The sequence below is a fragment of the Papaver somniferum genome, unplaced genomic scaffold (genome assembly GCF_003573695.1).
Source record: "Papaver somniferum cultivar HN1 unplaced genomic scaffold, ASM357369v1 unplaced-scaffold_118, whole genome shotgun sequence".
Classification (NCBI taxonomy): Eukaryota; Viridiplantae; Streptophyta; class Magnoliopsida; order Ranunculales; family Papaveraceae; genus Papaver; species Papaver somniferum.
The window spans coordinates 923,399-995,487 of NW_020620825.1; the positions used below are offsets into that span (position 1 = coordinate 923,399).

At 38.7% G+C, this 72,089-nt stretch overlaps 1 protein-coding gene and 1 pseudogene across 1 annotated transcript; both read right to left on the minus strand.

Annotated features, from left to right (window-relative positions):
* Positions 1-7,592: 7,592 nt before the first annotated feature.
* LOC113330750 lies at positions 7,593-7,692 on the minus strand (annotated as a pseudogene).
* A 23,176-nt stretch (positions 7,693-30,868) lies between these two features.
* On the minus strand, positions 30,869-37,375 carry LOC113330697 (protein MAINTENANCE OF MERISTEMS-like). The gene is made up of 4 exons (XM_026577527.1): positions 37,211-37,375; positions 36,637-37,129; positions 30,946-31,007; positions 30,869-30,892 (listed from the first exon to the last, which is right to left on the minus strand). Exons 1-4 carry the CDS (start codon positions 37,373-37,375, stop codon positions 30,869-30,871), a joined length of 744 nt encoding a protein of 247 aa, XP_026433312.1.
* Positions 37,376-72,089: the final 34,714 nt, after the last annotated feature.

Below are 72,089 nucleotides of genomic sequence, written 5' to 3' on the forward strand. Positions count from 1 at the left end.
GTAGAATGATAATACCAATCTTAGCATCCAAACTGTTTTGGACAAGGAGATTAGTGACATCTTCCTTTTCTTTTTATATATCTTCACAACCAGATTTCTTGAAGGTATCATCAAGATGAACTGTTTCCTTAGAAGTCATTCCACTCAAAGCTTTCAGAAGTTTTGCTTGAGATTTGGTTTGAGAATACATCCTTTAGTATAAGTTCTCAGACACGCTGAGTACATATACTTGAAATACCTTTAACACATACCAAAAATAGATATCAGTCTTAAATAAATAAAATTCTGATAAGATTTGAAAGAATTTTTCGCATCTAATGTGTTACAAATTCACATCTTTCTTCGAAAAGAAATTATCTTTCTAGATCTATATCTAGAGATACATTTAGCTCGAAAACTTATCATGTTTTACACAAGTTGTTTGCAATACAACTTTTCTACACATAGAGCCAGAAAATTTCATCTTTATGTAGGTTGTGTAAGCTCTCTATGTTGAATAAGAGATTATTGACAGGATACAGAGTGCCCGGATATATGTGATTTTTTACATCCGAAGATTGGGCATTGTAAGGATGTACATTCTAATGCGGTTAAGCACTGGGATGAGTATATTCCTCATCAAATACCTCTTGAGGAGATCTTCTCCTTTCTTGAACATCATCATGTTCCTCTTCGTGGGTTTTGAACCCATCCTCTTTGTTATTATGAGATGCAATGTCCTCGATTACATCTTGTGCCCAGGATGGTATGTTCTTTGAGCTTGAACCCGTGTGGTCTAGATCTGTCAGTCGACAGTTTGCTAATGTCTCTTGTTCAATATATTCTATATAAGTTATTCATTCTTTGTCGGAAATGTTTTTCTAAACATCTGTTTAGATATACCTCTTGACATGTTACAGTAAAAAGTTTCTCAATAAGGATCTTATTCCTTATCTGTGAGTGTTCTAGCGATTGATTGGGAATTTCACACCCAGTATTCTGTTGAAGAACTTCATTGCACAAGGCCAATTTTTGTTCCATATAATCTGCCAGATTATTTTGAAGACTGAGTGTTTCTCGCTTTCCTTCACATATTCTTACGTTTAGTTGAACAATAAGTTCTGTGACATCATCTAGACTGGCAATGGTTTTTCCCTTTTCTGCATAGCTTTCAACATGTTTGAAGAATCTTTCTAACATTTTACGAAAACCAGAACTTACGCAGTCTAGTAAATCTAATCTCTTTTCAGGAGATTTTTCACTAGAGATTGGAATCGGATCCAAAACATGTTTAAGTTTCGTATTCATTCTTTTCTGATCAGGAACCTGATTCGCAATCAAGTTATCAGTCATAGACTTTTTCTTTGATTTTCGAAAAGACTTTCGAGACCAATTTCCATTGACGTTCTCTGAGATATTATTCTCATTATCTTGACATACGTTAACTGAGTTCTTTATAAGTTTATCTTTGCTTTTCTTATTTTGACTCATATCTTATAGGTTGGATCGCACCAAACACAGATTGTTATATCTTTTCGTGTTTGCCTGCTCTGATACCAATTGAAAAGACGAGGGTACCCAAATATACCTCAAACTAAAACTTTTCCACCTATAAGTCCTTTCTCCGAAAGTGATTGTCTATGGATTGAGTCGAGACAATATAACAAATCGGTTCACACTTCGTGTGATCGTCTATGGATACGAGATCGAGACAATACAACAACGAAGTATGTTTACTTGATAAAAGGTTCGAACTTAACCAAACACAATAGGATTACTTATCAAGTAAATAGGAATTAATGTTTGTGTAATTTGCTTTAAATTATAATAACAACAATTATAATGGCGAAAAATAAAAGTAAATGACACATCAAGATTTTGTTAATGAGGAAACCGCAAATGCAGGAAAAACCCGGGACCTTGTCCAGAATTGAATTCTCTTATGATTAAGCCGCTATACCAAATCAAACCAACTTCATATAGTTGAGACCAAGCAACTAAACCTATAGTTCACCTAATTCCGTCTGTATTCCCACGCCTCCGACCTGTAATAAGTCACGTACTTGGAACAATTCCTTTGATTCGTATTCCAAAAAGTAAAGGAACAACAAATATGTTTGGTATCAACTCTTTTCAACCAAGTGATGTGAGTTCGACAAAGGATCTTCTGTTTCTCTTAATAAACTCCTTTGTCAGGTTCTTAGATCTATCTTATTATCAACTACCAAATTAATTGTTAAGATTTTGCAATCAATACTTTTAATCACAAAGAATTGTATTGATGCCGATCTAAACAACTAATCAATCTAATCTATCACAAAAATATATAGTTGGATCCTCTTTTACGGAAACAAGTATTGTGTACACCAAAGATTATGAACCCAAATTAGAAATCTTCAAAGTTTTCTTTGTCTTCAAATCTTCTTAGATCTTCAATAAACACCTGTACACAATCAACTTGAATCTCTTGTGATCAATCACACACAAAATGGAGGTTGTTAACAATGGATTATCACAAGACGTCTTTAGATCTACAAACATTCTAAAGATCCCAGTCGAAACTTCGATCTAGTTTGAGTGAATCTTATATCAGAAGATAAGATTCTCAAGTATAAACAAACTAGGTGCAATCAAAGATCGACCACCGTTAGTCAATCAAATCAATTGAAAACAAAAGATAAACCGCAATTATCTAGTTTCCCACCAACAGTACTAATAGAGCTTCTCAATCCCAAAGAAGTCTTTAAACTGAGCGGCTGTAAGAGATTTCTCCTAATTAGGTTACTCTCCTCTCCAAATAGGCGGCTTCACCAGTAGCAGCACAACTGAGATTGTTTTTCTGTCTCTGAGGATTAGTTTGCTCTAAATGCAAACTTTGATATTTATAGACCAAGGAAGTTTGGACACCAAGGAATTTCCAAAAACCGAAAATATTCTCAAGATATGCAATATATTCCAGATTCGGTTTCCATACTTCGTGGAAATGCTTTGTCCAAATAATGACCGAAAATCTCTTAGAAAATATCCAACTAGCAAATGCACATTACTAATTTTCATTTTCCAAAAATAATATTAAAAACCTTAAATAAAAGATTCTCAATTTATTTTATTCGATCAGGGATTTTCTTCCTTTAGCTATTAAGGAATAACTTTGAACAATTAAAGATAACCGTTACTGCACATGTTCAAAGTATGTCGACATCTTTACTTTGTAAGTCCCCTTTCATACTTACAATCTTGAAACCGATTTTCCATACTTCCAAATAAGTTTAGAATTGGTTCATTTGACTTTCAAGAACTACGTGATTGATCAAGAACACTCAATCACCAAACATGGGTTTCACGGTTTTACTAAAACAAGTTTCGGTTCTACCTCCATGTGAGTACTTTGCATAGTCACGCTAGTTACCAAAATTAGGTTGACTAGGTACTAGGATCGGTTCTGCACATATATATGGTATCTAACTTGTACTTGTTGCACATGTCCATAGGATCGATCCCCTTTGCCTAAAAACATGTTGCACATGTCCATAGGATCGGTTCCCCTTTCTGATAAAAACTTGCTGCACCTCATACAAGGATTGATTCCTTTTTGTGATAGGTTGCACCTCTTACTAGGATCGGTTCCCCTTTACCCATATTCGGTCATACCAATAACACTAAATCGATCATACCATCTCAGGTGATTACTTAACATCGGTTTCACTTATAAAAGTCATACCAATACCAAAGACAGTCCTTCGTGAATAGTTTTACCAAGAACATAAACAAGTCCTGAGCGGTTATACTAATCACACATATTGGTGGTTCAAAAGATATGCAATGAATAACAATACCAATAATGCCTGGAGATTTCTCTTTGGATTCACAAAACAAGTTCATGAATTTACTTTCTTAAAAAAATGTAAAACATTTTTTCCTAGGTTGAAATCTTCACCTTACACCCATACATAATCACAATAACATTCAAACGATTATGTCGATGTCATATCCACAAAGTTTAATGGTTAAGCAATAAAACCTCGTATTGTATTCCTTAATACTATGTCTAACTAGAGTATAATCATTCATGCTTCGCAGTTTTGTTTTCAATACGCACGACTTGAAAGATACGTTAGGGAATGAAACAGTTCAAGTCAAATATCACAAAACTCAAGTGGAAGGATGATGTTGTCGTTGTAGCTCCTTACTTCTTCACTTCTTCAAGTCTTCGCAATACTTGTAGTGTCTCATATCCTAATACTTTCAAGATAACCTGTACGAAGTTGACTCTAGTACATAATCAAGCGACTCTTTAAATGAGTTTTGTCTCACTAAAATATGACAACCAAACTTTACATACCAACGCTTGGTGGGTTCAACCGAGCTATGCTCTAACAGAAATCTAGTTCTTGAATTTACCCGTGTCCAACTATATATTATGGGTAAATAGAAATTTATACTTAGTACATTAAATGTATCCAATAATATATTGTTGGCTTGAAGATCTCGATTGGTAGATAATTTGACGCTAGAGAATCCTCATTTAACAAAAGATAACCTCTTGCATCATACAATCTTGAATCGTCAATGCCAAGCGCAAAAAATCAAAAAATTTAACGTGAATGCTAAAAGCGCCTGAATATATAAGGGTGTCAACAAATAGGTACAATGTCACCTAGCCAGAATGTCATCTTAATTTGGATTATTTTTATTATATTCGAAAATTTCTTTGTAAGCATAGTCTGATATATACGTACCTGACATCTGGCAAATGTATTATAAGATGTGTTAAACTGATGACAGTGTTAAACTAAAAGTTCTGTTTGTATATCAAAAAATTTGATCTTATCAAACAACCAACAAAATACTCTAACTGGACAAATAATTAATCAGTTATAACTGCTGAAACTAAGGTCCAATGAAACCAATACCAAGTAAAAGAAAAAGTGTATTGATAGACACATTTTTGTGTCCGATTTGTCTCGATTCTATATATTGTTAGGGCTCATTTTTCTACTTATTATGGTGTTTTATTTATTTGTAGGTATTTTTGGCCAATAAACATTTTTGGAAAAAATTGGCTCGAAAAGTTGTCGGAAAGCACCCGGAGGACATTTGCTATTCGGACTCTCACTTTGGATAAGGGGTAACCTAATTACTAAGGGGCATCCCATTTCCAGGAAGCTACTAATCGCACCCCTACCCTGGATAAGGGGCAACCATCTTCAATATTTCAAAAACCAAGTTTTGGATGGAAAGTAGGTGCAGTGAAGAACAGATTTTAGGGTTCCTGATTTGGAGGAGTTTGAGGTCGATTAAACCTCTGATTTTCATAGGGTCTTAAATTTCTAGGGTCTTAAATTTAAATTTCTGATCCTGTAACAGTTGATTAGTAACGTATATCTTCAGTATTGCAACACCAACTGTAACAATGACTTCTGTAACATCTATACACCGTTGCAGATCTGCGGTTTTATATATTCTCTTCAATAAAACCATCTTTTGAGCCATGATTTATTATTTTGAACATGTTTTTGATATGAGGAGCTAAACCCCATTGCTGAGGCGATAGAGGAAGCTATTTTTCCAACAAAAAGCAGTACAATCTATTTAATTTAATTTATTGCAATTATTATTATGATTATTTTCCTTGGACTATTATTGAATATGATTTTTATTTGAGTGATTGTGATCTATTTTGATGGAGTATGCTTAGTTTATAGACTCTTGATGCTTCATGCTCGGTGTTTCAATAGTAAGAATCAAATTGAACAAGAAAATTGCATGAATATAAATATTGGATTAAATCACTTTGAATTTGGAAAATAGTGGAATCTTAGCCTCAGTGTTCTTTTACTATTGATATCAACTTTGATTGAGTTTGCTATAATGTTTAGTGAGATTTCTATTTTAATATTAGAAATTAAGTCTAATTAATATCCTTCACAAGTCTGAGAATCGAACCACTTTTACCACTATCTACAAATCACATCAATTTTTGGCGCCGCCGATGCGGACTTGTTTTTAGAGTTTTAAATTTATTTTAAATTTATTTATTTATTTTATTTTTTATTATTTTTGTCCCTTTTTATGTTTTTGGGTATTTATCTTGTGTCTACAGGTTCTGGATCATAAAAAAAATTGAGCCAAGGAGTTTGGTGATTTCATAAAGACTTGGAGCTAAAGATTAAAGCAAAAAGAAAAAAAAAGAAGACAATTTTATTTTAGACAATTTTAGTTTAGGGTTTGTTTATTTTATTAAAAAAAAACTGTATTAGGGTTTATTATTTTTGTAATTTTTCTTTATTTTTTTCGGACTTTTGGACTTTGGACTTTGGGACATTATTTTTTTTTATTACCCTACGGAAGGGTACTTTAAATATAAACTGTTTGCAGAGAAGGAGGACAATTACGATATTGTCTTTGCACCTTGGGTTCGTACACTAGACATCGGAGTCAGTGGCCCGAGTCGACTACAACCGATTCATCCCCCGTCTGGAACGGGAGGTAAGATTCTAAACACTCGCGAATCCCCTGTCAGCGAGTTACTGGACTCCTTGGTATGCATATATGTTGAGGACTGAATACGGACATTTATTTTTCTAGTAAAGGGCAAGGCCTGGCCATACAAGATAAGGGTTCGTATTTCATCACCGCTCTCTTCTTGCCCGCTTTAGGAACACGTAACCTACGCGAACCTAAGCCTAAAATTTTGACTAGAACGAGACCGATAGGGTAACGAGCTTAACAGGAAAGTCATTCGAAAAATATTGGTTACTCTTTTAAGCATACTTCGAAGTTCTTGACGGTTTCTGTCAGTTGAATGCGTGACTGCGCCGCCTTGTAATACCGGTGAGGCCTTGGGTATCAAAGCTCCACCGAGCTTCCCTCGCCTCTATTCAACTTACGTTAACTCGGATTGATTCCAGAGGGGTTTGCTTAAATTGTAACGAATTCCCGTTTGAAGGATTAGAAGATGGTCTAGAAACAATCTAAGTGGAGCCATCATGCTTTTTGTTTGATAGAAATCAATAGGTTTGATTTGGTTGAGTCGTCTTTGATCTGTGTTTCCTTACCCTTCCAATTTAGAAAATTTTATTGTATGCCTAAACGTAAAAGAGACGCACTAGGTAGATTTGTTAAAGAGAAACCTAGTAGTTCGAAGCGTCTCGATTACCTTAATCTAGAAAGTCCGACTTTTGAAGAGTCTGTTTTTGAACGTCCTTTGACTGAGGAGAGAATCCCTGTTGCTTCGATAGCGCCAGAAATGACAACTTTGAAAGCTTTGTTGAATCCAACTAGGACTACTCGTCCTTCGTGTATTAAGTTAGCTGAAACGGAGGCACCCTATGAACTAAAACCTGGGACCTTACAGATGCTCCCAATCTTTTTAGGGAAATAAAATGAAAACCCTTATTACCATGTTAGGGATTTTGAGGAAATTTTTAGTACTCTAAGAATTAGAGGCTTAGATGATGATGCTTTGAAACTTAGGTTATTTCCATTTTCCCTGAAAGATAAGGCCAAGCCGTGGCTATATAGTTTGGACTCCGAGTCAATTGAGATATATGAACAACTTACATCTGCCTTTTTCAATAAGTTTTTCCCTAGGCACAAAACATCGTCTATTAGGACGCAAATATGCACATTTTCACAACAAGAGGGAGAATCTTTATATAGGTATTTGGAAAGGTTCAATGATTTATTATCCCAGTGTCCTCATCATGGTTTAAAAAAGGTTAGGCTAGTTCAGATCCTTTATGAGGGTTTAGATTATTCCACAACGACCATGGTTGAGTCTCTATGCACTGGTGGATTTGGAAACCAAACTCTTGATGCGGCGATGGAATTTTTTAATGAAATCGCCAAAAAAACCCAGCAATGGGAAAATAGTAGGGCACCCCGGAAAAAAATTCTTTTAAGTAGAGGAAACGTTAATAGGGTAGAAGGAGGCTATGAATCAGATGCCAAAATTGCTGCTATAGCAAAAAGATTAGAAGCCTTAGAAGTGGGCCAGACTAGTGGTAGAGTGGAGCCTTTTTGGGAAGGCCAGAATATTGAAGAGCAGGCCAATGCTCTTTATAATAACACTAGATTTGATAACCGTCAAAAGATTGACCCATATTCAGTAACCTATAATCCTGGTTGGAGAAACCATCCGAACCTTTCGTGGTCTAAGGGCCAAAGTCAAGGTCAGTTTAGTAATTCTAATGCTCCCCCAGGTTTTGGCTATACTAAGAATCCTTCAGGACTAGCTCAGTTTCAGAATCAGTCAGATAAGAAAATCCTAAGTTTAGAGGAATCTCTCGCCTTGTTAACTCAGCAAACTGCAAAATTCCAGTTATCCGTAGAACAGAGTCTACAAGCTAGTAACAGGATAGGACAAGAAAATAGTCAGGCTATTTCCGAGTTAAAAACCCAGGTTGGTCTGATAAGTGATTCTTTGAGAGAAAAAGGTAAGTTTCCTAGTCAAACACAACCCAACCCTAGAGGAGTTCATGAATTAGGTGCAAAACCATCGAATCAATTGAATGCTGTTAGAACCCTTAGAAGTGGTAGAGTTGTAGACAATAAGGTAACCATGCCCGATAGTGAACATACTGTAGTTCACCCCTCAGGATCTCACCTCTCAGGACCAGTAGCTGAAGAGACTGATAAAGTTTCTGATGATGTGAATTCGGTTCCTGAAAGGTCTGATTTTAGGCCTAGAGCCCCATTTCCTCAGCTATTAGTACCAACAAAGAAGGAATCGAACTTTAATGACATAGTGGAGGTTTTTAAGCAAGTTACCATAAACCTTCCCTTATTAGATGCAATTAGGCAAATTCCTGCTTATGCCAAGTTCCTTAAGGATATGTGTACGCGAAAGCGAAAACTTAGCGTCCATAAGAAAGCCTTTTTAGCTAGTCACGTAAGTTCAATCATTCAGAACACCACAACTCCAAAGTACAAAGACCCAGGTTCTCCTACCATTGCTTGCACAATAGGTAACTTCCGGGTAGAAAAAGCTTTACTTGACTTAGGAGCCAGTGTGAACTTACTGCCATTCCATGTATACTTACAGCTAGGACTTGGTGAAATGAAACCTACTCAGATGACACTGCAGTTAGCTGATAGGTCTGTTAAAATCCCTCGAGGTGTTATCGAGGATGTTCTTATTGAGGTCGACAAGTTTATTTATCCAGTGGATTTCGTGGTCCTAGATACCCAACCTGTCCCTGACCCAGAGAACCAGATACCTGTGATTTTAGGTCGCCCATTTTTAGCTACGTCTAATGCGATCATTAACTGTCGAAATGGTGTGATGAGTTTATCTTTTGGTAATATGACTATGGAGATGAACATTTTTAATGTCAGTAAGCAACCTCATGAGCTAGATGACACATGTGTTGAGGAGGTGAACATGATAGAAGCCTTAGTTCAGGAGTCATTACCAAACATCTTGTCTGAAGACCCATTAGAAAGTTGTCTATCCCATTTTGGTTTAGATTTTGACGACGATAGCACTATTGAACAGGTGAATGCTCTATTAGATTCTACCCCTGTGTTAGACACTGATAGATGGAAAGCTAGGTTCGAACCGTTACCAGTTTCTGAGACTACCCTAATTCCTTCTTTAGAAGAGCCCCCAAAGTTGGACCTTAAACCACTACCCGATACTCTAAAGTATGTGTTTTTAGGCCCATCTGAGACTTTACCTGTGATTGTAGCTTCCAATTTGGATAGTGATCAGGAAAGTAGGCTAGTAAATGTACTTCAAGACAATAAGGAAGCTTTAGGGTGGACTATAGCAGACATTAAGGGTATAAGTCCTACTGTGTGTATGCATCAGATTCATTTAGAGGAAGACTCCAAACCTTCTAGGGAGATGCAACGTCGACTGAACCCTAACATGAAAGAGGTAGTTCGAAAAGAGGTGCTTAAGTTGTTAGATGCGGGTATTATTTACCCAATTTCAGACAGTAAGTGGGTCAGCCCTGTTCAGGTTGTCCCCAAGAAATCAGGTATCACTGTAGTCCAGAATGATAATAATGAATTAATCCCAACCCGAGTGACCACGGGATGGCGTGTGTGTATTGACTATAGGAAATTGAACAAGGTCACAAGGAAGGATCACTTTCCCCTTCCTTTTATCGACCAAATGCTAGAGCGATTAGCTGGACATAGTCACTATTGCTTCTTAGATGGCTACTCCGGTTATAATCAGATCGTTATTGCCCCAGAAGACCAAGAGAAAACCACTTTTACCTGTCCCTTTGGTACCTTTGCGTATAGACGCATGCCTTTCGGGCTATGTAATGCCCCTGCAACTTTTCAGCGTTGTATGATGAGCATATTTTCTGATATGGTAGAACGGTTCTTAGAGGTCTTTATGGATGATTTTTCAGTGTTTGGTTCATCTTTCGATGAGTGCTTGCATCATTTGACATTAGTGTTGACTAGGTGTAAGGAAAAAAATTTAGTGCTTAATTGGGAAAAATGCCATTTCATGGTTAAATCAGGAATTGTGTTAGGGCACATCGTCTCTTCAAAGGGTATAGAGGTAGACAAAGCCAAAGTTGACCTTATTAAGACTTTACAGGTCCCAAAAACCGTAAAAGATATTAGGTCATTCCTAGGGCATGCAGGTTTTTACCGTCGATTCATTAAGGATTTTAGCTTGATTTCTAGACCTCTTTGCAATTTGCTTGCAAAAGATGTTAAGTTTGTCTTTGATGATGCTTGTTTAGAGGCTTTTGAGAAGCTTAAAACTTTACTCACTACTGCCCCGATAGTCCAGGCACCTAACTGGAACCTACCCTTTGAGATTATGTGTGATTCTTCAGATTATGCTATAGGCGTCGTTTTAGGACAACGAGAAAACAAATTACTTCATGTGATTTATTATGCTAGCAAAACTCTGAATGATGCCCAAATGAACTACACAACTACCGAGAAGGAACTTTTAGCCATCGTGTTTGCCTTGGATAAGTTTAGGTCCTACCTATTAGGTTCTAAGATCATAATCTATACAGATCATGCTGCTTTGAAATACCTTTTATCTAAGAAGGATACCAAACCTAGATTGATTAGATGGATCCTATTGTTACAGGAATTTTCCCCAGACATTAGAGAAAAAGGGTGCAGAAAATGTAGTAGCAGACCACTTGTCTAGGCTAGTTGTTAGTTCCCCTAGTGATTCCCTTCCTATAAGGGAAGCTTTCCTGATGAACAATTGTTCTCTGTTTCCCAATCACCTTGGTATGCAAATATAGTGAATTATCTTGTTACTGGTCGAACCCCTCAACATTGGGGTAAGCAAGATCGTTCTAGGTTTTTAGCCGAGGTTAAGCATTTCTTTTGGGACGATCCTTATCTGTTTAAGTATTGTCCGGACCAGATTATTAGGAGATGTGTATCTGAGAGTGACCAGTCTAGTATTATCTCCTTTTGTCATGAACATGCATGTGGGGGTCATTTTAGTGCTAAGAAGACTGCTGCTAAGATTTTGCAGTGTGGATTTTACTGGCCTTCGTTGTTTAAAGATTCCCATAGTCATTGTGTTTCTTGTGAGCGTTGCCAGAAGTTAGGAACCATTTCCCGTAGAAATATGATGCCTTTGAACCCTATTTTAGTGATTGAGGTCTTTGATGTGTGGGGCATTGATTTTATGGGTCCATTTCCTATTTCGTTTGGTTATCTTTACATACTTGTCGCTGTAGACTATGTGTCTAAGTGGGTTGAGGCGGTTCCGTGTAAAACGAATGACCACAGGGTCGTAGTCCAGTTTTTGAAAGAGAATATACTTACACGTTTTGGTACGCCGCGAGCTATAATTAGTGATGGAGGTTCACACTTTTGTAATAGACCGTTTGCTTTTAATGAAACAATACGTATTACCCATAAAGTAGCAACCCCATATCACCCTCAGACTAGGTCAGGTAGAGGTTTCCAATAGGGAAATTAAACGTATTCTAGAGAAAACAGTTAATCCAAATAGGAAAGACTGGTCGTCGAGGCTTACTGATGCCTTATGGGCTTACCGTACTGCGTTTAAGACACCCATTGGAATGTCACCTTATCGTTTAGTGTTTGGCAAGGCATGTCACCTGCCTGTTGAGTTAGAGCATCGAGCCTATTGGCTATTAAGAACTTAAACTTTTCACTTGACAAGGCAGGAGCTCAAAGAAAGCTCCAGCTCAATGAGTTGGACGAGATTCGTAGAGATGCATACGATAGTGCTAAGGAGTATAAGAACAAAATGAAACTTGTGCATGATAGGAATATTTTACGAAAGTCATTTTCTCCAGGTCAAAAAGTTCTTCTGTATGACACTCATTTGCATCTATTCCCCGGGAAGTTGCGCTCTCGGTGGACCGGTCCTTTTGTGGTCCGTACTGTTTTTCCTCATGGCGCTGTTGAGATTGAGACACCAGATGGTAGTAGTTCTTCGAAGGTTAACGGTCAGCGATTGAAGCCCTTTTTAGAGCCTTTTCCTACAGGTGATGTTGAGGAGGTCCCTCTGGAGGACCCTGTTTACCTTGATTGACCATCGAGGCGATTTTGTATGTTGTATAATATTTTTGTAGGTTTTTGGTTACACTTCACCCAGGTACTATCTTTCCGACTTCTCTCTTTACTATTTCCTCATGTTACTTATATTTTTGGTACTGTTCTTTAATTAGAAACATTGAGGACAATGTTAGATTTAAGTTTGGGGGTGGGGTAGAACTTTTTGTTACCTTTTCGTTGCAATAAATAAACTCCAGAGCCTAGAAATTTATCCCTATTAAGGATGGCACTAACCAATCTAAGTGGATGGAAGCATTTTGGTTGTAGGAGTTGAGGAACCAATCTGACTAGATGGCAACATCTAAAGAGTCTATTCATAAAAGCACAGAGCTCAGGTATTAGAAATAACATGATAGTTTCACCATATCTCGTTGAGTCCTTTTCACTTCTGTTTTTATTTTGTTTTGTTTTTAAACTATGTTTCTCTAAGTGATTAGGTGGGGCTCACGATTCAAGTTGTTACCAATGCTAGGGTGAATTAGAGTGATTGAGATACAAAAAAAAAAATAGAAGAAAAATAGACCATACCATCAGACCAACTGGAATAAATTCAATAAAGTCGACCACTGGAACCCTTGTATATGCCAGTTGTGTTGACCTAGAGTTAGGATTATCAATCACTGGTACCCTTGTATATGCCAGTGTGTTGATATTAGTCAGACCGGTATCTCAGTCCATTAGGATAGGTTCATTTTGGCGGAGGCCTTTAGACAGATATGAGAAACACCGTTCACCTAGTAAACATCAAAACCATCTATGTTTTTCTCTATACCCATCTTCTTGATCTATCCATGTGATTAGTTTCGACTCCGAATATTGATGTCCATAGTGAAACTATCTGAGTAGAGCTCTGTCACTTATATATGAATTTTAGTATGCTTGAGTGCAAACTCGTGTACAACAATTGGAATTTCGCATCAGGGTACTTCCTCCTGTAGTCAATAAGTATGCCAACCAAGGAGATTATTTAGTGCCTTCCAAGGTTCTGTGTAGATATCTAGGGTCTGGAGTATAAAGGTTTTGTGGGTATACCTCTGGTAAGCCCTCCGGAGACAACACTCCGCCACTAGGGACACCTAGGGGTTTAAAGGCTTATTGCATACGCTAAATGCAATCGACGATGCCTGCGACAGTGAGTTAGGATTTTATTTCTATTTTATTTTTGCTCGAGGACTAGCAAATAATAGGTTTGGGGGTATTTGATAGACACATTTTTGTGTCCGATTTGTCTCGATTCTATATATTGTTAGGGCTCATTTTTGTACTTATTATGGTGTTTTATTTATTTGTAGGTATTTTTGGCCAATAAACATTTTTGGAAAAAATTGGCTCGCAAAGTTGTCGGAAAGCACCCGGAGGACATTTGCTATTCGGAATCTCACTTTGGATTAGGGGTAACCTAATTACTAAGGGAATCCCATTTCCAGGCAGCTGCTAATCTCACCCCTACCCTGGATAAGGGGCAACCATCTTCAACATTTCAAAAACCAGGTTTTGGCGGGAAAGTAGGTGCAATGAAGAACAGATTTTAGGGTTCCTGATTTGGAGGAGTTTGAGGTCGATTAAACCTCTGATTTTCATAGGATAGACTCCTTATGGGTCTAGGAATCTGATATGGGTGTTGACTGGGCTCAATCGACGGATTTTTATCACAACAGAAAATATGGAAAGTCACGTGTGTGACCTGTTTTAGGGAATTTTAGAGAGATTAAAGTGCTGTAAACCTTCCCAAAGATTTCTATCTATCTAAGGAAGAGTTTAGAATAAATAGGAAAGCTCAGAAACGCGTAGAAATTCTAAAACAATATATTGCCGCAACTTGGCCGTGGAGAGAAGGAAAGAGATTTTGGAAGATTTGGGAGAGATTTAATCAGTATTTTTGATATAAATAGATGGTTTGGGTCATATAGAAGGGGTGTCGAAAGTTTGGGGACCTAAGGAGATCCAGAGAAGAAGAAATCAGAGCTTTACCAAACTCTGTTTCTGCTGCTGCTGAAGAGGAAGAACGCGAAGAACATTGATGCACGGGAAACAGTCGCAGAACAATGTCGTTGTTTAACAGCTGAAGAACATTAAGCTGTGTAGGACAATCGTATTATAGGGTCTTAAATTTCTGATCCTGTAACAGTTGATTAGTAACGTATATCTTCAGTATTGCAACACCAACTGTAACGGTGACTTCTGCAACATCTATACACCGTTGAAGATCTGCTGTTTTATATATTCTCTTCAATAAAACCACCTTTTGGGCCATGATTTATTATTTTGAACCTGTTTTTGATATGAGGAGCTAAACGCCATTGCTGAGGCGATAGAGGAAGCTATTTTTACAACAAAAAGCGGTACGATCTATTTAATTTAATTTATTGCAATTATTATTATGATTATTTGCCTTGGACTATTATTGAATATGATTTTTATTTGAGTGATTGTGATCTATTTTGATGGAGTATGCTTAGTTTATAGACTCTTGATGCTTCATGCTTGGTATTTACAATTATCGCTTTTGAAAATCTACTTGTTGCAATAGTAAGAATCAAATTGAACAAGAAAATTACATGAATATAAATATTGGATTAAATCACTTTGAATTTGGAAAATAGTGGAATCTTAGCCTCAGTGTTCTTTTACTATTGATATCAACTTTGATTGAGTTTGCTATAATTTTTAGTGAGTTTTCTATTTTAATATTAGAATTTAAGTCTAATTAATATCCTTTCACAAGTCTGAGAATCGAACCACTTTTACCACTATCTACAAATCACATCATGTATAAGAAAAAACTAATTTCTTCACCTTTGTCAAGCGATATAGACTGCTCTGGACCTTAATTTTCAATCCAGCAGATAAGTTTTTAAGATTTTGGCCTCAAAAAATCTCATTTGGGAACTCACCATGGGTCACAATCCTTGATCTAACTCACATGAGTCACGTCCTGTTAGAGCATTGCTCGGTTGAACCAACCAAGTGTTGGTATATCAAGTTTGGTTGTCATATTTTAGTGAATCAAAACTCATGTTAAGAGTCGCTTGATTATGTACTAGATTCAACTTCGTATAGGTTAGCTTGAAAGTATTAGGATATGAGACATTACAAGTATTGCGAAGTCTTGAAGATGTGAAGAAGCAAGGAGCTACAAAGACAAAAATCATCTTTCCACTTGAGGTTAGTGATATTTGACTTGAATTGTTTCATTCCCTAACGTATCTTTCAAGTCGTGCATATTGAAAACATAACTGCGAAGCATATGTGAACTCTAGATAGACATAGTATTAAGGAATACAATACGAGGTTTATTGCTTAACCATTAAACTTTATAGATAAGACATCGCCATAATCATTTGAATGCTATTGTGGTTATGTATGGGTATGAGGTGAGGATTTCATCCTAGAGAACAATGTTTACATGTGTTCTAAGGAAGTAAGTTCAAAAACTTGTTTGTGAACCGAAAAGGAAATTGCCCGGTGTTATTGGTTTTGTTATTCATTGTATATCTTATAAATAACCAATATGTGTGATAGAGTATAACCACTCACAACTTGTTGTGTTCTTGGTAAAAATATTCACAAAGGCATGACTTATGTATTGGTATAACTTTTATTAGTAAAATCGATCTTAAATAATCACCTGTGGTATGATCGGGTTTGTATGTGTGACAACTTTTGGGAGAGGGGAACTGATCCTTGTAAGGGGTGCAGTACATCAAAGGGAACTGATCCTTGTATGGGGTGCACTAAGGTTTATAGCAAAAAGGGGAACCGATCCTATGGACATGTGCAACACGTTTTTAGGAAAAGGGGAACCGATCCTATGGACATGTGAAACACATATAAGTTAGATACCATATATATGTGGGGAACCGATCCTAGTACCCAGTCAACCGAATTTTTGGAAAGCTAGTGTGACTATGCACAGTACTCACATGGAGGTAAAACCAAAACTTGTATTGATAGAACCATAAAACCATGATTGTGATTGAATGTTGGTTTGATCAATCGCATAGTTCTTGAAAGTCAGATGAACCAATTCTAAACTTGTTTGGAAGTGTGGCAAATCGGTTTCAAGGTTGTAAGTGTGAAACAGAACTTACAAAGTAAAGATGTCGACAAACTTTGAACACATGCTGTGAATGTTTATTTCTTTAATTGTTCAAAGATATTCCTTAACGGATAAGGTAAAGAGAATCCCAAGATCGAAACATAGGTAAGTTAAGAATCTTTTAGATAAGGTTATTAATTTCAATTTGTAGGAAATTACAGAATTAGTAATGTGCATTTACTAATTAGATTTTTCGAGAGATTTCGATCGTTATTTTTGGACAGAGCATTTGCAGGAATTATGGAAACCCAATTTGTACTTTAATGAATATCTTTGAGAATATTTTCGGTTTTGGAAATTCCTTGGTGTCCAAACTTCCTTGTCTATAAATACTTAAAGTTTGCCTTTCTAGCAAACTAATCCTTCGTAACAACAGATATACTCTTTTGTTGTTGTTACTGGTGTAGCCGCCTATTCGGAGAGGAGAGTAACCTAATTAGGCAAAATCTCTTACGGCCGCTTAGTTTAAAGTCTTCTTTGGGATTGATAAGCTCTAGCGCGACCGGTTGGTGGGAAACTAGATAATTTCGGTTTATCTTTTGTTTTCGATTGATTTGATTGACTAACGGTGGTTGAAATCTGATTGCACCTAGTTTGTTTATTCTTGAGAATATTCTCTTTTGATATAAGATTCACTCAAACTAGTTCAGAGTTTCGACAGGGATCTTTAGACTGTTGTTAGTTCTAAAGACGATCTTGTGATAATCCATTGCTAATAGACTCTGTTTTGTGCGTGATTGATCACAATAGATTCAAGTGATTGTGTGCAGGTTTTATTGAAGATTTAAGAAGATTTGAATACAAAGAAGATATTGAAGATATGACTTGGGTTTTATAATCTTTGGTGTGCACAATACTTGTTTCGGTAAAAGAGGATCCAATTAATAATCGGTTTATCCTTGTGGTAGATTGGATTGATTAATTGAGTAGATCGGCATCAACAAGGTTCTTCGGATTAAAGGTGTTGTTGGCTTAATCTTAATCGATTACCTTTGGGTGATTGAACATAAGATAGATCTAAGGACCTGACGAATGAGTTTATGTTGAGATAAACAGAATAGCCTTTGTCTGACTCATATCACTTGGTTGAATAGAGTTGATACCAAACAGATTTGTTGTTCCTTTACTGTTTGGAATACGAAACAAAGGAATTGTTCCAAGTACGTGACTTATTTATAAGTTGGAGGTGTGGGAATACAGAAGGAACTAGGTGAACTATAGGGTTAGTTACTTGGTCTCAACTATACGAAGTTAGTGTAATTTTGTGTACCGGCTTAATCCTGAGAGTATTCAATTCTGGACTAGGTCCCGGAGTTTTTCTGCATTTGCGGTTTCCTCGTTAACAAAATCTTGTTGTGTCATTTACTTTTATTTTCCGCATTATAATTGTTTTATTATAATTAAAGAAAATTACACAAACGTTAATTCCTATTTACTTTATAAGAGATCCTATTGTGTTTGGTTAAGTCCGAACCTTTGTATCAACTAAACATACTTCGTTGTTATATTGTCTCGATCCCGTATCCATAGAAGATCACACAAAGTGTGAACCGATTAGTTGTATTGTCTCGACTTAGTCCATAGACAATCACTTTCGGAGAAAGGACTTATAGGTAGGAAAAGTTTTAGCTTGAGGTATATTTGGGTACCCTCGCCTTTTCAATTGGTATCAGAGCGGGCAAACACGAAAATATCTAACAATCCGTGTTTGGTACGATCCAACCTATAAGAAATGGACCAAAGTAAGATTAAGCGAAGGTGAAAATTATTGAAAGACTCAGTTAACGTATCGCAAGAGGTATTTAAACCATCTTCAGAATCAGAGGTTACAGACTCTATGTTGGAAAAGTTTCGTGAGAAATTGTTATCTAAAGAAATTCTCTTAAGTGTGTCTAATGAGAAAATAAAGGAACTTCAGGTTACTTTACAATTAAAGACTACCGAATATGAAAGGCATCGTCTAGACTACGAAAAACTGAGGGAAGATACTTATCAACAAATTCAGGGTTTTGAAGAAAAAGAAAATGTTAGTCTCTCTCAAGCAGAACTGTTAAAAGAGGAGCGTGATGCTTCTCTTGAAAAAATACATTTGTTGGAAAAGAAACTTGTTGAATCTGATGCAAGGATTAACTCTCAACAAAAGAGCTTTGAAGAGAAAGAAGGTTTATATCTCTCACGATAAAAAAACGCCTTGAGGCTGATCTAGCCAGTGCTCTTGATAAAATCAAGATGTTGGAAGAAGAAAATTTGGAACTGAAAAATAAAATAAAAGCTCAAACAAGTTAACCTAATTGTTAGAAGCAAGTCGAAACAATCGTGATACACGACGATTGGGCTATAAGAGAATAAATTATTCAAATATTAGCAAAGAGGTAAAATTTGTTAAAGCTGCAAATTCTTCTCAATCAGAGGCTTCCACTGATGACAAAGATACTCCTATCTCTTGTAAATAAGAAAAGTCTGTCAAGCCTAAGAATAGTGTTCAACCAGCAGTAATCAAAGAGAGCACTTCTGCTAAGAAGAAGAAGAAGAAGAACACTCGTCGAGCTCCAATGCAAGAGCACCCACAAAAAGGTAAAACTAAAACTCATACTTCGTATATTTATGCTAAGCATTATTATTATTGTGGTAATAAAGGACACTTGCAATGGGGATGCAAAGTTCCTAAGATGCAAGATGCGCTTTCCATTATATAAAACGAATTGTCTAAGTTTTCTCCTCTTAAGAACTCAGATCGGTATTGTCCTAAGTTTAGGAAAAAGAATTATTATAATGATAGTTCGAATTTTGCATATCACTTGACAAGGTCATCTCGTAAAAGACCCGAATATGAAAAGAGAGATAACTTTGTAAATCCAAAGACAAGATATGATGTTCCAAATTGGAGAAAGGGTGTTTCGCAAAATATTCAAAAGGACAATAATTCTAATGGTATTATGAAGGAGAAAGCTGCTCATGCGAAACCTAACTCTAAATGGGTCCCAAAATCCTCCATAGCCAAGAAGGGACCAAAAGTTAGTCACAAGAATGACTTTCAGCTGCTAATTGTTGGTGACAATAATTACAAGAGTCTTCTTGAAAGACTAAAGAAAGACATTATGTCTGAAATCTCTTGTACTTGTAAAGGTTGTGATAATGACACTCTTCATCACAAGTCAAAGAAGAAAAACAAGAGATGGAACAAGAGAAAACAAACCAAACAAGAGGTCAAGAATGATGATTCTGTCTTAGTCACTCATGACGAACAAGAAAATGATCAACTCAACCCAACCTAGTTATGTTGATATGTGAATGCTCACCTTAGTGCTCAATCTTTTGAAATGTGAGGAAGCACATGAGAAAACTGAGCACATGATCTCTCGGTTATTATATGACTAATTAACATCTTTAGGGAGATTGACTTTCTTCTATACTCATACATTATCTATCTATATTTGAGACTTTTATAGAAACGGTAATTGTGAGTTTATGATGTTGATATCTACTGATCATATGTGTGTAGCTCTTGTTTTTACGGTTAAAACGAGCCAAAAATCACTGAATTCAGACATCATATGCAAAAGTTATGTCGAAAACAGTTTAGTGTTGTGATCTGTCACAAATAACTCTTGGGAACCGATCCTAGTACCCTATCATAGTGAGGGAACCGATCCTAGTACCATGTCATGGTGAAGGAACCGATCCTAGTGAGAGGTCCCCTTAAGAAGAAGTGTAAAAACTGTTTCGCGCATAATATTTTCGCCCGAACTCGGAATGACCTCATTCTTTTTGTGTTGGTTTCGTAATTCTATTTCCTAAAATATTGAGGTAATCGCGATACTGGATTTTATGTTGAATATTTATGTTGTATTGAAAATTGATTTATGGGATGTTTGATTTCAGTTTTATTACCTTATTATTCAATTTCATATATTGTGAACCCTTATGGTTTGGTGACTTTTTGATTTAGCGGGATTAAGTTCTAGCCCTAGTAAGTAGGCTTTACCAAAGGATCATGAGGGGTTCTGTTAGCAACAATATGTGAAAAAGTCATAATATGTTGAATCCGTTTGGTTTAACATAAAAGTATATGTGTTTCGACGGTTTTCAACTTTTGCTTGCAATTGTTAAAACCGGTTTTCAACCTTTCTCTAGTAAAGGTTGAGGTGTGTTGTTATTCTTTTGTTTATGCATATGAATGACAACGTGGTGATATTTCGATATCGATTCTCCCTGGACGAAGATGCTATCATATTGGAGAAGTGGATGCGAAATTTGAGGTAACAATCTTGTTAGTTAATTATTTTCCTGTTTAAGAAAAGCCTGAGTTTATATTATATATATTTATTGCTTTTGCTTAACAAAATTTCGGTTCAATTGATATTTATTCCATGATATGTGTGTGGATGTGTGTTTCAATTGGTTCCGGTTAAGAAAAACTATTGTTATCTTGCTTTTGTATGGTATCAATTATTTAGGCTTACAAAATTACGGTGCAATTGCGGTGCTTTTAATGTCTATGTTGTTTTAATTGCTTCCGATTGAGGTGAATAATTATGCAAGTTGATTTATTTTGGTTTGTATGAATTATTTATGGCTTAACGAAATAATTTGTGTACGGGATGAGTTGTTTAGTCCAATTCAATTCCGGATAAGAAACTAAGTTAATTCTCATCTTAGTTTGTCTTATCAAAGTGAGGTCTCGGTTATTCAAGTATAATCGAATGCCTAAACAAGGAATGCTAGTTAACTAACCTAGTACTTGTCTTGTTTAAAATTGAAAGGTCTAAGTTTATGGATAACTAGAACCTGATGAGAAAAAAATGGAGTTTATCTTTATTTTGGTCTTATCGAATTAAGCGGTTGTTTTTTAACAATCGGTTTAGCAAAGAGACTAATGTGATTTGTTGTTTTTGGTTCGCTAAACTAAATTGGAAAAATTGTTTCGGAAGATTGTTTCCTTGGTAACATATCAAAATAAAACTACTTGTAGTTTCAGTTTTGATATTGGTTATCAGAACGTGATGTGTGGAACCCTCGTGCCTAACTCTACAAGTTTGCAAGTCTATTAGATTTGTAAGATTCTTTTCGTGTTGTCCTTTATTTTTTTCGTTTCTTTGTCATTTTTGTGACAAAAAGGGGGAGAAATATATGGAGTAAACAGGTGATGCTGGCGTTGATTTTATATTGATTGGTATCGCTAGGGAAAAGAACATTGGTACTTGAATGTTTTATCTAACGAAAGAGTGAAAGCACAGACTAAGGGGGAGTAACATGTCATATAAATTGGTATAAAAAAGACGTGCGGATTGAATATCTACCTAGCAGATTTACTGTGCTGTTGAATCAGGAATCAAGATGATTGTAATGAATTATTGTAATTTGTTTATCCATATGATATAAGAGTTTCGTCACTAAAATTGACAAAGGGGGAGATTGTTAGAGAGTTGCTTAGTTGAACCCACCAAGCGTTGGTATGTCAAGTTTGGTTGTCATATCTTAGTGAATCAAAACTCATGTTAAGAGTCGCTTGATTATGTACAACTTCGTATATGTTAGCTTGAAAGTATTAGGATATGAGACATTACAAGTATTGCGAAGTCTTGAAGATGTGAAGAAGCAAGGACCTACAACGAAAACAATCATCCTTCCACTTGAGGTTAGTGATATTTGACTTGAACTGTTTCATTCCCTAACGTATCTATCAAGTCGTGCATATTGAAAACATAACTGCGCAGCATATGTGAACTCTAGATAGACATAGTATTAAGGAATACAATACGAGGTTTATTGCTTAACCATTAAACTTTGTAGATAAGGCATCACCATAATCATTTGAATACTATTGTGATTATGTATGGGTATGAGGTGAGGATTTCATCCTAGGGAACAATGTTTACATGTGTTCTAAGGAAGTAAGTTCATAAACTTGTTTGTGAACCGAAAAGGAAATTGCCTGGTGTTATTGGTTTTGTTATTCATTGTATATCTTATGAAAAACCAATATGTGTGATAGAGTATAACCGCTCACAAAGGCCTCACTTATGTATTGGTATAACTTTTATTAGTAAAACCGATCTTAAGTAATCACCTGTGGTATTATCGGGTTTGTATGTCTTACAACTTTTGGGAGAGGGGAACCGATCCTTGTAAGGGGTGCAGTACATCAAAGGGACCTGATCCTTGTACGGGGTGCAACAAGGTTTATAGCAAAAAGGGGAACTGATCCTATGGACACATGCAACACGTTTTTAGGCAAAGGGGAACCGATCCTATGGACATGTGCAACACATATAAGTTAGATACCATATATATGTGGGGAACCGATACTAGTACGGTAGTACCTAGTCAACCTAATTTTTGAAAAGCTAGTGTGACTATGCACACAGTACTCACATGGAGGTAGAACCGAAACTTGTTTTGGTAGAACCGTAAACCCGTGATTGTGATTGAATGTTGGTTTGATCAATCACATAGTTCTTGAAAGTCAGATGGACCAATTCTAAACTCGTTTGGAAGTGTGGAAAATCGGTTTCAAGGTTGTAAGTGTGAACGAGAACTTACAAAGTAAAGATGTCGACAAACTTTGAACACGTGCTGTGAATGTTTATTTCTTTAATTGTTCAAATATATTCCTTAACGGCTAAGGGAAGAGGATCCCAGGATCGAAACATAAGTAAGTAAAGAATCTTTTTATTAAGTTTATTAATTTCATTTTGTAGGGAAATTACAGAATTAGTAATGTGCATTTACTAATTATATTTTCGAGAGATTTCGATCGTTATTTTTGGACATATCATTTCCAGGAATTATGGAAACCGAATTTGTGCTTTAGTGAATATCTTGAGAATATTTTCGGTTTTGGAAATTCCTTGGTGTCCAAACTTCCTTGTCTATAAATACTTGAAGTTTGCCTTTCTAGCAAACTAATCCTTCATAACAACAAATTTACTCTTTTGTTGTTGTTACTGGTGTAGCCGCCTATTCGGAGAGGAGAGTAACCTAATTAGGCAAAATCTCTTACGGACGCTTAGTTTAAAGTCTTCTTTGGGATTGAGAAGCTCTAGCGCGACCCGTTGGTGGGAAACTAGATAATTTCGGTTTATCTTTTTTTTCGATTGATTTGATTGACTAACGGTGGTTGAAATCTGATTGCACCTAGTTTGTTTATTCTTGAGAATCTTTTCTTTTGATATAAGATCCACTCAAACTAGTTCAGAGTTTCGACAGGGATCTTTAGCCTGTTGTTAGTTCTAAAGACGATCTTGTGATAATCCATTGTTAACAGACTCCGTTCTGTGCGTGATTGATCACAAGAGATTCAAGTGATTGTGTGCAGGTTTTTATTAAAGATTTAAGAAGATTTGAAGACAAATAAGATATTGAAGATCTGACTTGGGTTTTATAATCTTTGGTGTGCACAATACTTGTTTCGGTAAAAGAGGATCCAATTAATAATCGGTTTATCCTTGTGGTAGATTGGATTATTTAATTGAGTAGATCGGCATCAACACGGTTCTTCGGATTTAAAGGTGTTGTTGGCTTAATCTTAATCGATTACCTTTGGGTGATTGAACATAAGATAGATCTAAGGACCCGATGAAGGAGTTTATGTTGAGATAAACGGAAGAGCCTTTGTCCGACTCATATCACTTGGTTGAATAGAGTTGATACCAAACAGATTTGTTGTTCCTTTATTGTTTGGAATACGAACCAAAGGAATTTTTCCAAGTACGTGATTTATTTATAAGTTGGAGGCGTGGGAATACAGAAGGAACTAGGTGAACTATAGGGTTAGTTACTTGGTCTCAACTATAAGAAGTTAGTGTAATTTTGTGTAGCGGCTTAATTCCGAGAGTATTCAATTCTGGACTAGGTCTCGGGGTTTTTCTGCATTTGCGGTTTCCTCGTTAACAAAATCTTGCTGTGTCATTTACTTTTATTTTCCGCATTATAGTTGTTTTATTATAATTAAAGTAAATTACACAAACGTTAATTCCTATTTACTTATAAGCGATCCTATTGTGTTTGGTTAAGTTTGAACCTTTGTATCAAGTAAACATACTTCGTTGTTGTATTGTCTCGATTCCGTATCCATAGACGATCACACGAAGTGTGAACCGATTAGTTGTATTGTCTCGACTTAGTCCATAGACAATCACTTTCGGAGAAAGGACTTATATGTAGGAAAAGTTTTAGCTTGAGGTATATTTGGGTACCCTCGCCTTTTCAATTGGTATCAGAGCGGGCAAACACGAAAATATCTAAGAATCTGTGTTTGGTGCGATCCAACCTATAAGAAATTGGTCAAATTAAGATTAAGTAAAAGAGAAAATTATTGAAAGACTCAGTTAACGTATCACAAGAGGTCTTTACACCATCTTCAGAATCAGAGGTTACAGACTCTATGTTGGAAAATTTTTGTGAGAAATTGTTTTCTAACGAAATTCTCTCAAGTGTGTCTAATGAGAAAATAAAGGAAATTCAGGTTACTTTACAATTAAAGACTGCCGAATGTGAAAGGCATCGTCTAGACTACGAAAAATTGAGGGAAGATACTTCTCAACAAATTCAGGGTCTTGAAGAAAAAGAAAACGCTAGTCTCTCTCAAGCAGAACTGTTAAAAGAGGAGCGTGATGCTGCTCTTGAAAAAATACATTTGTTGGAAGAGAAACTTATTGAATCTGATGCAAGGATTAACTCTCAACAAAAGAGTTTTGAAGAGAAATAAGGTGTATATCTCTCACGATAAAAAACGCCTTGAGGCTGATCTAGCCAGTGCTCTTGATAAAATCAAGATGTTGGAAGAAGAAAATTTGGAACTGAAAAAATCCAATGAAAGCTCAAACAAGTTAACCTAATTGTTAGAAGCAAGTAGAAATCATCGTGATACACGACGATTGGGCTATAAGGGAATAAATTCTTCAAATATTAGCAAAGAGGTAAAATTTGTGAAAGCTGGAAATTCTTCTCAATCATAGGCTTCCACTGATGACAAAGATGCTCCTATCTCTTGTAAAGAAGAAAAGTCTTTCAAGCCTAAGAATAGTGTTCAACCAACAGTAATCAAAGAGAGCACTTCTGCTAAGAAGAAGAAGAAGAACACTCGTCGAGCTCCAATGCAAGAGGACCCACAAAAAGGTAAAACTAAAACTCATACTTCGTATATTTATACTAAGCATTATTATTATTATTGTGGTAATAAATGACACTTGCAATGGGGATGCAAAGTTCCTAAGATGCAAGATGCGCTTTCCATTGTATAAAACGAATTGGATAAGTTTTCTCCTCTTAAGAACTCAAATCGGTATTGTCCTAAGTTTAGGCAAAAGAATTATTATAATGATAGTTCGAATTTTGCATATCACTCGACAAGGTCATCTCATAAAAGACCCGAATATACAAAGATAAATAACTTTGTAAATCCAAAGACAAGATCTGATGTTCCAAATTGGAGAAAGGGTGTTTCGCAAAATATTCAAAAGGACAATGATTCTATGGTATTATGAAGGAGAAAGCTGCTCCTGCGAAACCTAACTCTAAATGGGTCCCAAAATCCTCCATAGCCAAGAAGGGACCAAAAGTTAGTCACAAGAATGACTCTCAGCTGCTAATTGTTGGTGACAATAATTACAAGAGTCTTCTTGAAAGACTAAAGAAAGACATTATGTCTGAAATCTCTTGTACTAGTAAATGTTGTGATAATGACAATCTTCATCACAAGTCAAAGAAGAAAAACAACAGATGGAACAAGAGAAAACAAACCAATCAAGAGGTCAAGAATGATGATTCTGTCTTAGTCACTCATGACGAACAAGAGAAGGATCAACTAACCACAACCTAGTTGTGTTGATATGTGCATGCTCACCTTGGTGCTCAATATTTTGAAATGTGAATAAGCGCATGAGAAAACTGAGCACATGATCTCTCGGTTATTATATGACTAATTAACATCTTTAGGGAGATTGCTTTTCTTATATACTCATACATTATATATATATATTTGATATTTTTATAGAAACGGTAATTGTGAGTTTATGATGTTGATATCTACTGATCATATATGTGTAGATCTTGTTTTTACGGTTAAAACGAGCCAAAAATCACTGAATTCAGACATTGTATGCAAAAGTTATGTCGAAAACAGTTTAGTGTTGTGATCTGTTACAAATAACTCTTGGGAACCGATCCTAGTACCCTGTCATAGTGAGGGAACCGATCCTAGTACCATTCCATGGTGAGGGAACTGATCCTAGTGAGAGGTCCCCTTACGAAGAAGTGTAAAAACGTTTTTGCACATAACTTCTTCGTCCGAACTCGGAATGACCTCATTCTTTTTGTGTTGGTTTCGTAATTCAATTTCCTAAAAGATTGAGGTAATAGCAATACTTGATTTTATGTTGAATATTTATGGTGTAGTGCAAATTGATTTATGGGATGTTTGATTTCGGTTTTACTACCTTATTATTCGATCTCATATATTGTGAACCCTTATGGTTTGGGTGACTTTTTTATTTAGCGGGATTAAGTTCTAGCCATAGTAGGTAGGCTTTATCAAAGGATCATGAGGGGTTCTGTTATAAACAATATGTGAAAAAGTCACAATATGTTGAATCGGCTTTGGTTTAACATAAAAGCATATCTGTTTCGACGGTTTTCAACTTTTGATTGCAATTGTTAAAACCGGTTTTCAACCTTTCTCTGGTAAAGGTTGAGGTGTGTTTTTATTCTTTTGTTTATGCATAAGAATGACAACGTGGTGATATTTCGATATCAATTCTCCCTGGACGAAGATGCTATCATATTGGAGAAGTGGATGTGAAATTTGAGGTAACAATCTTGTTAGTTAATTGTTTTCCTGTTTAAGAAAAGCCTGAGTTTATATTATATATATTTGTTGCTTTTGCTTAACAGAATTTCGGTTCAATTGATATTTATTTCATGATGTGTGTGTGGATGTGTGTTTCAATTGGTTCCGGTTAAGAAAAACTATTGTTATCTTGCTTTTGTATGGTATCAATTATTTAGGCTTACAAAATTACGGTGCAATTGAGGTGCTTTTAATGTCTATGTTGTTTAAATTTCTTCCGGTTGAGGTGAATAATTATGCAAGTTGATTTATTTTGGTTTGTATGAATTACTTATGGCTTAAAAAAATAATTTGTGTACGGGATGAGTTGTTTAGTCCAATTCAATTCCGGATAAGAAATTAAGTTAATTCTGATCTTAGTTTGTATTATCAAAGTGAGGTCTCGGTTATTCAAGTCTAATCGAATTCCTAAACAAGGAATTCTAGTTAACTAACCTAGTACTTGTCTTGTTTAAAATTGAAAGGTCTAAGTTTATGGATAACTAGAACCTGATGAGAAAAATGGAGTTTATCTATTTTGGTCTTATCGAATTAAGCAATTGCTTTTTAATAATCGGTTTAGCAAAGGGACTAATGTGATTAGTTGTTTTTGGTTTGCCAAACTAAATTGGAAAAATTGTTTCGGACAATTGTTTTCTTGGTAACGTATCAAAATAAGACTACTTGTAGTTTCGGTTTTGATATTGGTTATCAGAACGTGATGTGTGGAACATGTGCAGTTACATGTGCAGAAAGTACAAGTTAGATACCATATATATGTGGGGATCCGATCCTAGTACCTAGTAAACCGAATTTTTGGAAAGCTAGTGTGACTATGCACAGTATTAACATGGAGGTAGAACCGAAACTTGTTTTGGTAGAACCGTAAACCCATGATTTTGATTGAATATTGGTTTGATCAATCACATAGTTCTTGAAAGTCAGATGAACCAATTCTAAACTCGTTTGGAAGTGTGGCAAATCGGTTTCAAGATTGTAAGTGTGAAAGAGAACATACAAAGTAAAGATGTCGACAAACTTTAAACACGTGCTGTGAATGTTTATTTCTTTAATTGTTCAAAGATATTCCTTAACGGCTAAGGGAAGAGAATCCCAGGATCGAAACATAAGTAAGTTAAGAATCTTTTAATTAAGGTTATTAATTTCATTTTGTAGGGAAATTACAGAATTAGTAATGTGCATTTACTAATTATATTTTCCGAGAGATTTCGATCGTTATTTTTGGACAGAGCATTTCCAGGAATTATGGAAACCGAATTTGTGCTTTCATGAATATCTTGAGAATATTTTCGGTTTTGGAAATTCCTTGGTGTCCAAACTTCCTTGTCTATAAATACTTGAAGTTTGCCTTTATAGCAAACTAATCCTTCGTAACAACAAATTTACTCTTTTATTGTTGTTACTGGTGTAGCCGCCTATTCGGAGAGGAGAGTAACCTAATTAGGCAAAATCTCTTACGACCGCCCAGTTTAAAGTCTTCTTTGGGATTGAGAAGCTCTAGCACGACCCGTTGGTGGAAAACTAGATAATTGCGGTTTGTCTTTTGTTTTCGATTGATTTTATTGTATAACGGCGGTTTAAATCTGATTGCACCTAGTTTGTTTATTCTTGAGAATCTTCTCTTCTGATATAAGATTCACTCAACATAGTTCAGAGTTTCGACAGGGATCTTTAGACTGTTGTTAGTTCTAAAGACGATCTTATGATAATCCATTGTTAACAGACTCCGTTTTGTGCGTGATTGATCACAAGAGATTCAAGTGATTGTGTGCAGGTTTTTATTGAAGATTTAAGAAGATTTGAAGACAAAGAAGATATTGAAGATCTGACTTGGGTTTTATAATCTTTGGTGTGCACAATACTTGTGTCAGTAAAAGAGAATCCAATTAATAATCGGTTTATCCTTGTGGTAGATTGGATCGATTAAATGAGTAGATCGGCATCAACACGGTTCTTCGGATTAAAGGTGTTGTTGGCTTAATCTTAATCGATTACCTTTGGGTGATTGAACATAAGATATATCTAAGGACCTGACGAAGGAGTTTATGTTGAGATAAACGGAAGAGCCTTTGTCCGACTCATATCACTTGGTTGAATAAAGTTGATACCAAATAGATTTGTTGTTCCTTTACTGTTTGGAATACGAACCAAAGGGATTGTTCCAAGTACGTGACTTATTTATAAGTTGGAGGTGTGGGAATACAGAAGGAACTAGGTTAACTATAGGGTTATTTACTTGGTCTAAACTATACGAAGTTAGTGTAATTTTGTGTAGCGGCTTAATCCTGAGAGTATTCAATTCTAGACTAGGTCCCGGGGTTTTTCTGCATTTGCGGTTTCCTCGTTAACAAATTCTTACTGTGTCATTTACTTTTATTTTCCGCACTATAATTGTTTTATTATAATTAAAGTAAACTACACAAACGTTAATTCCTATTTACTTGACAAGCGATCCTATTGTTTTTGGTTAAGTCCGAACCTTTGTATCAAGTAAACATACTTCGTTGTTCTATTATCTCGATCCCGTATCCATAGACGATCACACGAAATGTGAACCGATTAGTTGTATTGTCTCGACTCAGTCCATAGACAATCACTTTCGGAGATAGGACCTATAGGTAAGAAAAGTTTTAGATTGAGGTATATTTGGGTACCCTCGCCTTTTCACATCCTGCATAAGTAAAAGAGACACAACCAAGTACACGAAAAAAAATAATCAAAATTGGAGTTGTTACACTAACTCAAAGAAGTCGATCTAACTTATTATCAGACAATCCATGAAAGAAGTCGATCAAACTTATTATCATACAATCCGTGAAAGAGCTTACTTGAAGAGTATTATGAATATAATTCGTTACAGGGCCGTAAGACATAATATAGTAAGCAAATAGTACTAAACTGAACCAGTAAACAAATAAAACTGGAATTCCATATTTAAATTGCTCAAAAATATTCCGAAAATACCGGACCATTGAATGTGTTAAGAGTCTTCTTGGAAACAACTCGTGTAGTCCTTTTACCATACACTTGTTCGACATACCACGTTTTCTACACCACTTGCAATACTAAAACTGTCAAGCAATCACCAATCAGTGGAGATATTCAAGACCACTTTCGTGTCCTAATCTGATGAAATCACTATTATAACCCATTCAAACAATGTAAAATGAATAAACACATTACTGAGAAAAAAAACATATTGAAACAAACGCAAAATCGCAAACCTAAGAAATACCATCTAACCTTTCACAAAGGACAACAACATTAGCACGAGCATCTAGCTCATATCTTATGCATGTGAGCTCATACATAAGCAGATTTCATATTCTTAACAGTCACAAATCACAACAGGTGGACTTTTCACTTTTCCAAAATCGAAGCTTCCGTACCATTCCAATCACAAAAATTCAGGATCCAAAACTAAGTAACCACTGATTTTAATTAAAATTCTCAAATAACAAAAGAAATAAACGAAATCGCTTACCGATTCACTGGGAATAGCCATTGAGAAAAGAGAAGCAAATCTCGGATATTTATCAATCAACCCTGCAGAAACAAAAGAAAAGATTACAGTTTACACCACGAAACAATTGACAATTTTTCTATCACGGAATAAGATCCTAACAATTTTCAATTTGAACAAAGAATTAAAAGAAAAATGAAAATCATCCAACCAGTTTTCAAAGGAGAGGAGCAACAATCGACTGCGCACATTTCTATTATATCCTGCAAAATAAATACGACAACCACAATCGTAAGCATGCATAAACGAAATAAACAAAATGGAAAAATTAAAAATTATAGAACCCACGCCGTAAGAATGAGGCTTGATTTTTTCTCAAGCGTTTTTATACACGATGAGAGTATTATTTTTGGAATTTATGTCTTATATTTAATAAGAAAAATTACAAAGATTTTTCCTTCCCTAATTTTTGTTTGTGTATAGAACTTTTAGAATTAAATATATTTTATAATTACCAAAATTAGAAATTATGGAATAAAATAAAATATTTAATTACCAATAAAAAATGCTGCAATTAATTTTGTTTCATATATCGATTCATTTTCTGAAAATATGTACATTATTATTATTTTTGGTTCATTTTCTGAAAATATCTAAATTGAAGTTTATACATCGATGGAATTTTTTTTTAGTAATATTTTATTTATTTTTGTCCACAAAATACGAAGAAATTATTTTATCTTACACTTATTGTTGTTTTTGGAATGAATATAATATTACTAAGAAATATTACACATATCTTATTTTTTTCTTTTTAATTATAGAAAAATGTAAATTAAGAAAAATAATCTTTGCAAATTAGGACAACTATTGATTATTGATTCGTAGTTTTTTGTTCCATGCTTGTTTGCTTGTCTGTTTTGTATGCTTGTTTGTTTTGTATTAGATTAATTTAGATCATAATATATGTTCTAAATTATTCATCCAAAATAGTAACAAAAATTCCAATTACTATGCAGGACCACCAATAAAGATTTGCGGAAAAGAGATTCGTGATCAGACTAATCAGGTTTTTCTTTAGAATTTTTTTTTTCCGATTTAATTGATAGTTTGATAGGTTGAGGATGTAATTAGAAAAATTATATTTTTTAAGAATGTAAACGGACACTGGACACTTGATGTTATTTTCTTATCACGTCATGATCATTTGATTTATCACGATGAAATCGTGGATGTTTGTGATTTAATTTGTTGATTAGCATGTTGTGATTTAATTTGTTGATTATCATGATTAACTATCCATTGATATATTTCTGGCATGTTTCGAGATTCTTAAGATTTAGCTATTTCAGACAAGATTATTTTTTAAGATTTAGCTATCTTATTATTGGAATAATAATATTTTTTGAAATTTTTATTGGTTTAAATTTAATAACTTTACTAAAAGAAAAAATTAGTGGGGACAGAATCATCAGAAGCGAGAATTAACGTGGATCTCCGGTGAATGAGAACGCTTTAAAAAACTCCGTTATTATATAGAGAATGATGTTGAGCAGGGTGAATAAGACCGTTCAACTTATGTCTTCCATCAAAAAGCTCAAGGATCCTCAGAGCGAGATGCTATTACTTCGCAATTGTATCGGTGTATCCAGATTATATTTTGCAATACGAACTACTAATCCTGCAGTTCTACAACAAGCCACTGATCTTTTACTGATATTTTGCAATGCTATCCAGTGATTTTGGTAGTTTTATTTTTCATAGACTAGGTATTGTTATTCAAAAAGGTGTTGGAGCCCAGCTTGTTGCTAGGTTGCCAACCAAGGATTTGTATGATTCTTAATTTTTGACTAATCACTATCAGTTGTTAATAAATAAATAAAAAATAAATAAAAAGAGAGAGAGGCAAAAAAAAAGGTAGTTGAAACATCCACTTGGGAAAACTGAGGAGCACTTAAAATAGATAGAGGAAAGGAAGAGTCCCAAGGAGAAATTGAAGATTTGAAACATCGAATGTCATCCCTGTACTCAGAAAACAACAAAGTCGTGAATCGTTTTTACTGTTTGAAGTTAATAGGTGAAGTTAATTATAGCTGGGAGGATTGATAGATTTGAAAATTTGGATGGGAAGGGTAATATTTTTGGTGACATCTATCAGACACGTGGCAGGTCAGGATTCCTAAACCTTTGTATATATTGAGTATTTTGTTTTTCACCTTTAGTTTTTGCAATTATTTTCTAAGATTTGTTTTCTTATTAAAAAAAGGATTACTTGGCATTTATATATTTTTGAAATTTATTTTCTAGGATCCGTTGAAATTATTAAAAAAAAAATATATATATTAGGATTACTTAATAATCATTAGGAACATGTGCTACTAATTAGCTCTTTTGCAAGATCAACAATGGCAGGATTTCCAAATTTTTTGACACGAAGTTCAAAGAGGACGTGACAAATCAATTTCCACTAAGAGATTGTGGAGATCAATAATACATGGGACACATCATTTATCCAAGCTTGAAGTGGATCATAGAAAGAACCAGAAATGATGAAAGTAATTTGAGAGAAGTCGCAAAGACTGAAGCACCTCACTCAATGCAATAGAAGTGTTGATGTAGCATGGTGTTAGAAGGATCAACGGAATTAAATAAAGATCCACCATTTTTGCAGTAGCTGGTATATATGACATGTGTACCGCTTTATCGTGATCTCTATCACGAGGATGTGTACTCATGCAAAATCAAAATACTTAGAAATAATTCGGGTGAATTTAATAGTGTCATCCCAGAAAATTATATGTGAGGAATCCAATAAAATGTTTGAGACTCGTGTTAATGTGCAAAATTGCTGTGTATATTTGGCATTAAGTTGCACGCAAATCTCTGTCAAAAAGGGCAACTGTAGACACCTCAATTTTAAGTAGAAATATGGATTGGTTCGCCGAAATAGTATCCGAAATGTGTCGAAATTATCGCGCCTTTTACAAGTTTAGGCTATGTCGTGTTCACCGTCTTTAAATTGTTGACCACCGAGCCTTAATTGCCTATAATTTGGTCGTAAGAAGAAACATCCACTAAGTACCCAAAAATAAGCTAGACTTATATTCCAGTAGCAGCCAATCCACTACAAGTCCAATTTTGGACCAAAGTGGTGTTTACCGAATCCAAAAATCAGCCGCACTTAGGTGAGCACTAAGTCCACCTAGGATCGTCCATTTCAAGATATCCACTAGTAGGTTCCTTTATTTCCAAGTCTTTTCTTCGGACTAAAATCCTAAGTCTAATGAATCCAGATAGTTTGGAGTCTAGTGTGATTATTTGGGGTCTACAACTACAAGACAAAAAAAATATTTAGAAGTAAAATCGATAATCCTTTATCCAACTATTTTACTAAATAGCAAAACTATCCCTGATTAATTAGTGTTAATTTGGATTGATGTTAGTGCAGTTGTAAATCGATCCTGGGTTGAGTTTTTTCAAATGACGAAGTAAACCCAGAATCGGATTTTTTCAATACTCACATAAACCGATTGTTGTAATCGATGTTTATAGATGTACACATAATCCGATTATACCTTACTTTCAGAAACAAAATATTCATTACATAGTTTAAAAAATTAGCGCACTACATATATAGGACAATTCAGTATGGGAATTCTAAAATTTGACACATCAAATGTTCGTCAATGAACCTCCGAGCACGTCATTACAACGTCGTATATTCTTTGTGGTGAATGAACTTAGTTTCTCCATTGCGAATTCTCCATAGCCCATTGAAACGTTCCAGCTGAAATTCAATGAATTCTTAAATGTTAGTATGCAAACTTTTAACTATGACATAAGTATAAATATTATCGGATTAATCACTTTTTCCCTAAGAGGAGCTTGTGGATGATGTTGGTACACCATATTTCTAACTTTAACATACTCTCGCATTGCACTTTTTATGTAGTTGAATCGAAATGCCAAGTCTCTCCATTTGCAGTTATTGGGATTCGAGATACGCCCGAAAAAGAAATCTATAAATCTCTTCCAAAATATTGAACAGATTTCATTCGGACGTTCACGGAACGTATTAGCAAAAGATTTAACGAGCACAAATCTTCATACGGTTCCCATTTCACGAGATGCTTGTCTTCTTCCAGATCCTGTTCCATTTTCTAGGCTAAGTGTGTGATGTGGGAGTGGCTCAAAGAGGTTTTCCGTATATAGATAAAGACTCAACGAGTATTTTTTTGAATTCAATTCACACCATCGGATTTTAGGGATATCCACATAGACCGATTATATCCTTGCGAAATCATTAAAATATGCCTCTCCATAATCGGATTTTAATATTGCACATGTAATCAGATTCTTGGGAAAAAAAAGTTACAAAAAAGGTGTCACTATTCCTTAGTAGAATCGGATTACATGGAATGCCCACATAGACCGATTCTGAAGGTTGTCCAAATCTTCCTCTCAACAATCGGTTTTTAATAATTTACTTGTAATCCGATTCTTGTCAAAAAAAGATACAAAAAAATTGTCACTTTTTCTCACATGAATCGGATTATATGAAATGCCCACATGGACCGATACTTAAGATTATCAAAAACTCTGGATTATTTTGTTTTCTCAGAATCAGACTTTAAAAGTATCTGTAAAAACCGATTCTGAACACTTCCAAACCAGGTGAATGAAAATTTCATAATCGGTCTATGTGGTGCACCCTCAAAACCCGATTCTGAAATTGTATCCCTGGAGAACTCTCAGAATCGGATTTTATATAGGTACATGTAAACTGATTGTGACAAAAAAAACTGCCAGAATCCTGCATTTTTTGCACCCATACATTGTAATTGGTTCTTTTGCCGCATCTTAGACAAACACAAACAATTTTCAAAAGAAACCAGATTCAGTCATTCATAAACTAGGAATATAACCAAACATAACTTGACAACAGTTTAAGACATAAGTTTTGACTCCATAATTATCCATAGTTAAAGACATAAGTTTGAAACCATTCATTCATGAACATCCCCACCACGACCACGTCCACGACCACCTCGTCCTCATTTAGCAGGTTGGGCACTGCTCGATGCACCTTCAAAATTCCTTTTTGTGGTGACTCTCTTCCTATTTTTCTTTGGCTCCTCCTCCACCGGTTTCCCAAACTTTGTACCCGCTTCTACATCTTCGAGATTGTTCAATCAATCACTTTTTCATTGGCCTTAACATTTCCCCCTTCCCTGATATGTAGCCTTTCTTTGGTTATCAAGTGCCTGAGTCGTCTTCTCTGTTTCCGTTTTAAACAACAAACATTCAACGAATAATATTAAAACCATTAACAAAACCGTAATTGAGTAACAATACGCACCAGGTATTCGAGAGATGTATCTTTGTCCACTATCTGGGGCCTCTCATCTACTCGTATCACTCGAGTATGCAAAACATTGAGGTACCATAACATGTAACCCCGAATTGCCTCATCATTTGTTCTCGATCGACCATCCATAGCATATCCGTTGAATCTTTTCTCTTCCCAATATTCACATGATGGTAAAGGGTCGTAATCTCAATATCATTATCAAATGACTCGCTTTTTTTCTCATCGATTTTAAACTTCTTGTGCTCTCTTTGGGATTTTTCGTACGTATCCGCATTGTCTTGCGACTCTCGTCGGGTTGTACATTACATATCCTCTTGGGTGAAACAAAGGCCCAAAATAACTTTGTTGCTCGGCGCACTTAATCATCTTTCCTTTTCCTTGGGCCAAATCCTTCTTGTAAGGTTCAAAGACATCATCGTTTGTCGTAAAGTTGTCCAATTGCCGTCTGAACTTCAGATAAACCACATCTTGGGACTTTTCCTTATTGTTGTAAGTGTACATGTCCCCATAAAAGTTACCATCCAATTCCTTGTTCTCAAAATCCCTTTCAGCAAATATAGGGAAGTGCAAATATATCCACGCCTGCAGAAAAGCCATATTCCCCCCGATTTGGTTCCTTTCAGTCCTAGAAGCCTTTCTCAACCCGTTCAACGAGTGTGCAAGGATGGCAGTGCCCCAAGAGAATTCGTGAATCTTGTCAAATGGTTGCAACAGATGAATAAAGTTGGCACTCACACGGGCACCGGAAAAGTCGGGGAAGATAACAGATCCCAGGATATAGAGGACATACGCATTGTCCGTAGCGAAGATACATTCCTTGGTCACCTCTTTTCCCTATGCATGAAGTTTCTTTGTTCCCATGAAGAGGTCCTTCAACTTCGAGAGATGGAATATCATCCGTTTTGCTTTGCTTACTAGCATCTGTGATTTGGTCATCTCCTCATCCCATTGGAACACATTCTTGGTGAACGCGTAAATCTTGTCACGCTCAAGCTCTTGCGCATAGACTTCTTGCTTCACGGATTTACCATCTATGCTTATCCCGGTAATGAACTTCGCACCATTTGGAGTTATCGTCATTTCTCCAAATGGAAGATGCAAAGTGAAAAAACGGGGGTCTAATAACCACACCCAATATTTCTCTTAGGAATATGTATGGACTAACTCCAATATATTTTCAAGAGAATTAACTAGACAGTCAGACTCAATCTTGAGAAAAGTATATCCTAGAGTTATATCTCTATTTCTCAACTCAATCTGCGATCAAATAAATAGGAATTTGCGAGCCCGACTAAATATAAAAAATAACCTGGACGGTATCAAAAACCAATATCCAAGTGTCAATCAATTTAATCAACAACCAAAGGTTGGATTCACAATTAATTGAACTTACGCACAATCTGTGATATTTCAATTATATAAATAAATATAATGCGGAAAAGAAATAACACAGATACCAGAAATTTTGTTAACGAGGAAACCGCAAATGCAGAAAAACCCCGGGACCTAGTCCAGATTTGAAAACCACACTGTATTAATCCTAACCAATCTCACATGATCAAGGTACAGTCGTGTTTGTTAGAGCATTGCTCGGTCGAACTCGCAAGCGTTGCTATCTCAAGCTTGTTTGTCAAGTTTAGTGATGTTGATGGTGGTTTTTAGTTTAGGGTCTGTCTAACTGACTAGGTGTCAGAAATAGTAGATATGTTTATATTCCGCAAGGAGTCTGAAGAATATATTAAAATCTAATGAGTGCCTATGCCGCTCTTCATATCGTATTGAAACTCAAGATCCTAGATGAATTGTTCACTAGTATAGAGCCTAATGAGTATTTAATCTCTCGTATGCATTATTCACTAATGTATGGCTTACTGAGTATTTTCCTATGCTATGTTCCCTAGCTGAACTCTTAATATTTCCATGACATGACGATTAATGTTCGCTCGCAGCTAAGTAGCATGAATCTCCCGAAGTGTCAGGATTAAGATCTGCATGAAAGTACTTATTCGGAAGCACGCTGCGTTGCTCTCTGAGAATAAAATTAGTGATTTTGTGTCAACGCACAGAAATCATCAAAATTGATTAATTTTGTGACAGCTCGCAAAATTCAGTTTTTTAACCTAATTTTACCAATATACAAAAATTAGGATTTTGCGGCCTGCGCAATATCTCGAACCCCATTGGTCGAGACCAAACCTAGGTAAGCTAGGAGATTGATCCACCATGGACTAGTAGGAGCAAAATCCTACTAAAAGTCGAAAAACAAGAAGTAAAGAGGAATTGCGGCAGTTAAAGGAAGCAACAAAAGGGGAGCGGCTGCGCCACTTCGTCGGCCAGTTCGCCCTAGCTGGCGTCGCCGTGCCATCGGACGACCATTCCCATATTACTGCCTGCCTTCCCCTATTTCTTATCGACCAATCAAATCGCTCTAAATGCGCAGCCTACACTTTTAATTAAAATTGGAAGTTGGCTGGTCGACTGTTTTTGGGGTAAAAACTGATTCAGCTGGAAATGGTAAATTTGGGTGTGCCGCCGAGAAACGAATCTAAACCCTAAAAAAATGCACTGCACTGGAGTACTTTAGATTCGAGAGATCAATTTTTACAATTATGTCCTAAACCAAGGAATGGTCGTTCCAGTCTTGCCTCGGTCACAAAATGAAGGAGAAGGGTTGATCTTAGGGAGGGAAGCGAAGAAGGTGTTGAGATCACAATGGTTAAATCTGAAGGTGTGGCTATTTTATGACTTGTATCAGAATATGGAACTGGCTTGCGGAATGTAAGCTATCAGTTCTTTGGTGTTTACTTCTGGATACTGTGTTGATAACCAAAACTGTTGTTGTTGTTGGTCAAAATAGGTCGAAACCTATTTATATCAGTCATAGTTGCACACACTCTGATCTCATAGGAAGTGGGAGTAGTTCAGTGATGGAGAAGTGGGGTCGTGTGAAAATGTAGAAAACCACGTCTTACTATGAGGGAAGACGAGTCAGTTTACACCCACTACTTCTTTGTTGCCACTAACTGTCCGCCTTTACTGACACTTTCTCGTAATGGGCGTGTTGCACGCCGTACGCTGTAAACCGTCATAACAATACCCTGCTGAACATCCCCCAGTTTGTGACATGTTTGATGTCTCGAGTATTATATAGAAAATATGTAGCAAGTTGCTGAGTGGGTCTTGCCTAATTATTTTGACCAATCACGTGCAAGCTAGGTGGCGGGTAGTCATGTGTGACGATCCAAGTCATGAGAATTTCCGCAAAGAATAGCATGTGACGCTATTAGGTTAAATAACTAAGTTATTTGTGAACCCGATACTAATAAAATATCGTATTTATTCGATGCATGTAAAGCATCGCTTTTGCGCAAGCAGCTCAAAATAATCGATGCATGTGAAGCATCGTTATATTGAGCCTGTCATGGTTGGTCGCGGAACCTAGTGCCTTAAAAAAAGCATGACCGGACACTTTCAAGAAGTTGCTGGGAACTATTTATGCATGCCAAAGGTAGGCCGGTCGGTCCCTATAGGAGAGTGATGGCAGGCCAAATTGGATGGCTGAGATGATTTGCGGCAATTATTGGTTGCCGCTAATTTATTTAAGACTCTACAAGAAGTGCGGCCAGCCATCTTTGGGCGATCGTTTAGGAGACATATAGGCAGGCCGCGGCGTGGCCGATTGTTCCTTATGGAAGGGATATGTCCAGTGATCATGGCCACATCTCATTGAACGCCTAGAAGAGTTAGGCCGATTCGACCGGCGAAGTTGGGCGGCCAAGATGATTTGCGACAGTTAATGGCTGTCGTTGATTTAATTTAGGTTTTAAAAGCCGTGTGGCCAACCCATTTTGGGCCAATGGTTTTTGGTGTTGGTGGCATGCTATAGACTACTCAACCGGCTAGTGCTATAGTCGGGCCGCTAGTTCGCGCATCCACGCCTTGTCCGTCGATCGGAAATTAATCTAGGCCGGTTAATTCGGATGGCGAATTTGGACGTCCGAGATCGTTTTGCAGCAGCAATGTAATGCTGCTTAAAAGAAATTAGGGTTTCGCAAGTAGCGCGGCCATCTAACTTTGGGCAATTGGTTAGTGGCTCTGTTGGCAAGTTGGAAGGGCTTCGATTGGTCGAAGTATTAGTGGGCCCACCGGTGTGCCTGATGATGCTTGTCCTGTCGCGTTAGGGAGCGACTAAGCTTGATAAATCGAGTGGCCAAAACGTACGGCCGTGATCGTTTTAAGACTGTCATGGGCAATCTATCTTAAATTCCCTAAGGAATTTAGGCGTACCGACCAGCCAACTTCCAACTTTATTTAAAAGTGCTTGTGGCGCATTTAAAGAGATCTGATTGGTCGGTGGGAAAGGCGGCCGGCAAGTGGCAACATGAAGTGTGGCTGATCGGCCACGGGCGGCGCCTGCTGGAGCAGATCGGCTGGCCAAGTAGCGTGGCCACACCTCCCTTTGCTTCTTCTTTTACTTGCCGCAGTTCCTATTTATTTCTTGTTTTCTACTTTTGGTAGGATTTTGCTCCTACTCGTCCATGGAGGATTAATTTCCTAGCTTACCTAGGTTTGTTCTCGACCAATAGGGTTCAAGATATTGCATAGGGCGCAAAAAAACCTAAATTTTGCAAATTAATTAGGTTAAAATTTGAATTTTGCGAGCTGTCGCAAAATTGGTCAAATTTGGTGAATTCTGTGTGTTGACACAAAGTTCTTAATTTTATTATCAGAGAGCGGTCAGCGCGTCTTCTGACTGAGTACTTTCATGCAGACCTTGATCTTGATACTTTGGGAAATTCATGCTACTCAGCTGCGAGTGAACACTAATTGTCATGTCATATCAATATTAAGAGTTCATCCGGGGAACATAGCATAGGAAAATACTCAATAATCCATACATTAATGAACAATGCAGGCGAGAGGTTAAAATTTATAGAATAGTTGGGATTGTTTCTACGTGCACCATTCTAGATAAATTTCATATAAATATACTGAATTGATCAATACGTGTGTAAGTAAAGAGGCCTGGGCACTCATCACTTTTAAGTGGATTCGTCTCTTTGCAGAATGACGACACATTAAATACAGGGTTTTACAATTTTATCCCTGAACCGAAAACCACCATCAACATTAAGTCCCCTGCTTAGTACGTAACAGTGACATTGTTGCTGGGTAAGCACTAGATGGTGACAGTGAATAGATAAAATGATCAAGTCAAGGTGAATAAACATTACCAGGGAAGTGACAGTTGTCTTGAAATCAAATATGACCGGCAGATCACGATTGTATCTTTCGGGTATGTTGATATTAATCCGGTCATGCTAGGGAGCATGCTTTGTCAGTAAGCTTTGCTGGGGTGAAAGCATTCTTCTTTGACTATCTGACAGTCTTCTACCGGCTTTAATTAGGGTTTCAACAAGAAGCACGACATGGTTGGCATTGAATCCTCGTCTATCAGATAAATCTTGTTGCAGTCATTCATCACCTGCTTCCTCTTAGGGTTTATGTAGCGTATATTTATATATACATGTGAAACTAAAAAATTCTTCTCGTTTTGGAATAGAGACTATCATGTTGAACCCATATCCTTTCATCATGTCAGATAGAAATGGATCATCTTCGACCCAGCCAGACTCTTCTACCAAACGCAGGCGGCTTGTATCCAAAGTATGACTTTAATTATCTCCTGATTTTGAAGTGGTAATTGTTCCTTTTCTTTTTGACGTCTAACATCGTTTTTCAGAGTGGACGAATCCCTGGGTCTCGTGACGAATCCCCTGTCCGGATCATCCGAGTCAAAAAGATCATACAGGTATACTTTTCATCGGTAAATAAACATTCAATTGTCACGGACGGTAGGTAACAAAGAATTTTTTTTGTAGAGGTACCCTGCTGGAACATGTGTAACAGTGGTTGACGATGATGATCTGGCCACTCCTCTTCCTTCAAGCTCAAACATTCCTACTGTTGCAGACCTAGAAGACGCTGATTTGGGTGTATCCTCCCACGAGTACCCTAATACAGGCTTGCCGTTTGATATTCACATGAAGTGTTTAACTTCTAGTTACCGGACCGTTAGTGAGTTCTTAGTGCGGAAGGAGTTCGTACCTTTGTACACAAAAATATGGAGAAGGTACGGCCACATCGCCACCAGGAATGTGGTGCGACATTGTTCGTCTGCTTTGGTTACTATGGTGAACTTCCTTCTGCCCATAATTGCAGAGATGGAAGGTACATCCATTCGCGAGGTTGCTGAATCAACTGTTGAAAAGTGGGAAAACATGGTACCTACATGCGAATCCATGGAGTTCAACGTGAGCTGGCCGCGGCAGCGCCTTGATATTATCAATGTTGATCGAGCTAGTATCATCACCAATGTTGTTCCTTTTGCGAAAGATATCTTGGAGGAGGAGAAATCCTTGGACGCGGAATCCGAGAAGGTGGAACAAGCGATCCAAAACTTGAAGAGTAGGACTGAAAGGTATCAGGATAGGCTGAAAATGATGCTTTCAAGGGACTACAACCTGTTGGATGGCCTTTTCTGAGCCATACTTATTGTGTTGAATAAGAAGGCATGTGAACATTTGATCGTTCTCTTTTTGTCTTGGGTTTTGAATATCGTTTTTTGAAAAATGAATTGTACTGGTGAAAAAGCGGGGGTCTAACAACTAAACCCAATATTTTGCTTAGAAATCTGTATGGACTAACTCCAATATACTTTTAAGAGAATCAACTAGACAGTCAGACTCAATCTTAACAAAAAGTATATCAAAGAGTTATATCTCAATTTCTCGATTCAATACTTACTCAAGCAAATATAAATCTGCGAGTCTCATTGAACACAAGAGAAATTAATTTGAACGGTACCAAAGACCAATGTTCAAGTATCAATCAACAGCCAAAGGTTGGATTTACCAATTGATCGATTCAACGGACAAACTGTGATATTTCAATTATATTACAAAATATAATGCGGAATAGAAATAACACAGACACCAGAAGTTTTGTTAACGAGGAAACCGCAAATGCATAAAAACCCCGGGACGTAGTCCAGATTGAACACATAATGTATTAATCCTCTACAGACACTAGCCTACTACAAACTAACTTTGGTCTGGACTGTAGTTGAACCCCAATCAATCTCACACTGATCCAAGGTAAAATAGCGCTCCTTACGTCTCTGATACCAGCAGGATACTACACACTTGATTCCCTTAGCTAATATCACCCACAACTAAGAGTTGCTACGACCCAAAGTCGAAGACTTTAATAAACAAATATGTATCACACAAATAAGTTTACAGGAATAGATAAATCTGTCTCCCACATAAATACCTACGAGTTTTGTTCCGTCTTTTGATAAATCAAGGTGAATAGGAACCAATCGACAACCCGGACTTATATTCCTGAAGAAAACCTAGAATTATCAATCACCTCACAATAATCTAAATTGTATGGTGGCGAAACTAGATATTGTGGAATCACAAACGATGAGACAAAGATGTTTGTGACTACTTTTCTATCTTGCCTATCGGAGAAATTAATCTCAAGCCAATCTTTCGATTGTACTCAAATATGATAGAAACATCAAGATCAGATCACAAAACTACAAAGAAAATAGTTGGGTCTGGCTTCACAATCCCAATGAAGTCTTCAAGTCATTAACCTACATGGTCTCGGTAGAAACCTAAGGTTAAAGGAGAATCGACTCTAGCTTATACAACTAGTATCACACAGGAGGTGTGGGGATTATGTTTCCCAGTTGCTAGAGTTCTCCTTTATATAGTCTTCAAATCAGGGAATCAATGCTACCTTGGTAACAAAGAATTCAATATTCACCATTAGATGAAAACCTGATTAGATTCAATATACACACATGAAATGTAACTTCATTTAGGTTTGAGTAACCGTACCTAAAAATGTACAAGTTGTTGGTTCAATGGTAGTTAACTATAGGTTATCCATATGAGCACTTTCATACCAACTTTATTCTTCTTTACCACAACTAGTTCAAATGACTCAAGTGAACTAGTTAGAGAGTTGTTCAATTGCTTAGATCTCATAGAAGTATACAAGACACAATCGAAACAAATTTTTTTTTGATTCACTCGAACCGATTCATGAACATTATAGCCACGGTTTGCAAAGATTGCATTCCTTAAAATATAAATGTCCTAGTTCACGAATTAAACTGTTTTTAGAAGATAACCTACTTAAGTACGCATACTGGTATGCGGACTTAAGTACCCGGATTAAGTTTATTTTCAGTTCACAAACTCCAGCAGAAATTCACGGGATGTGAACTTCCGACAGTATGTGGACTTTAGTTCCGGTTATCCTGAGCAGCAAAGTACGCATACTTTGGTTCAAGGATATTGGACTTACACACATATGAGTTGTCTCACAATGTTTATATCCAACCATGGTTATGTATTCTAAACTCTCATTTCAATCATTGAAACATTCTTAGAGACGTTATATAGTTGTTGTTCACAAACTATTTTTCGTCAGAGCAATTTTCAAGTGATTGAAACTAATATGACTTCCGTCACTAGTAAAGATGAACTTGGCCAAAGCGAAAGCTTACCAACACATATTTCTAAAAATAGATAAGCGAGATATACTCAGCTCGAAATAGTACATGTGTATAATCATAGTCTATATAGCAATATGACTTTTGTCTCAAGATATGAGATAAAGTAGACTTTTGAGTGATAGACAAGTTCAAGTCTTCACATACCTTTTTGTCGATGAAGTTCCACCAGTTCCTTGAATAGTTCTTCGTCTTTGCATGATGAACACCTTGGAGTCTAGAGCTCAACTACACTTTCAATCCTAGTCCGAGACTTAGCTATTAGTAGACTAGAAATCAATAATTATAGTTTTGGAAACTAAACTTGACAAACAAGCTTGAGATAGCAACGCTTGCGAGTTCGACCGAGTAGTGCTCTAACAATCTCCTCCTTTGTCAATTTTAGTGACAAAACTATCAATACATATGGAATAAAAAATAAATAAAATTTGCATCTTCTCTTCCACATGCATGATCTCCTTGGTTCTTCAACATTACTCAACATCTTTGTCACTTCCAAGTACTCCAATGATTCTGAAGGTTGTAAGTTCAACATCATCGTTGTTGAAAATCCGTAGCCATAACAATGAGAAAACAAAAGCGCTCAATCATTGTAATACAATGTCATAGTATTATTACACAGCATCAAAGTTCAATTGTATCATAACTTCGACAACAATACTATGGTCATATGTATCAATACTCCATCTCACATGAAAACCACTCCCCCTTATATAATGATCCGAAAACCATATGTATTTGTAGTGTGAACTACACATTAATTATCCCCCTTTTTGTCAATAAAATTGGCAAAGGTACGAAAACTAGTGGGATCCTCATGAAATTTCCATAGAGACATTTCATGACCAAAATAAAGTACATATCAACTTTTTAGATGCAATCATATAGCCGAAGCTAAATGCATTCATGAAGGAGTTTATAAAGATACAAGATAACCCCTATAATATTCCACATCCGCACTCCCCACAAAGATTTGGCAGTTAAGCACAAGTTCAAGTAAGAATTCTCCCCCATAAAATGTCATTCTCGAGAGAACAACAAGAGCGACCTTACTTTCATAAGAAAAGAAGGATTTCTTTGGACAAAGCAAATCACATAAGAATATGAATTTGTATCCAAAATACTCAATTAAATTAACCATAAGATAACCCATGATTAAGTTAATCAGAAATGCTCAACATAAGAAAACTTACGGAGCCGCACAGTACATACATAAGAAATATGGATCCGGGAAGATCAATACTGTGGAATATACAAGGATTCATTCTATTTTCCATCATTATTTGCACAATGACATACAATAGACATAATCCTTGTAAACAAAAGTTTTATCCTTTCTTCCATCAAATAATGACATAAAGGCTTTAACTTTTGTAAGTCAAAAGTTCATTCAATCATTTATCAATACTTTCATATCGACATATGATGGACTTAACTTTTGACCACGTATGGGACAACCATAGTTCACGGACGCAAACACTCATATCCATAACAAATTGAAATATATAAAACCATAAAGATTAATACTGCAAAAATCATCTCCCAAACAGACTTTAGAATTTAAGTAAATAAATCTAAAAACATCGAAGATGAAAATCGTTGGACATAACTATGCGGAATCACAATAGTGGCTATTCCAAACTCTAGTTATTCTTCCTAAAACATAAGAATAAAATTCTCATAAGAAGATTTTCTAGACAAAATAAAATCAACAAGCTAAAGAACAAGGACAGACTCTTAAACCATCAAAACCGAACACGGACTAAAATCAAATAGACGTTTCAGAATCCTCATGAGACTTGAGATCTTTGAGCTTGTGATTGACAACATCTACTGCTTCTTCGGATAAGATATCCTCATTGAGAAGATCTTTAACATGTGTATTTATGAGACCAAGGTCAGAAGTAACCTTTTTCAACTCTGTTCTTAACACATCAAGACTCTTCATAGTATCAACGAGTTGCACTTTTGCTTCCTCAAAGCATTTAAGAAAATCAAGAACCACATCTGCAGAAATTTCTTCAACTTCCGCAATATCTGAGTAACTATCGGAAGATTGAGAAAGAGAGTCCTCAACTTCTACAAAGGTTCCCTTGTCTTTATCAAATTCGAAATATACAACATTATCAATAAACTTTATGGCAGATCCCAAGAGCAAGGAGGAGAAGCTATTGATAATAGAAAACCTAGAGTGAGGTAACTCAACTCAATAGGAGAGGTATATGAACGATTTCGAAAAGCCATAAGGTTTTTAAACATAGGTTCATGACCAGTAACATGGGTACCCGTATGAACACAAACTTGACCCAAAAAAAATTCAAAGCTTCACAGAAAAACAAGTCAAGATAGATTTTTGCTTAGTGAGAAGATTCTACACGTATTAGCTTTGATAAATTTTACATCCTCATTAGAGAAAAATTCAGAGCATAAGAGTAGCAATTTTTGACAAGACAAACCAAACGAAAGACTTGAAAATATTTGATACAAAAACAAATATTTATGCAAACATGTTTGTAGGTGATAATCTGGCTAGACACTACAAGAAAATAGCTAGAGAATCAAGAACACATTGCCATCAAGTATACCTGATAACATCTCACCCAACCAGATTTTTATTTTTGTGTGAGTGATATCTCAACCTTGTGATTAATTTGCACAAGTATGAGCTTTGATCTCATCAAATAAAATTTGTTTTTGGTTAAGCCTCTTTTTCCGAATCTTTGGAGGAAAACTGTTGTGATGCAAAAAGTTATCATAAACCAACCTATTATCAAAATGTGACTCGTAAAGTTGATTCTTACCTGAAGCATGTTGTCTAGAATGACTCGACATCCTGTTGATGATTTCTTTATAACCTTCAATTATCACCTTTAGGTTATTTCTCATATCATCATTTGTGCTTCCTTCTTCTCATACTTGGTTCACAACATTATCTCTCTTTCTGGCAGAAGAGAATTCCTAATTCTTCTTAGACGATTTATGTTGAAACGTCTTTCATGATTCTGAGCATTGAAGAACTCATTGAACTGAATTTCCTGGTAGAATACACAAGGAGAGTACTGAAACCAATTGGTTTGAACATAAGAATGTCGATTACACCTTTGAGGATTAAGTCTAAGGTGTGTTGAAGTCGAATACAGGAATTGTTATTCAACCTAGAGTTTCCCTTTTGCTTAATAGGCCCTTTTGAATCACAAAAGAGACATACTTTCCGATCACGAGGGTGATTGGATAGTACATACTTAACATCGTAGTTTGAAGATTCCTTCCTTCCATCTGATGTGATACAACCTTGGTCAGAAGAAGCTATATGCACATCCTTTCCGATAGGAAGGGATTCCGATTTTACTTCTGGAACTGGAACTTTCTCAGTTGTAATCAGAGAAGATGGTATAGAGGACTTTTTGGAACATCCTTGAATCGAGAGTTTATTCAAGCGATGTTCAATTTCCAAAGCATTATTTTTGAGGCTTTCCTCAAGTAAGATACATGAAGACTGAACTTCAGCGTCTTTGGAGTCATCGTATCTGACTATACCGAGAAGAACATTGACATTGTTTTTCAACCTATTAAATCTATCAGCTTTGATTCTAACAAGGTTAAAAATCATTTTACTCTATTCAGCTGCTTCTGTTTTGTCGGAGTCAAACTCTTTTGAAGCGTAATCGGGATAACACATGTCATTGTAGTCTGTTTCGTTAGAACACTAGGTTCGTCTATATTTGAGATTAAAGAATCTTTCTCTTTGATAGTGTTGATGGTGGTTTTAGTTCAGGGTTAAAATTGTAAAACCTCACATTTAATGTGTCGTCACTCTGCAAAGAAACGGATCCATGTAAAGTAATGAGTGTTCAACGTCTCCACTGGCGTATTTATTGAGCAACTCAATATGTTCACATGAAATTTATCCAGACTGGTGCATGTAGAAACAGTCCCAGACTAAGAAATTGATCCGCCATGGATTAGTAGGTGCAAAGTCCTACCCAAAACCAGAAAGCAAAGAATAAAGGAGCCGCGGAGTAGGAGCAACAATGAGAGGAAGCGTGGCCATGCGAGCCGGCGCCACTTGGCCACGCCCCATGCTCTCTTTAAACCTGCCACACTCCCATGAGTTGTGGCTGGGCCCATACTTGCAGGCCCTACTCCCCATCGACCAATCAGGTCGCATTAAACCTACCACGCGCACCAGAAGTGTGGCCACACTCGTACTTGGATGAATCCTTCTTTTTATTGACCAATCAGGTTGCTCTAAATCTGCCACAATATTAAAGAGGTGGAATTGCGTCAAGTGGTCACCATGCCAAATTGACTACCCAAAGATTGTACAAACAACTGGGAACGTTTAGTAAACAATTTTAGTATGATCTACATGCCAAAAGTTTCGTACGGATGTCTAGCATAACATACTAAAAATTCAAAACAATCGGAGTAACGAGCTAAGATATACAACATAAAAGGAGAGCTAGGTCATGGCTGAAAACTGACAGAATCCCTCCTGAATTCTTCTTGAGTTTTACTATCGGGCAGTTTTCACCTTCTAAACGACCTCAAAACCTAAATATTCTATAGTAGGGAGATAGGAAATTCTTTTCTGATCAGAATGGAGGGGCAGACCGTCAAAATCCGAGTTCGTACGAGAATTCTACAACGATTTTAGTGAGGGTCCCACATCTGAATTTTTTTATTACGAAATTTCATGAGTTAACACAAATTTATGTAAATCATCTCAGCCATCCAACTTGGCTAGCCAACTCAAATGGTTTATATTGAATTTGGATAATCATCTCATCCATCTACGGTCACATACCGCATGACGCATGCCTTATGCGCTAATTAAGGTTTTGACATGCCAAACCCTAATTTAGGCAAAGTTGCCAGGCGCCGATAGAATGTAGCCATAATCAACGGCTACCCTTCCTCATGAGATACAATCTCATCCATCCAAGTTTTCCACCGAACTGACAGACTTGTGGAAAATTTTAGGTGACCAGCCACCTAAGTCTAGTGGCCATGACTACGCTAGACGCCACTTGCACCACCGTGCCACTGGCATCCACGAGCTATGCCAGCCATGCCTCAATCGCTGGCATGCACTAAAGCGCCACTATGCCATTATCAAGCGCCAATAAAAGGTAGTCATGATCCACGGCTACCCTTCCTCATGAGATGCAATCTCAGCCATCCAAGTTCGCCACCTAACTGGCAGACTTGTGGAAAGTTTTAGGAGACCAACCAAGACGAGCCCACTAGCATCACATGCTATTTTCCTGCGGAAAGCCTCTTTATTTTAACTTGCCACATGTAGCAAAGTGATACATGTTTTCCACGAAAACACTCAAGACATCAAACATGTCACAAACTGGGGGATACTCATCAGGGTATTGGTTTGGCGGTTTACAGCATGCGGCCTGCAATACGCCCGTTACAAGAAAGAGTAATAAAGCGGGGCGGTTAGTAATGACAAGAAGTGATGGTGTAAACGGATCCTTCATTATGGAAAAATAATTCCTGATGTTACACGTTACTCCACTCTTCCACTACTCAATCGTTTCCACTTCCTTCGAGACCAGGGTGCGTTTTATTACGACTTGTATAAATAAGTTTCACCTATTTCCACCAGACAACAAGTTTTGGTCAGAGAACAACACAGTATCCAGAAATCACCTGATAGCTTTCCATTCTGCTAGCCAGTTCTACTTTCTGATACAAGGCTAAACAACCACACCTTCAGAATCAACGATTCTGGTCTCAACACTTTCTTCGCTTCCCTCCCTAAGACCAACCCTTATCCTTCACTTTGTGACCGAAGCAAGCCTGGAACGACCATTTCATAGTTTAGGCCAGGATTGTACAGATTGATCTCTCGAATCAAAAGTACTCCCGTGCAGTGCATTGTTTAAGGTTTAGACTCGTTTCTCATCTACACACATGAATTTACCAAAACTGGCAGAAACAGTTTTCACCCTCAAACAATTGGCGATCACAGTGGGAGATTAATCTCTTGGTTGCAATATCAATTTCCAATTTCCAATTTCCAATTTCATTTTTCAATCCCGATCTCAAGATGGTAGAACTCAGGTCCGGATCAGCAACAAACCCTGAAAACACTAGTGCTGAAATCATCCTCGATATTAACATTCCTTCCAGTGGAATTAATACGCCACCTGTCAACACCAGCGGCGCGGAAAATATTCCTTCAGGCGTTACACCTCTGATCACCAGAAACCAAAGCCGTTTCCGCCACCCCCAACGTTTCTTCAAGTGTGACACCTCCAATCGTCACCAGAGCCGCTGCTACTTCACCATCAGGACGAGAGACTAGAGGAACCAAAGGAAGCCGATCTCCTCTTACCACTGTTGATTTGATAGAAATACAAAAGGTTTTCGTAAGGCTCAGACAGACATGGATACAACTCAGAAAGAGATACTCATTTTACTCAAGACACTAACGGAGCGGCTACCACAAGAGTCACGTCAAACCCAGATGGAGCTGACAAGGAATACTTTTAACATCCGGCGCAGGCACTTCAGCAGGACGCGTGTTTATAGATGAAGAGGGTCACGTTTCTCTTGAACACACAGTAGAAGGGAATCAGCTATCCACTTTCATCACACGTGAATATCAGGAATGACTTCTCCAAAATCGAGGCAAAGAAAATCAGCAACCCTCCTGAGTTCACAGAGACCCTCTTCTCGTTAGGAGCTGCATGATTTCTGGGGATTTCACCCACAAAATCGTGCAGTCTATGATGAATCATTTATGTGAGATTATGTATTTCTCTAAGGCGCAACGTCAATACATATTTGCAGGCCTCAACCACACTGCATCAGAAAAGCAGCTAAGCCGTTCCCAAACCCCAATCTCTCCTAGAAAGCACGATTGATAGATGAAACTGGGGACTCCTAACCACTGTTCACTTGAAGGGTGTCGAGTTTGATAGCATGATGATTAACGCGGCCTCCGACTTCAACATTGTAACCGTCAAGGCTCTGAGAGTTGCAAGGTAAAATCAAACAGAAGAAGCGTATTCTTTCCCATGAGGAGAAAAACACAACTTGCCGAACAGCACTATTTGTGCCGTCTTCCCATATGTCATATCGTATCAAGTCATTTTTCGAAGTCAAGGGTTACTAGCGCCCTCACTGGAGTTTTCTCCAGGATCCACTTCGACGTTTCTCTCAAAGAGCCGCTTCAACGTTCTCTCCAGAAGTCGCTCCGCTTTAACGTTCTCCAGCAGCGGCTCCGTTTCAACGTTCGCTCCAGCAGCCGCTCCGCTTCAGCATTCTCTCCATAAGCTGAGCCAGGATCCGAAGCTGAAGCTTCAGCGTTTTGCTCCATAAACTTCAACGTCCTCTCCAAGAGCCGAAGACGCTTCAACGCTTCCCTCCTGCCAATTCGTCTGCTGATTTTTTTGCACCATTGTGGTTAGATTCTTCATCATTGCAAGCATCTTTGATGATTCTGAGTTCTGCGCTGGTTGTGGTTGTTGTTGGAAACCACTAGGGCGATTAAAAACCGGCCCTGGAGCTGCTGCTTGCGTATTCGTATGACTGAAATTGGGGTGATCTCTCCATCCTGGATTGTAAGTGTTGAAATAGGGATCATACCTTTGTCTCTGCTAATTCGGGAATACTGCATTGACTTATTCATCTTCTATCTCATAAGAGGGAATGATTACTGCGGCCATTTGTTGAATCATCTTCTCCATATTAACAATGCTATGTTCTAAGTGCGGTGAAGAAGTAACCTCATTAACCCTTCGAATCATTGACACACCTCTTGTGTTGAATTGCTACGTGTTTGTAGCCATATTCTCGATCAATTCTGTCCCTTCATCAATGGTTTTGTTTGTCAAAGCACCCCCACTAGCTGCATCAATAAAATTTCTCTCTGATTGGAGCAAACCATCGTAAAAATACTGCACTATGAGTTGCTCAGAGATTTGATGATGTGGGCAGCTCGCTAACAACTTCTTGTACCGTTCCCAGTAGTCGTAAAGAGTCTCACCAGTAATTTGTTCAATCCCACTAATTGCTTTACGAATAGTTGTTGCTTTAGAAGCAGGAAAGTACTTTTATAAAAATTCTCTCTGCATCTCGTTCCGTGTTGTGATACTTCCAGGTGGAAGACCATAAAACCATTATTCTGCGGAACCAATCAAAGAGAATGGAAAAGCTGTCAGTAAAGATCTTCCTTGATCAGTTCCAGTTGGCTTCAAACTTGTCAACCTATGTTGAAATAGTAGTAAATGAAGATTTGGATCGTCTTCTGTAAGCCCTTTGAACTTCGGGAACCAATGAATCAACTGAGATTTGAGCTCAATTGAATCTTCCAAGTTGACACACAACTTTTGTTGATCAAATGATGGGGATGTAAGATCTTTGAGTGTCCTCTTGGGAGGTGGAGGTGGTGGAGCAGCGTCATTTCCCTGGTTCCCTTGGCTTCCCTGGTTACCAGTGTTATTGTTGGTCGTTCCTCCAACCATCTCTTCTTGTTGTGGATTTTGAGGTTGTTGTAGTACTGTTCCTCTGTGAGTTGAAATTCCACACCGTTGGTAATCCCAACTTTTGGATGCCAGAGATACCTGAAACAAGATTCTCAAAAACAAAATTAAAAACTAAAAATAAGAAATCAAAGACAAAATAACAATCCGCTATGCCTCCCCGGCAGCGGCGCTAAAATTTGGTCGGTCGCCAGCCGACGCAAAAGTAATTTAAGTTCTTTCACTTCACAATTATAAATAAGAGTATAGTTATAAGAACAAATTTGTTCCTCAGGGAGATATGGGTTGTCAATTATTTTGATTACTTATAGAAACTGGGGGGTTTTGTTTGTGATTATAACTAAATAAGAATAAATCAAATAAAATAATACGAATATCAGAGATAAAAAGTACTGGTTAGCGTTTTCATCTTCCATCTTCCAATATGTTATAAATTGAATCAATCTCAACATTCATTTTCTATCGATATCAATAACCCTAGAGCGTCCTATCGCAGGATTACTCCGGAAAAACTCCTATTATCATCAAAGGCGCAAGAGCCACTCTTTGAATCCTTTTCACTAAATAACTTGGCGCAAGAGCCACTCAAGTTTAACCCAATGAAAGAACTAATGTTTATGAGTTGAGGTTATTCTAAGCAATCCGGCGCAAGAGCAACACGGATTTAACCTAGGTTACGCTTCTACATATAATTGTCTGGCAACATCCCGTCGTTAACAACTATATTATGCTACTTCTAACAAGGATTATTCGAAAAATCCGGATCTCAAACCCTAATTTAGCAATAGATATGAAAGCATGCTCATTTAATTTGCAACTTAAACAAACTAGCAATCAATCATATATGGAGTTATAAACGGTAGAACATAAACGATAGTAAAAAATTATGAATGAATAAGAATGAATACTTCAAGTGAATAACATGTTTTCCAACTTAGCACTACATCTCTAACCAATAAGAAGAGTTTAGTTACTCATGGATTTCTCAAAGCCCATGAAAAATATAAAAGAGAATAGGTAAAGCAAACCCTAGAATCGTGATTATGAATTGCAAAAGTGTATGATAAAAGATATTCCCAGATCCTGTGTGAAACACTCTCTTAAATGGGGTTCCAAAATAGAAGCTTCTGTGAATCCAATCCCGGTCGCAGTGGTGGTTTCCAAAAGTTCCCACTTCCAAAATCAATCACGTCCAAAGCTAGCCATGAATTATCGCATAGCCTAATGGACCACGCATCTGGAGAGAAGCCCATCATAATAACCTCTTGGCTTGCAAATTCAAATGTCAGTTCCATCGAACTGACAGTATACCTTTTTCTTTTCCTAACAATAAACTCACGGAGACATGAACCTCCGTGAAGATTCTTTTTCCCTGTATTTTCACTTCTCGACTGTAGTTTCCTCGGTTACTCCTCTGTGAACACGTAAATCACAAAGGCATTTATATGTTCATAAACAATGTTCGCACTCTATGTGCCCACTCGGACTGATGAAATGACTACTGATTCCTTGGCTCAAAACCTTCGGGTTTATCATAGCCTCATCTAATATCATCACTAGAGGCGTTCACATAGAGGAAGATAAATAAAACGTGGTACAAAGGTAAAATCCGTGGAACATTCGGCGAATATAAAGTGCTGGAATGTAAATAAGACTGGGATTTACGTGGTTCAGCACTAAGGCCTACATCCACGGGGTTGTTTCACTATGTACTTGATGATTACAGAGATAGTCGAGTGACTTTGGAGTTTACATAGATCTGTGTATTGTAAAGGACAAACTTACACTCACAATCCTTCTCTCTCTCCTTCTCTCCCTTGTTTTCCCGATCCCCTTTACTCTTGGTGGAGAATGGGTATTTATAGGGTTAGATTGTGGGACCCGTTTCTGAGGGCCGTTGGAACCTTATCTTATTGTACTTTGTGTCCATCACGCGGAGGTTTTCGTTCATTACTTAATCACGCAGAGTAATCCTCGTTCGTTCCACGGGTTGATCGGCACGTATATTGCTCAGAGTGTTTAATGCGGGTAGTTGAGACGCATGCTCGTGTCAGACAAGTGTCTTCTGCCCCTGTCACGTCCATGTCAGTCGACCTTTTCTTCACCGTTGATCTTGGCTTCTTTTGGGGATGAGATAAAGTAACTCTTCGGGAGTTATTTGGTGCTCCGCAGTATATCGTGTTTTTGATACATCTCTTATCTTCTGCCCTTGGATTTGTTCGAGCAAAGATCCGACGTCCACGGGATGGGCTTCTTGGCTGTGGGCATGTGTCATCATGTTTTGATGGCTTGGTCCGCATGCTCTCCACGTGTCTTCCTACATACACGTGTTTGATGGTGAAATATGTACACACAATTTTCCCCTTTTCTTTGGGCTTGAGTGTTCAGTGGAAGCATTGAAGAAAACAGACGTTACATATTCTTCCTCTCTCCTGATAACTTCTCCTAGATACTTGGGCACGTTTCTCACTTGTGCATTAACTGCTCATTTAATGGGCACGTTTCCCATTCCTCCATTAAGTTCCTTCTCTTTCTTTCGAGTATATTAAGGAGGAGAGAAAAATTAATTTCATTTCATTCTTTGTTCTTCAACCATTAAATTCCCCCTGCCCTAGCATTAATCACACTCGTTTCTTCTTTGTTTCTGGTTTGTTGTCTTCTTTTGGGATTTTATTTGTGGTGGGAAGCTTTCTTTTCTTCGTCTCTGTTGTTTTAAGTTGTGTTGATTGTGCTGAAACAAATTTTTCTGTTGCTGTCGTACCTTGTTTGTGATGAAGAAAACCTTTTGATGTATGTATGCTAGTTTTCCCCTGTTCTTCTTCTCAAGTCAAGGAGGCCATTGTTGCATTTGTATTGATTGAACTTTTAAGCTTAGGGTTTTAGGGTTTTAGGGTGTACATGTATGTATGCTAGTTTTGGGGTTTCTGGGGTTTGTTGAAATGAACTGGTAATTTTGTTGTTTTTTGATCTTTGTTGATGTCCTCGTGTTTGCTTCTAACTTGTATTTGTTGTTCCTCTTCGCAGCCATGTCTGACCGTCCGCGGCTTCCATATAAAGCTCCGGCTTCTAGTCTACCGAGATCCCCTCCACGTAGAGAGTCTGATAGATATCCACCTGGGGGAGATTTCTCTAAATTGTCTCAAATGGATCCCCGCGGTAATAAAGTTTCATCTTCTTCTGGGACGAGGGCCTCTCCTCCTAGGAAAGGGGATCCATCGAAGAGTCCTTCCGGGTCTCGAAACGCTGCCGGTCGTGCTGCTTCTTGCCCTCGTGATGACTCGGGGTGTACGCAGATACGTCCTTGCGGTGGCACCTTCGATATTACCCCTCTTCGTTCCATAGTGCCCGTGCAGCACCCTCTGCCGCCGCCTCCAGTACTTTCTTTTAAAGGGAAGAACTCCAAAGGTGGTGCGCCGAGAACTGAATCGTCTAAGAATCCTCCTTTGAAAAGAAGAGCTTCCGAAGATTTTGTTGGTTCGTCCGATCCCGCGGAAGAGGAAGAGGTTGCCCCGGTGATACGCAACGTTTCGGTCATCAAGAAGAAAGTTACGTTCAAGCATATTGACCTTGAAGTTTTCAAGGAAAAGCATGAGCTTCAAGCCTTCGAGGTTCGTTTCTATGCCCCTGAGGATGATATTACTTACGATCTTATCTCGAAGTATCAGTTTGATGAGTTTCACCTGCTGACTACGGTTGGAGCCTTCGAGGCGGGTCTTATGCTGCCGTTGTACAAGTCTGGTGATTCCTTTTATTACGATGTGCTGGCTGGTCGTGAAGGCTCTTCCACCAATACTCACAGTCGTTCCGTGTCGCAACTATCGGGGAATTATCTCCGTGCACTGAGGGAATGTTATCTGCGGAGTAAGGGGGAACGACGATGACATGTTACGTTCCAAATCCCGCTGAGAGGGAGTGGTATACCCTGAAAACTTCAACAACTCCTTTGGGGATTATGTCAATAGTAGGAACCGTAAACCGTGGAGTGTTAGCCTTCGAAACCTTGCTGCTCCTCGGGGCGAAATTCGTCTGTTAAGTGAGGTGAGCGATGCCAAACTGAAATACGTTCCGGGCACCGAGGGGTCGAGTCAGCGGAAACTTTTTCCCGCGCGCGAAAGGATCAAACGTGACCATGATTACGAGTGGCACGCCACTGTTATTGAAATTGTTGGTCCTTGGGCGTATGGTTGGATTCCCGGTCCGCGCGGTTGGCGTCCTTCTGGAGTAGCAGGCCTCGTGAATCTCCTCCTGCTCGTTATGGAGATTTCTGTCCCTGGCGTTTAAACTTCGAAGGCATGAACTTTCCTTATGCTCTCGACGTCGTTGAAGGAGATGAGGAGGAAGGTTCTGGTGCTATACTTCCACCGAAGAGTGTCACTACTGCCAAGGTGTCGAAAAAGAAGAAGATTGGGCCCAAGCAGTCTTCTACCATTGTGACGGGTGAGGCTGAGGTTCATGAAGAAGTTACCAGTCCGGTGAACGAAGAGTTTGCCGAGGATGAGGAAATCTGATGGGGAAGAGCGCACTGATACTTCCCCTCCTAATGTCGAGGAAGAGATTGGTGCGGGTTGTGATGGTGTTGAAGTGAGAAATAATACCGCGGTGGCTGACGGCAGTGTTATCGCGGACATGTCTGCTCCTGCTGGTGAGGCTGCGGAAACTCTCCCCACCATTTCTCAAGAGTTCTCCTTTGACAGGATTTATTCCGCAGGGGAACTCTTTGACGATGCCCTCGATTTTCCCGAAGGCTTTTCTTTGCTCCCCCAATGATGATTGGGATGTGCTCGGGGGTTCTGGTAAGGGAGACGCTGCTGTTCAGGATGAGGGCGCGGATGATCGCAATGCGCATGTTGATGCCGAAACTTGTGCCGATGGGGCAATATCAGCAAAGGGGAAGTCTGTGGTTGACTCGCCTTCCGAGGATTTCCCTCATTCGCTGACGTTTGAGGGTGAGGATGCCATAATGGATTGGCTCAAGAAAAAGGGTCTGTGTTTGTCCCCCATCCTGCCCCGGTGGTTGCTGGTGAGAAGGATTCCGATGCTTATACCCGTCGGATGATGGAACTATCTTCCGAGGCGCGTGTATCTGAGATGTGGGGGAAAAGCTTGAGTGTTCCCGAAGCTACCCTCGTATCGGAGCCTCCCACTTCTGTTGCTGACATGATGGCCATAGCCGATGGGTACCAATACGGTTTTCCCCAGCAGCGTGTCTTGGAGGTAAGTCTTCGTACATATCTCTTCGTGACGTATCTCTTCGGTGTAATAATGTTTGCCATTTGATGTGTAGATGATGAGGAGTGAGCATTGTAACCATGTGTTGTATCAATTCTTTAAAGCGAAATCTTTGAAGCTGGAGGCCAAGCTTCGTCACAGAGAAAAGGCCTTATCTGCGGCTGAGGTGGAGATAGAAGAATGAAGAATAGCCTTAAAGAGAAAGAAAGGCTGGGTGAAGCGGAGACTGGTCTTCGTTCAGAGCTTGCCGCCGTACGCGCTGAGTTAGAGCAAACCCGCGGCCAAGTTTCAGCTTTCACAGGTTTGGTTCTTCTCCATTTTTTTCTCGTAATTCCTCTCTACTACTTTGTTGTTCTGTCTGAGTCTCCCCACCCTATCTTCAGTGGGTGGCGTCCCTGAGCTGATATGGCTTCGAAAAAAGGGCACGGCAAAAATCTCGTATCAAAGAGCTGGTCGAGAAAATTAAGAGCGAAGCCAAAAAGTGGGACGCTCGGGCTGAGGGATGGCGCGCAAGGCATGTTCAAATGGTTGATATGCAGAATCTGTATAACCATGACCGTACTTTGTTCAATGGTACGCTGTGTGGACACGTGAGAATCTGCGGGAATCCCGTGAGCGCACTTCATTGTTGGAGTCTAGAATACATCTTCTGGAAGAGGAATTACGAAAGGCTCGCTCCCTTCCTTTTCCGGGAGTTAAGGAGAGCATGATGTGTCTTACCAGAGAAAGGGACGATGCCAGAGCCGAAGTTGGGGCTCTAAGCAAAGCCCTTGCTGCGTCTCGCGCTGAAATAGCCCGCCAGGCTGAGTCTGAGAGAAATCTCGAAGTATGTATGTACAGACTTAGCAAAGGGGTATCAGAGATAAACAACGAAGTCAACCACCTTCGTCACATGGATTCGATGAAGCAGGTAGAATTAGATGCCAGTCAATTTACTCTCACCAACCTTCAACTAGATTATAAGAATTATCCGAGGAATATGACTATCTTGATGAAGCGCGAGATGCGGTTGTTAATGAGTATGAAGAGGCTTCGGCTTGTGTCGAAGGTATAACCCTATTTCGTCGAGTGTGATTGTGTCTTTTCTGTGCTAACTCCCTTGTGTTGTCTTTTTCAGAGCTCGAGGGACAACTCCGCGTTGCAAATGAAAAATTTGAAAAGGCTCAATCTTCCTTAGCGCAGCAGGAAGAACAGACTAATCATTTTAAGAGTTTGGCGGCATCCCGCGAGGAGGCCGTTGGTGCTGCTTCTAAAGAAGTGAATCGTCTATCTTCGTTGTTATCTCAAGCCCACCAGCGGACAGTTATTATGCATAAGGCTCGGTGTCAATTGGCTGAGGAGACAAACAAGATGCTGGAGAAGATTGAGCTTGGCCTTAAGACCGAGCATGGCCTCGTGAAGAGCTATCCGCGTCGTCCAGTCCTTCCTCCTTGCCTGGCTCCTCGGGACCCTCATCTGGTGGGAGCGTCCCTTCAACTCTTCGGAACAACCCTGCTGATGGGGGGGCTTCATCTAAGTAGAGACCGCGGCATCATTAGCCTTCCATTAGATTTTTCTAGTATTTTGTAAAAAGAATATTTTTGAGGTGTATTCCTTGTATTGGCCTTGCCGCTTTTTGTAACCAACCTTTATGAAATGGATCATTTTTTTGATATACCTGCAATATCAGTTTGTTGTTTATTTTAAGCATTGTGAGGAAGGACACTAAAAACAAAAGAAGAGTTTTTTTAAGTGTTTGGGTGCGATACCGAAGGGAGGTACCTTCGTGATCTTCTTGCGACCTGTCACCCCGCTGGCGAACCCTTGGCCAGAGGATTCCCAGACGGTGGGGGTCGAGGCAACGTTCTAGGATATGGGGTAAAAATATTTACATACACCCATTCCGTCGACCCGTTGCCTTAAGATTGGTTGGGTATCTCTTTCTGCTGGGTGTCTTCTCCCCGGTCTTACACTTATGGACACTGATGGGAGAGCCCTGAGAGATTGTAGGTTGACTACTTTCCCCAATATTGTTGATTAGTTTTGTTTACTCGAATTTCAGAAGGATTGTTTGACTGATAGGTTGAGGCTTGCTACTCCTCGTCCAGAGATAGAAAAATGTAGAGCGGTTACGCTGCCTTCTTCTTCTGGGATTCTTCACGCAGATGCAAAGCTGCGTTGCACCTATGTGTAGTATGGTTTGAGCCACTTAGCATTCCAAGGATGTCGGAGAACTTCGCCTTTCATATTGCGAAGATGGTAGGAACCGTTCCCCGCAATGTCGTGTATTATAAAAGGTCCTCCCCACGTAGGTGCTAGCTTTCCCCATTTCTTTTCTCGTTGATACTGTGGGATTGTTCTTAGCACATACTGCCCCTCTACAAAATTTCGAAGTTTTACCTTTTTGTTGTACTCCCTTGCTAGTCTTCGTTGATAATTTTCCATCTTCTGCAATGCTGCTTCCCTTCTTCCTTCCAGGTCGTCCAATCTCTCCAACATCATGTCTGTTGTGAGATTTTTCTCCCATGCTTCAGTCTTTGTGGTTGGCATGAGGATCTCTGTTGGGATGACCGCTTCAGCTCCATAAGTGAGGAGAAACGGGGATTCCCCAGTGGCAGATCTTCGTGTTGTCTTGTATGCCCATAACACATTGTGCAACTGTTCACACCATCGCCCCTTATGTTCGTCTAATTGCTTTTTGAGGATAAGGGCAAGGGTCTTGTTAGTGGCCTCCGCTTGTCCGTTGCTTTGAGGGTATATGGGGGTTGATTTGTTCTTCCTTATTTTGAAAGTGTCGAAGAGCATGTTTATATTTTTCCCTTGTAGCTGCTTACCATTATCGGACACGATTTCTGCTGGTATGCCGAACCTGCAAATGATGTTTTGGAATATGAAAGTAAACACATCCACGTCTTTGATCCTGGCTAAGGATTTAGCTTCCACCCATTTACTGAAATAGTCCGTGGCTACTATCAAAAATTGTCTTTTCCCTGATCCCTCGATGAAAGGCCCGACGATATCTATGCCCCGTTTTGCAAATGGCCACGGGCTACCTACAGAATTTAACGTTGTTGCTGGCACGTGTATCTTTTTGGCGAAACGCTGACATTCTTCACATCGTCGGGACATTCTTGCGGAATCCTGTATCATTGTGGGCCAGTAATATCCTTGCATTTTTTCTTTGTCGGCCAGTGATCTCATGCCGCTATGATTACCTGCGTCGCCATAATGGATGTCGTTTAGAATTCGATGCCCCTCTTTTCTGGACAAGCAGCGTAGTAACGGCCGAGGAAGGATTTCTTGTACAGGATTCCATCCCGAAGGTCATATCTTCCTGCTTTGGAGAGTATTTTCCGGGCTTGTTTATGATCCGCGGGAAAAGTTCATTCTTGGAGAAACGCATGGATCACCTTTCTCCAATCATCTTCGTTGCTGAAATCTTCGTCTTGATTTGCTCTTGACAGGATGTCTTCTTCGTCAAAATCGTTATGGATGTCTTCTCCTACCTGGTCTTCGATATTTTCTTCCACTGTATCTTGATTGGTAGCGAAGGAGAATTGTGATGCAATCGAAGGCTTGTATACCCTTGTTATCTTAATAGCTTCGATGCTTTTGTCCTTCAGCATGGATGATATATATGCTAGGGCATCCGCGTGCATGATATCCCTTCTGCATAAGTGCCGGAACTTGATGTTTGGAATTTGTGATGCCAATGTTTGGACCAAGGCCATGTAAGCTGAGAGGGTGTCGTCGTACACATTGTACTCGAGCCCTATTTGACGTATGACAAGCTGTGAATCACTTGTCAGTCTTACATCGGTTACCCCCATTTCTATTATTAAACGGAGGGCATGTACGACTGCCTCGTATTCGACGATGTTGTTAGTATTCTCTTTGAATTCTAACCTGAGTGCATGTACGATCCTTTCTCTGGTTGGGGTGGTGATGACGATGCCTATTCTTGCTCCTTCCTTATTTTCAGACCCATCGACGAAGACTTCCCATTGTCTTTGACTCGCGGGTTCGAGGATATCCATTGAATCCTTGCTTTCTTCCTCGGCTTCTGGTATTCCCTCAATCTCCTCGTCGTGGTCCAGGGGGAGGTCTGCTAAGAAATCCGCCAAAACTTGGGATTTTCCGGAATGTTGAATTTCATGGATGATGTTGAATTGATCCAGGTGGGTGTTCCACTTGGCTATTCTGCCCACTTTTCCCGCGCTTTTAAGGACTGCTTCCAGTGGTGCTTTGCATGGGACCGGATGAAGTGAGTTAGGAAGTAGGTTCTCAGCTTTTGAGTAGCCCATACCAATGCTAGGATAAGTTGTTTGATCTTCGTGTAGTTCCTTTCCGCAAAATTGAGGGTTTTACTGACATAATAGATAGGCTGTTCTATCTTCGTATTGGTTTTGACCAACACTGCGCTAACTGCGTCTTCTGTTGCTGCTATGTACAATGCCAAAACCTCATCAGGATCCGGCTTCTGCAGGATCGGAATTGAAGCTAGGTGTTCTTTGATTTTTTGGAAGGCTTCATCGCATTCTGCGGTCCATTCAAACTTTCTCCCTTTTTTGAGAATATTGAACAAATGTTTGCATTTGTCCGAGGATCGGGCAATAAATCTGCCCAAGGCTGCTATGGAGCCATTGAGCTTCTGCACTTCTTTTAAATTCTTCGGGGATGGCATTTCTACTATTGCCTGAATCTTCACTGGGTCTACCTCAATGCCCCTTTTTGTTACCAGATATCCGAGGAATTTCCCCGAGGTGACACCGAAAGTGCATTTCTCTGGATTTACTTTCATGTGATGTTTCCTCATTGCTTCGAAGATATCTCTCAGATCCTGGTGGTGATCTTTGCGCAGCTTACTTTTGACGAGCATATCGTCGACGTAGACTTCTAAGGTACTACCAAACCATGGCCTGAAGATAGTATCGACCATTCTTTGGTATGTTTCCCCTGCGTTTCGAAGTCCGAAGGGCATTCTAGTGCAGCAATAAAGGCCATGTGGGGTGTAGAACGCTGTGTATGGCTGATCTTCTTCTGCCAGGGCTACTTGGTTGTAGCCAGAATGTCCATCCATGAATGACAGTTCTTCATATCATTCTACTGCTTCCACCAGCTGATCTATGCTTGGCAGGGGATAGCTGTCCTTTGGACATGCCTTGTTGAGGTTAGTAAAATCGATGCATATCCTAACCCCTCCATTTTTCTTAGGAACGACGACCATGTTGGAGATCCATGTAGGGTACTTGACTTCCTTGATGAAACCCGCGTCTAGTAGTTTCCGAAGTTCTTTTTCCACTGCCTTATGGTACTCTGGTGCAACTTTTCTAATTTTCTGCCGGAACGGGGGCGTGCCTGGTTTGATGCGCAGCTCGTGTTGGATTACTTTCGGGTCAATCCCCGGCATATCTCCTAGTTTCCAAGCGAATATATCCGCGTATTCCTTAAGTAATTTGGTTAGAGAATCTTCCCTTCTTTCGTCCATTATGGTCCCTACTTTGATCATTTTCGGGTTTTCTTCCGTTCCTATGTTGATTTCTTTTACGGGCTCTAGTGAACACCGGCTTCGGGTTCCCGAGGACTGGGATGTTCTTTGATTGCTTCGGGTCCCTGTTTCTAGCGCCAAATTGTGAACACGTAAATCACGAAGGCATTTATATGTTCACAAACAATGTTCGCACTCTAAGTGCCCACTCGGACTGATGAAATGACTACTGATTCCTTGGCTCAAAACCTTCGGGTTTATCATAGCCTCATCTAATATCATCACTAGAAGCGTTCACATAGAGGAAGATAAATAAAACGTGGTACAAAAGTAAAATCCGTGGAACATTCGGCGAATATAAAGTGCTGGAATGTAAATAAGACTGGGATTTACGTGGTTCAACACTAAGGCCTACATCCACGGGGTTGTTTCACTATATACTTGATGATTACAGAGATAGTCGAGTGACTTTGGAGTTTACATAGATCTGTGTATTGTAAAGGACAAACTTACACTCACAATCCTTCTCTCTCTCCTTCTCTCCCTTGTTTTCCCGATCCCCCTTGATTTCCATCACTCCCTCAGGTGTAGAGAATCTGAGATATTGGTAGTAAGTTGCCGCCACTCCCTTGAGTTTATGTAACCATTTTCGTCCAATAATGGAGTTGTAGGGGGATGGGGCGTCAACCACGCTGAATCGTGTTTCTACTTTCATGGGTCCGGCGTTAACCTGCAACACGATGTCTCCCAATGGCTTCGTGGGTGCTCCGTTGAATCCGTAGATGGTGTAATAAGAGGTCATTAGCTGTTCTTCATGGAGCTTCATTCGTTTGAATGCATCGTAGAATAGAACGTTCACTGAGCTTCCCCCGTCTATGAGGATCTTTTTAAGGTTATATCCAGCCACTGGTAGTGTGAGGACCAGGGGGTCGTTATGGTCTTCCATATCTTCTTCGATATCTTCAGCATCGAAGATAATAGGTGAGTCCATCAACTCTTCGTGCTCGTCCACCTCTACCCCATCGATATTATACAATTCGCAGCGGTCCTCGAACTGCTTCCGTAACCTCCTTCCTATCTGTGCTGTGAGTGAGAGCTCTGCGGCTTCAGAACACGAGATGGTGTTGATTGTGCGGTTTCCCTCTGGAAGTTGGAATGGCTTGGTTCGTTTGGATCTATCCTCGGCAATATCCTTTCGTATGTAATGTTTGAGCTCGCCAGCATCAATCAATTTTTGGATCGTTATTTTGAGGTTTTTATATTTTTCGGTCTGGTGTCCGTTGAAGCAGTGATATTCACAGTAATCTTTAGGATTCTCAGTTCTTGGGGGCTGTTTTCCCTTAGACCATGGCCACTCCAGGTTTTCCCTTCCTTTGATCTCTCGCAGGATCCGAGCATAGCTAGCATTGAGCTTCGTGTAAACTTGATCTTCGAATTTTCGATCGTCTTTTCGTCGTTCATCCCTTCGTTTCTTCCTATATTAGTGAGGCCGTTCCACTGAGCAATTCCTTCTGGCCCCATTGGTTTGTTCAGCGGAATTGGTACGGTGAGACCTCTGCGGGTACGCCCTCGGGTTTTCACGCTGGATTTCTTCAAGACGAGCGTGTTTTTCAATAATTATTCGAATATCTCCCTCTGTCTTAGGCACGCTTCCATGAATCTCAACAAATAGTGGACTCATTCGGTCTAATCCCCACTTGTAGCAGTTGATACTTACCACTGGGTCCACACTTCCTATGGATTGGCAGATCTTGTTCCATCTGTTAGTGTATTCCCTCATGGTTTCCTTGTAGCCAATTGCCAGCGAAAAGAGCTTATCCATTTCGGTGTTAACAGCCTTGTTATACATGTAATTTCTTAAGAACTTTTCTGCGAGTTGGTCGTAGGAGTGGATGGAGTCTGGCGGAAGATTATCAAACCAAGACAATGCCGATCCCTTCAGGCTTGATGGGAAGTATCTACAGAGTACGGCGTCGTTCTGACTCCATCTATCTAAGACACGGTTATAATACCGAATATGTGCAGCGGGATCACTGGATCCGTCATAGCATTCGAACGTCGGGACAGGGCACTTCAGCGGAATAGGGGTTTTGGCCAGGCGATGAGTTAGGGGCGTGGAGTTAGCCTCTCTCATGACCTCTTCTAACCTTCTCCTGCCTTGTCTACTTTTTAATTTCCTGATCTCTGCCATCATCTCATCACGCATCTCTTCCATCGCGCGGTGGTGCCCTACGCTCTTCTGCTCGTGATAGTATGACTCTCCGTCATTATAATCCGGGTCGGATGCGCTACTTCCCCTAGCCGTGTCTCCATTAGCTGCTACAATGACTCTTCGGTCTCGATTTGGTTCTGGTGCCTTTGAATTTGCTTCATCAAGTGGTTGGCTTGTCTGTGTGCTTTGGGCAATCCGGTCTTTTAAATCTTGGTTTTCTCTGGCCAGCAGAGCTACTGCATCTGCGTAAACCTGCTGGCTCTTCTTCAATTATTCAAGCTCAGCCATCAATCGATGTGATTGGTTTGACCCCTGATTGAGAGTCCCAGCTTGTGCTACTACGGCCATGGTGCCGCCTTCTTCTACGGTTTGCACTAAGGGGGTTAGAGGTTCAGCTTCGATTGTTGGCATTTCCAGATCGGGCCGAGTGCCCATCTGCGGTGTTAAAGCCGCCGGCACAGTCTGATTCTGATCGTTTGTTGATGGCATTCCGAAGGTTGGCGAGTGCGCGGGTTGATGTGTTCCGGATTCATCCACCCTTTCTTTTGGTTGGTGAAATTGTTTCGTAGCAAGAGTTTTGTTGGCTTCCGCAACCTTTGGGGCTGCCGTTGCCGTACTGTACTTTGTTGCCGCTGCTCTGAGGGTCGCGGCTGCAACGGAGTTAGCGTTCATAGGCGAAGTGATCTCCGCAGTATCCTGCCTCTGACTAGTCATTTTGGCTTTGTCTCCTTTCTGCTTGCTCCGAGTGATGACCGGGGTTGTCCTTGGTGCTTCTTTTGACGAGGCTTTGGATTTTCCTGCTTCATGCATCTTTTCCATCGTGGGTCCTTTTGTCGTCTTCTTTCTGCACAAGGGAATTTCAAACAGCGAGAAACAGAAATGTTCGTGCGGATCGGGTTAGTTTTCGAAATACCTTACTCCAAAACAGGGAAAAACTGCCCGAGGGCCACGTGAAAGGATCCCTTTGAAAATGCACGTAGATCTTTTTGAAAATTTTCGAAAACCCACCGGAAAGACAGGTCCGTACGAGATCTAGAAAATGTAAATCCATGTATCTAAGCAATAAATCTTTTAACCAGTTTAAATTGCTTTGAATATGGTAAAGTTTAACAAAAGGTAAATACTGCTAGAGCTAATGAAGCAGAGCAATCATATGCTAGTTTAAGATGAAATCACAGGATAAGATAAATCTTTTACCGGGACGAAGTCCCTGTTTCTAGCGCCAAATTGTGAACACGTAAATCACGAAGGCATTTATATGTTCACAAACAATGTTCGCACTCTATGTGCCCACTCGGATTGATGAAATGACTACTGATTCCTTGGCTCAAAACCTTCGGGTTTATCATAGCCTCATCTAATATCATCACTAGAGGCGTTCACATAGAGGAAGATAAAGAAAACGTGGTACAAAAATAAAATCCGTGGAACATTCGGCGAATATAAAGTGATGGAATGTAAATAAGACTGGGATTTACGTGGTTCAGCACTAAGGCCTACATCCACGGGGTTGTTTCACTATGTACTTGATGATTACAGAGATAGTCGAGTGACTTTGGAGTTTACATAGATCTGTGTATTGTAAAGGACAAACTTACACTCACAATCCTTCTCTCTCTCCTTCTCTCCCTTGTTTTACCGATCCCCTTTACTCTTGGTGGAGAAGGGGTATTTATAGGGTTAGATTGTGGGACCCGTTTCTGAGGGCCGTTGGAACCTTATCTTCTTGTGCTTTGTGTCCATCACGCGGAGGTCTTCGTTCATTACTTAATCACGCAGAGTAATCCTCGTTCGTTCCACGGGTTGATCGACACGTATATTGCTCAGAGTGTTTAATGCGGGTAGTTGAGACGCATGCTCGTGTCAGACAAGTGTCTTCTGCCCTGTCACGTCCATGTCAGTCGACCTTTTCTTCACCGTTGATCTTGGCTTCTTTTGGGATGAGATAAAGTAACTCTTCGGGAGTTATTTGGTGCTCCGCAGTACATCGTGTTTTTGATACATCTCTTATCTTCTGCCCTTGGATTTGTTCGAGCAAAGATCCGACGTCCACGGGATGAGCTTCTTGGCTGTGGGCGTGTGTCATCATGTTTTGATGACTTGGTCCGCATGCTCTCCACGTGTCTTCCTACATACACGTGTTTGATGGTGAAATATGTACACACATCCTCTGTCCGTGAGTATTTTATTTCCTTTGATTTTGTTTTCCGGTCATTCCATCCCACATACAGTCTGGTCATTGTGAGTTTTCTAACTCCCTGACTTTTTTTTTTTTGATCGGTTACTCCCTGACTTTCTTAATCTTAACCAAAACTTCCGCGAATAATCTGGTTGCCGTGAGAACTATTTCTTCTGAGTTTTTGAACTCAAACTTGCTCCTCCTTTTTCTCGTTCTTCAGCTACCAACAACGACCTCTGTCTCTTTAATGGCTGCAATCATCTCAACTACATCTTTACTGCATAGTTATTACTGCCTCCATACATGGCAGCGGCCATTCTCCATCAAGTATGATCATCTCAGTGATCAACCATCAACACTTTACCAGTCACAGCCATCGATAATGGCAGCAACTCCATGACACCATCATTACAGCAGCCAACAGATCTCCTCTATTCCCATTCGAACTCAAGTACAGAGCACCATTCTCGACTACACCTTCTCCATCTCTGCCCAGCACGCAACGACATCCATTCTTCTTCCCTGAATTACCAGCATGACAGCATCATCCATAGATATAGGCCTCATCATCATTCCCTTACAAGTTACACAACACTGCCTCCATCCAGAAACACCATGCTCTTTCCATCTCCATTAACTCTGCTCACATTCATCACCGATCACTGCATTGCAGACTCTCTACACCATTGCCGTCGTCGATGTCGATGAACAACACCATAATCTTCCTATACGACAGCAGCATCCTGAATTCACAGACGTCAACCATGAAACTCAGTTCAGCTCCATCGTCACTGCCACCGATCAAAATACCATCATTAACTGCCAGCCACTCCATCGATCTATCACCGGCAAGCCAACTCCTTCTTTCCTGCTCCTGTCAAATCTGAGACTCCATCAACACTCAAACCCATGTCTTATATCATCTCGATAACCCATATTACTTAGTCCCACTCGAGTTCGAGAAGAACTCGGAAAAACCAAAAAACTGATCGTGATCATCAGCTTCACCGATGACTTTATGCACGTGAATGTATTCTACTGTAAGTCTTGCGGGACTGACAGTTCAACTCTATTAACAACCTGTGCGGCTGCCCTGAGTAAAACGCGCCTGCCTTTAACAGTTCTGGGCTTCAATATCTTTTGCAACTTGGACTCGCTTCACTGGCGCATAAAATCTTCATACGAGGTCGGATTAACCTCATTATTTCAACGTTAGCTTCGTCTTTTCTCCCTCTTTAAGATGATGTGAAGAAATCCCGAATTTGAACGAATTTTACTTCTTTTTGGTTAAGATAACCTCAAACACCTAAGAAACTCAAAAGCAAACAAAATCAAAGCATAATGATATAAAACTATCAAGAAAGCAAAGTATTTGAGTACCTAACTAGTGCAAATATTGCACCTATCAAATTCCCCCACACTTGCCTTTTGCTAGTCCTCGAGCAAACTACAAAAATAAAATAAGGTACAACAACTCCCTATCGCCGAGGACACGGTTGAATTTAGTATATGCAACAAGCCTTTAAACCCCTAGGTCCCTAGTGGACGAGTTATAGTCTCGTTAGGGCTTACGAGAGATATACCCACAAAACCTACTCCAACTTCAAAGCGTTCCAGCGTCCCAAGCATCCAAAGAGCTATGAGGACATAGAGTTTCTGCATGCTAGTAATAAGAAGTTAGAAATACCAAAGAACATATTCATTCTTAAATCTTGAGTGAGAAATAACCACACCATAATGAGAGAATGCGTGTTTGAGAGCGATCAATAAGCATTTCGCCTCGACTTCTGCCTCTCTTAAAAGGAATTTATGATAATCGCACTCAATAAGACGGCTTTTTTATGGGTCTCACATGTGTGTAGGTAGGAATGAAGAGATAATCCTACAAACGTTGAATGGTGGGAAGGACACCTTCCGAATTATTTATGGAGACCCCCACAAGATCGTGGGAAACAAAAGACCTTTTTTCTGATGATCTGTAAGAAAGGAAATCAACCATTATTATTAAAATAGAGGATGAGAGTACTTACCACCTTCACATATGATTGCAATGATGATAACACCACTCTCACACCATCCAATAGAAACGTAGTCTTCCGTTCGTCTTCTTCATTTTTGGTCTTCGTCTTCGGTCTTCAACTATTGATGATAAACTCTTGAACTTCGACAATTTGTAACTCTTTCTCTTCAATTCCTTGTTGCTTGAAACTTCTTCATAAATTTTCCTTCTTCCCATGGCTTTATTAAATAAATACAAAAAGAAATACAAACCAATATAATACAAAGAATTTCTCTTGTCTTGTCTTTTTTTTTTTTTTTTTTGAATATGACAAGAGAAATAACTACAAACTGGATATAAAATAAACAATGAAATTTTTATAGCCATGGGAATAGTACTTTACCGCTTGAGTCTTCATAACTTGTATTGTCTTCGTGTCATAAACTTCAATATAATTCTCATCTTTAGATTTTCTTCGCTCTTGTACATAAGTATTCAACTTGAATATAGAATTCCGCTCCTTATGTGTAAGTCTTCAACATGTATATAAAAATCTGCCCATTGTATGTTGCTTTACTTGGATATGAAATTTTTTCTTCCTTTTACTGTTGCTTGTAAAACTCAAACGTCTTCAACTTTCCTTGTAGATTTTGATGTTGCTCCCTTGTTGATGATGATGATGTGTTTCTATGGACCTGTTGTTGGCGAGAGAGAGAGTGGTGCTAACTGCAAATCAAACTACAAGAAGGTGGTTTTCATCTATAGACGTCACCCTCATGATTGACAAAATTAGAACTCAAGAGATCAAAAGTAGTGCTTCTATTGGTGGGAGGTTGGGTAGCTCACCATTCTACCCGGAATTAACGTACGGTGACACACACTCAAAAGAAAGCTCTTTAGTCATTTATAAAGAAATCTGGTCTGGTGCCTCGGTTGATATGAAAATGGGTAGTCTCCACTAATGATTGATCAACAACTCTAATAATGCATTTCTCCCTGCACCTCATTTGCATCACCGACATGATTAAATCCCATTATTTAACACTCCAATTCGTAAGAAATCCGAATGTAGTTCCCTAACACTTCCAAGTTCAGTTATGTCAGTCAGAATCTCTATGTAAACATATCTAGAAGTATGTTAGTGACTCTAAAATCTCTAAAAGTTGGAGGTTTTATGCAAATTTTGAAAAATCTAGGCAGAAATCTAAAAATTCTATATGCAAAATACTCCCCCCACTTAAACTTCACATTGTCCTCAATGTGCAAAACTGAAAATTCTGAATTTTGAAGTAGCAGCAGATAAAACACAAAAACTGTGCAAATTAGTAAGGAATTTGGAAAAACTCCATTTCGCAAAAGTTTTTCATATACGTGTTTTCTACAAAGTGTCAAAAAGACACAGTGTTTCGATAATAGGTCTGACAGTTATGGTCTTTGGACTGAACTACGTGCAGTCTGAATTTTTCTGACGAAAATGTATTCGTCATAATTTTCTTCTAAAATAGATTCCAAGCTCAATGAAATTAAACATGGGGATGAAAATATGATATGAAAACAATAAAAACAAAAAGGAAAGGGGTATAATATACAAAACCTATGGGTTTCCTCCCA

What these genes read in the sequence shown, in the direction of transcription:
- LOC113330697 (XM_026577527.1), bottom strand. Translation starts at nt 37,375, where the DNA reads ATGACGATAACTCCAAATGGTGCGAAGTTCATTACCGGGATAAGCATA. An exon ending in TGACCAAATCACAGATGCTA is followed by an intron (nt 37,130 to 37,210) that starts GTAAGCAAAGCA and finishes CTTCATGCATAG; the next exon opens with GGAAAAGAGGTGACCAAGGA. An exon ending in TGGCTATTCCCAGTGAATCG is followed by an intron (nt 30,893 to 30,945) that starts GTAAGCGATTTC and finishes AATTAAAATCAG; the next exon opens with TGGTTACTTAGTTTTGGATC.